Source organism: Homo sapiens, chromosome 12, assembly GCF_000001405.40.
Source record: "Homo sapiens chromosome 12, GRCh38.p14 Primary Assembly".
Taxonomy (NCBI): domain Eukaryota; kingdom Metazoa; phylum Chordata; class Mammalia; order Primates; family Hominidae; genus Homo; species Homo sapiens.
The window spans coordinates 54,947,488-55,018,501 of NC_000012.12; the positions used below are offsets into that span (position 1 = coordinate 54,947,488).

The following is a 71,014-nucleotide window of genomic DNA, read 5'->3' on the forward strand; positions in this document are numbered from 1 at the left end:
GGGGGGTGTTTGCACCCTAGGAAACTGGTGTTTGTCACTAAGGGTGAAGGATCAAGGCAGGCATCCCTGCGGTGATCAGGCATCTCTGAAACGTGGGTGAATAATCAAGCAGGTGTCCCTGCAGTGATTAAACACCAAGGGAAATCTGTCTTCCCAAGTCCCTGACCGGCACCGGAGTTTTGGGTTCATGGATAAAACACATCTCCTCTGTCTCTACCAGAAAAGGAAAGGAACTGAAATTAAGAGAAGGGAGAGAGTGAAGGATGGTGCCAAGATTGAAAGGAGAAAGAGGTTGAGGGATAGTGAGAGAGGTTGGAGAAGGCAGTAAAAGGAGGCCGCTTACCCAATTTAAAATTGGTGAGATGTTCCTTGGGCTGGTTCATCGGAGGACCAGAGGTCGTAGGTGGATCTTTCTCATGGAGTAAAGAGCAGGAGGACAGGGGATTGATCTCCCCAGGGAAGTCCCCCGATCGAAGTCACAGCACCAAATGTCACGGGCGTCCGTGTGAAGAGACAACCAAACAGGCTTTGTGTGAGCAATAAAGCTTTTTAATCACCTGGGTGCAGGCAGGCTGAGTCCAAAAAGAGAGTCAGCAAAGGGAGATAGGGGTGGGGCTGTTTTATAGGATTTAGGTAGGTAGTGGAAAATTACAGTCAAAGGGGATTATTCTCTGGCAGGCAGGGGTGGGGGTCACAAGGTGCTCAGTGGGGGAGCTTCTGAGCCAGAAGAAGGAATTTCACAAAGTAATGTCATCTGTTAAGGCAGCAACAGGCCATTTTCACTTCTTTTGTGATTCTCCACTTGCTTCAGGCCATCTGGATGTATACATGCAGGTCACAGGGGATATGATGGCTTAGCTTGGGCTCAGAGGCCTGACAGTTTGGATCTGTGTCCTCACCCAAATCTCATGTCAAACTGTAATCCCCATTGTTGGAGGTGGGGCCTGGTGGGTGGTGATTGGATTACTGGGTAGAGTTTTCATTAATCGTTTAGCACCATCTCCCCTTGGTACTGTATAATGAGTGAGTTCTTACAAGATCTGGTCATTTAAAAGTGTTAGCACCTCCCCTTTCCTTTGTTCCTCCTGCTCATACCATGTAAGATGCCTGCTCCCACTTTGCTTTCCACCATGAGTTAAAGCTCCCTGAGGCCTCCCCAGAAACTGATGTTGCCATGCTTCCTGTACAGCCTGCGGAACTGTGAGCCAATTAAACCTCTTTTCTGTATAAATTACCCAGTCTCAGGTATTTATTTATAGCAGTGTGAGAATGGACTAATACAGTTCTTTAAATGAAATATTGTCAGATATTTCTGTTCTCTTGTGACAAGATAGCCTTAACTTTCCCCTCAGCTTGACCAAATAGGTTTCTTCCTGACTTCAGGCCCTTGACCTCCCTTAAGAATATTTGCTTTAGAAAATTTGCTGTAGTTCTTTCTATTTCTTGAGATCTAAATCTTCTTCCAGCCTCTTCCCAGTTTTACAACTCAGGAATATCTTTCTCTAGGACCTGAGAACCACCTCTTTGAAATGTTAACATCAAGGAAGATAGTTCCCCTGTCTCCTGGTTTCTGTGGGTGGGAAGGGTAGGAAACTTGGAGTGGGGGGGCTTTTTCCAAATTGTGAAACTATCTTTTATCATGAAATAGGAGAAAGTTCATTTTGTTCTTTTGGTATGGGGAATTAGTAAACACAGATGGTTTAAAAATTTTTCCACCCTAGCCCTTTTGTCTCTGCCTCACTACGTATCAGACTCAGTTTGTGCCTTCTCCCCTAATGCTGGCAATAGCACCAGAACAAAATCAACTTCTGCTTATCATGTCTGGTGTAATTTTTTCCTTTAAACTTTTGGTTATGATTTCCCTCAAATTCCCTCAAGTCCCTCTCTTCCTGTTTTTTTTTTTTTTTTCTTTTGTCTCACAATTTATTAGGCAGCCAAATAATATACTTCTGGAAATGCGTGCATCTTACTTCTCCCATTCTATTAATATTAATATTTTCTCAGGGGAGAAATGTGTCCAAGATGCTCTGAAACCACATACTGCCTAAGAGAGCACTGCATGTGCTCAAGCCCTGTTTATTGACAAAACATTTAACTTCCAAAGCAAACTACAGCTGTTAGTTAACTTTAAAAACATGCCATGATTTAAAAAAAATATTTGTATTGTTTTCTGCCAACAGAAATAGCATTTTTTCCCCCCACAATGGCTAGGAGAAGAGACTCTGAATCCTACTTATCTCTTTTTCTATAAAGATGCAAAATTTTGGGTAGAGAAAGAAACTGGATTTAAGGAGGAGTCTCCAAGTTGATTTCTTCAAAGGAGGTCTCAAGAAGAAAAATAGGACTCCAGTGTTGTAGAAGATTTTCTGGAATTTAGTTAGGAATACAGGGATGAACAGAGGTGCAGAGGGAATCCTAGTGTGAGATGTACCATGCTTTTAGAGCCAGAAAGTGAGGTGTCCTTCCTCTCTTCACTTGGGCCTTTTGAAAGTATTAGAAAAAAACTTGTCCCCTAAACTTGATCCTGAAGTCTCCTAACTGCCCTTGGCAATGTCAAAGCTTGGGAGAAAATTAAGGCTTTGTTCAGTTTACTATCATCCACATTATATATTTTAATACACACATAGTAGAGAAACCAGTGTACAGAGAAATGAAGAGATGTGCCTAAGGTCTTTGTGCATGCAGCTTGTGGCAGCATTAGGATGTGGATTCCAAATCGCTCAGTCTGGTCTTCCTCCCCATGTACCATGCTGCCTTTCTCCTGCAGAGTTTGGGGGTTTGGAGGACCAAGGAGTAGGGGCTGGATGTTGAGGGCAGTGCAGTTTCCTGCAAGAGGTGGCTTTTAGTTTCTTCTTTGAAGCCAATTCTGTCAGACCACATGCTGTTGTGGTGGTGGAGAAAGCCTGCAATGGGAATAAAAAAGATACATATCATGCATTTTTTAAACAACTTTGGGTACTGAGGTTGGTAGGAACTTTCATACCTCAGCTGTGGAAATGTTTCTCAGTATTATAAGTGACATTTAAAGTTATTAGCAGCAGCAGCAAAGAGTCATGTGACTTGGGGTTTCTGCTCTTTTCATCATGAGGTGAGATTCCTGCAAGAGTTTACCTCTTACTGTTTAATACTTATAAAGGCATACATTTATACCTTTATTTTTTTGTATGGATTGCTGAACACTGTTGGAGAATATCACTAAACCACTATCAATTCATGTTCTGCACCTTGAAATGAGCCTAACATTATTCACCTATTCAACTAGCAATGCATTTTCTATTAATAAGTATTTCTCTTGTTTTTTCTACATAGTAGAATTCTCAAATTTTTACCATTCCTTTCCTGACTCACACTTTTTAGTAATGACCCCACAGGAAAAAGAGAGAAAGAAATAGGCAGAATTTTTCTTGACTTCCTCTCCAGATGACCAATATAACCATATTGACACTTAAAATTTTTTTCCATTTTTTTTTCCCTTTAATCTCAGAGAAATATCTGTCACACTACTTTATGGCTAGCTACACCCTCCAAAAGTGCCTTGAATCTCATCTCATCCCAGTTCTCAGTGACTTCACACCATTAACATCCCTGATATAGTTTGGCTCTGTGTCCCCACCCAAATATCATGTTGAATTGTGATCCTGAATGTTGGAGGTGGGGCCTCATGGGAGGTGATTGGATCACAGAAGCAGATTTCCCCCTTGCTGTTCTCATGACAGCGAGTGAATTCTCATGAGATCTGGTTGTTTAAAAGTGTGTAGCTCTTCCCCCTTCTCTCTCTCTCCTGCTGACCATGTGAATATGTGCTTGCTTCCCCTTCCCCTTCTGCCATGAATGAAAGTTCCTGAGGTCTCCCTAGCCATGCCTCCTGCACAGCCTGTGGAACCATGAGCCAATTAAACCTCTTTTCTTTACCCACTCTCAGCTAGGTCCTTACAGCAATGTGAGAAGAGACTCATACAATTCCTTCCCTCCTAAACCATAGCCTTTCCCATTCTATTGATTCTTTCCTTCCAGGGAAATATTTACTGTATGCTTAAACTTTCACCATCCTAGAAAAAAATTATTTACCTACTTTCTTTTCAACATTTCTTATTCACTTTTCATATTAATATTTTAAAGCCTTGTCACCCAAATAAAAATATTCTTATCAAGGTTAGTAATTGTTATCTAGTCACAAATACAATGGTATCTTTGCATTTTCCTTCCTATTGGATATTTTATGGTAAATGTTACTGAAGACTACACCCTCCTTCTTGAGAGAAACATCACTTGGTTTCTATTTGCAACCTTTTTCTAATCAATATTGCTCCTTTATATACGTTGTTCCTTGATAAAACTTTAAATATTAATATTTCTAAGTTGTTTTTTTTTTTTTACTTCAGATTCTGATTCTGCATACTTTCTTGGGTGAACTATCTTTCCTCATGCCGTCACCTATTATAAGTAAGCCTTGAACTCCAAAAAGCTCAATTCCTAGATTCCTTTATCCAAACTGCCTTATGGACTGTTGTTTGAGTTTGCCCTCCAAAATTCATGTTGGAATTTAATTGCCATCGTGATAGTATCAAGAGGTGAGGTCTTAGGGAAAAAATTAGGATTAGATAAACTCATCAGGGTGAGGCCCCATGATGGGAATCTTGGCTATATAAGAAGAGGAAGGGAGACCTGAGATGGCATGCTCTTGCTTTTTTACCATGTGATATCCTCTGCCATGTTATGATGCAGAAAGGAGGCCCTCACCGGATGTGGTCCCTCAACCTTGGACTTCCCAGCTCCCAGAACTGTAGTAAATAAATTTCTTTTATAAAGTAAAATACCTAGTTTGTAATGTTCTATTATAGCAACAGAAACCAATGAAGACATGAACCTCTTTATCACAGTATTTTAGAAGTACCTTACACTCACCATGTTCAGATATGAACTCATCAGCTTTTTCTAAATAGTCAAACAAGATGACTAGATACTCTTTCAGTACAGTGTTAATCTTGACTTTCTATTTACACTGCTATTTTATAGTTTTGCAAGAGCAGAGATTACCTTAGTGATTTATGTTGGGTAGAGATGCAAATAATTTCCATCCAGTGGAACCAGTAATCCCAGAGATAAAGTTTATGCTGTTATTGGATATTAACCAGTTTTGTATCTAATATGGCAATCTGTTAAATTCTCTCTCTGTATAAACTGACTTCTCAAATAGTCTTTGGACCAGGTCAAGCATATTGCTGGTGCCTTCAGTAATTAATGAATTGAGTAAAGTCTTTGAACATGTTTATCTACATTTGCATGAGAGTCATTATTTTACCTTTTTGAAAATTATACTTTAATATATTTGCCTTCCAAATTGTTATTCCTATTTTTACTTCATTCTTAATAAAATGATATTTACATCCATTTAGTTGCCCAAGAGGAAACCTGTATGCCCTATCTTTCTTTCTGTTCCTTATTCCATTTTTCTTCCCCAAACACAAGTCTAATCGGTCCTGGCTTAGATATTTTACCTCCTGAATATCTCAAAATCTCACTCGTCCTCCCCTCTATTCCCACTGCCTTCAGCTTGTTTCTGATCATCACATTTCTCCCTAGGTTTCTGCAGTAGATTCTTAAATTATTTTCCTTACTCTGCCGGCTTCCTACCCAGTCCATCTCCCATACTTCTACCAGAATAATCTTTCTAAAAGACAAATCTAATCACATCACTTCCTTTGTAAATTTTTCAGTGGATTCCTACCTTAGACTAAACCAAAACACTTAAAATAACATAGGAGACTCTGTTTTATAACTTCCTTTCTATTTATCTTTCTTATTTTCAGTTTTGATCTTTCTCCAGCACATCCCCTTTCTCCCACTAGGCATAAGGTGTAGTTTCCATAAGATATTGTGGTATTCCATTCATCTGTCTTTGAACTTACCTTTCTCTCTGCCTAGAATATCAATATTCTGCTTTTCCTTTTTCTACTCTCCTCAGCCACCTTCTCCCTGTTCAATGTTGGACACATCTGTCCAGACTTACCTTCTCTACATCTTTTTTTATTTACTTTTTTTTTTTTTGAGACGGAGTCTCGCTCTGTCGCCCACGCTAGAGTGCAGTGGCACGATCACAGCTCACTGCAAGCTCCGCCTCCCGGGTTCACGCCATTCTCCTGCCTCAAGCCTCCCGAGTAGCTGGGACTACAGGGACCCGCCACTACGCCTGGCTAATTTTTTTTGTATTTTTAGTAGAGACGGGGTTTCACCGTGTTAGCCAGGATGCTCTCAATCTCCTGACCTCGTGATCTGCCCGCCTCGGCCTCCCAAAGTGCTGGGATTACAGGCGTGAGCCACCGTGCCCGGCCTACCTTCTCTACATCTTTGCCAACACACATCGTTAAAAAAAGTAATGCCATCTTCTGAAAGGTTAATTTCTGGTCCCTATGGCATTTAATGAAAATTATTAATAATTACTGATTCTCTTGTCATGTTTTTCACTAAACTATGAGCTCAAAGCATCCTGTGAACATTTCTGCTTATTCTGTATAATGCTTCTCTTGCTGGTGACTTTATAAGAAGGCAAGTACATTTCAGTGGTGACAAAGGTAGTGAGAGTATTGGTACTTAGCATAAAGGGTCAAGGCACACAGTAAATGAAGCTCAGATCCAAGTACAGGTAGCGAGGCTTGCCCTGATCCACAGTAACAGCCTAAACTTCTGCTCAATCAGGGCCATATGCTCTGATGGAAACGGCCTTGGCTTGGATCTCAGGAGACCTGGGCCTTAGTTCTGGCTCTGACACTAACTAGTTGCATGATCTTGCTAAGTCCTTTTCTTGAGCCCATTCAAGTATAAAATGGATTTCAGGTAAATGAAATCACAAAATGCAAAACCACAGACAAAATAACACTTCTGTATCTTCTTTTCTCTTCCTCAGTCTTCCCTTTATCTATACTGTCTCATTCTTTCTTTGGCTGTGGAAGGCAGAAAGATAATCTTTATCTGCATTGCTTAATCCCCATTTTCTAAGTTGTAGTTCAAATGGATCACCAAGATTACTTCCAAGGCTGCCAAGGCACACAACATCAGGTGTCAACATTCACATAGAAAGCAATGTAAGAATTGCTTTTGAGGATGTGCAGAGAAGAGGAGGTCCTGGCTTCATCCACACCACTTTACACAGTCCTTCTGGTAGAAAGAGCCTCTAGTAATTATACTGTATAGCATTTTCAGAAATATTGTCTCATATAAGTCTTATATAGAGAGATGATGTCCACAGGATTATCCATGCCATCACATATTGCAAGGCTTCCTTTCTTTTAAAGGCTGAATAATATTTCACTGTATATATATGTCTCATTTTCTTTATCTATTCATCCACTGATGGACATTAAGTTTGTTTCCACATCTTAGTCATTGGGAATAGTGCTGCAGTGAAAATAGGAGTGCTAATATCTCTTCAAGATCCTGATTTCAATTCTTTTGGATAATTACCCAGAAATAGGATTGCTACATCATATGGTAGTTCCACTTTTTATTTTTTGAGGAAACTTAGTACTCTTTTCCATAGCCGTTGCACCATGTTACATTCTTACCAACAGTGTACAGAAGTTTCAGTTACTCTACATCCTTGCGAACACGTATCTTTCTTTTCACTAATAGCCATCCTAACAGGTTTAAGGTAATATTTCATTGTGATTTTGATTTGCATTTTCTTGATGATTAGTGATACTGAGAATCTTTTGATATACCTGTTGTGCACTTGTATGTCTTCTTTCAATAAATGATAATTCCAAAATATATGAGAAACTTCTTCAACTTAATAACAAAACAAACAAATAGATCATCCAATTAAAAAAATGGACAAAGGTTGACATCCATCCCTTTGAAATGTAATTATCAAGGAGGGTAGCACCTGTCTCTTCCAGTCTCAATGGGCAGGTGGGCATCTAACTTAAGCACTTTGTTTTAACTTGCAAAAACCACTTCCTGTCTTAAAAATATGAGGTTTATTTTTTTCTTTGCATAAAGCCAATTGACTGACACAGATGGCCACTCCAATTACCAGGTAAGTCTAGGGTGAACTGTGAGTGACAAATGATTCTGTTAAGTCTTCTTACTTGAGGACAAAGTATTGTTTATTTGACAACAGCCATGTAATGGGTTGTATCTGCCTGGCTATGTACAAGGGTAAGATTTCGTTCTGTGTTTGCAATCTGTTTAGTGGATGTTCTGTAATACATATCATAGTCTGCTTCAATGGTATTCAAAAATAAAACTTTCTTTCTTTTACACCTTTGTGGAGTGATTTCCTGGGGTGGGAGGAGATTTTGTTTTTAATTATATTTTCCCAACAGAGGCAAAACAACCTTGGTAAGAATTGTAAATGAGGTGGAAAAATATTCACAATTTCTTGATGTCCTCCCACTATCCCTCCCCCTTGTCTAATCTCTTCTTACACTTCACATCTGACTGTCCCTCTTCAGAATTTATTTTGATATAAAAATGTGTCCAGTATCATCATCTATAAAATGGGGAATAATGAAAGACCTTATGTCATAGGATGAAATGATTTAATATCCATAAGTGCTAAAGATACTGTCTGCTATGTAGTAATCCCTATATATATTGTTATTGGTAATATTATCACATAGGACAATCTTACATCAAAGAGAAGACTGTAGCTACCCAACTTACACAGGTTCCACCAAGTACAAACAGATAGTGCTTTGAGTTACCCACCATTTGGGGGTATCTCAAGCTAGTTTTCTTCTTTGTCTTGTGCTCTGAACGAGCATTCCCACCTAGTCCCTCCTGTCTCTTCTGCTGCCACCAGCAGGGGTGACCATAAAAATGAAAACTTCCACCTCTAGATATGGTCACTTCACAAAGAGAATAAATATTGACCTGTGCTACCTCAGATCTGGTAAAAGAAACAAAAAGAACGACAAAAAAATAAAAACTTTCTCCTTGGCTCTGCCGCTTATAAGTGTGATAAAGGTCAAGTGGTTTAAATGTCAACACAGGAAACCAATAGAAAGGGCTGTGAATTTGACATTTTTGAGCATGGTGGAAATTATGAGGAAAGATGTGGGTCATCCTTTCTCAGGAACTTGGAGGAAGATTAAAACCTCTTTCCCAGCAGAGACTAAATGAGAAGGTGGCAAGTGAAGAAAGCTGTTGGCTGCGGGTCAAGGTCCTCTTTTAATAGAAAAGGTGCCTGTTTGACTTCATTTCGTGTTGCCATGACAATACCACAGATAACGGCAATTTTTAAAGAAAAGAAATTTATTTCTTACAATTCTGGAGGCTGGCAAATCCAAGGTCAAAAGCCTGCATCTGGTGAGGGCCTCCTTGTAGCATCATCCCATGGCGGAAGATGGAGGGGGAAGACAGCGTGAGAGGGCAAGAAAGCAAGACACAGCCAAACTTGGTTTTATAACAAGCTCACTTGAGATAACGAATCCTCTCCCACAATAGTGACATTAATCCATTTACGAGGACAGAGCCCTCATGACCTAGTCACCTCTCAAAGGTTTGACCTCTCAGCACTGCATGGGGGGTTAAGGTTCCAATATACCAACTTTGCGAGACTCATTCAAACCACAGCAGTGCCCTTGTGCTAATTACAGAAAGGCACTCACCCTATGTGAATGAATTAGAAAAAAATGGAGCTCGCTCTTAGAAGATGAAAGCCCTAGAGTTTTTGGATGGCAAGCTCAGTAGGGCTGGATTCTAATTCCCATTTGCCTACTCAGCTGGGTGTCTCTGGGCAATGCATGGGCTGCACAACGCTACACGGTGGCTGGCTGAGTGCTGCTACCACTTCCTATCCACTACTAACAAGTAGTAGTTAATACCTGGAACTTAAAACGACATTATAATGGAAGATCACTAATCTCCAGGAAATAATTACAGACTCTGAAAAAGGCAGAAGTGGGACTATTTCCCAGCAGAACTGAAAAAAATTATCCCACTTAGCTCTGCCTTTGATTGTGGTGAGTGAACTTCCCCCTTCCATATTTATCACACAGGCTTTAATATTGGCAGTACTGAGCTGTTGCTATAGCTCTCTCCGCTTCTTGAGATTTCTTAAAGGGTAATAGAGGAGTGGATTGAGAGAAATAGGTTATAGCTTTGTGAAAAGATGGTTAAACAAATGCACAGGACATTGGAAAAATTTGGGAACTACTGTGACCCCTTCCTCAGCCAAAGACTGCGTCAGGAAAGAAGAGATCTCTTATTCTTCTAGGTAATCATAGAAAAAAATCACAAAATATTTTCCTAACTTACTTGAGAGAAAAAGTGCATTTAATTTATAAAGTTATGCTATTTCATTGATGATCATAAACCATTTTTTGTAAGACTCATAATTATTTTACATTCCACTTAAGGAGGCAAAAAAAGACAACTAAATTGGCTGACACTATGAATTTTAAGGCACAACCTAATTTCAGAGATGTTAAAATGTGGAAAAATGTGTGCCTTAGAATCAATAAAATACAGCATTTTAAACCATTGCCTCTCCTGCTGTAATGAAGCCCCATCACTGGCAGAAAATGGAATCTAGTTAGGTACTTGAAATGTATGACTCCTAGCAATACTTTCTCCCTAGCAATTCAATTCTGATATTTTAAAATACTGACCTTTAGACAAAGTTGGGACAGGTTTGTGAGAGGAACTTGTGTTCTGGGCATTGCATTGCATAGATTGCCCAGGAATGTATAACCATATAAATCCTGCACACAGCCTGCTTTGTGGAACATCTTGGCATTTTTTTTCTTGTGCAAGGCTGACATCTGCTGGACAAACAACACTTAAGCAAAGTGTTGCATTTTAGAGTAAATTCAATTCTTGGCAAGAACCTACTTGTGGAGTATATACTACACATTTTCTGAGGAGAAGTTGCATGTAATTCTTATCTTTGTTTTTTTATAGGTAAGGTGTTTTTTCCTTCTGGCTTCTTTTATGATTTTTCCCTTTACTTGTGATTTTCTGTAGTTTAAAAATTATAAGCTTAGGTGTAGATTTTTGCGTTTTTTTGTGCGTGTGTTTATTCTTTTCGGTGTTCTCTGAGCTCTCTGGATCTGTGGTTTGGTATCTGACATTCATTTGGGGGAATTCTCAATTATTATTGTTTCAGATATTTCTTTTATTTCTTTCTCTCTTTCTTCTCCTTCTGGAATTTCCATTATGCATATGTTACACCTTTTGTAACTGTCCCACATTTCATGGATATTCTCTTATATTTTTTTCAGTCTTCTCTTAGCTTTTCAGTTTTGGTGGTTTTTATAGCTATAGTCTCAAGCTCAGAGATTCTTTCCTCAGCCATGTCCAGTCCACCAATAAGCCCATCAAAGGCATTCCTCATTTCTGTGACACCATTTTTTATCTCTAGCATTTTTTTTACTCTAAGGATTTCCATCTCTCTGTTCATTTGTTCTTGCGCACAGACTACTTTATCCATTAGAGCCCTTATCATTTTAGTTGTTTTAAATTTCCAGTTTGATAATCCTAACATCCCTGTCATATCTGAGACTGGTTTTAACGTTTTCTCTGTTTCTTCAACCTGTTTTTGCCTTTTACTATGTCTTTTTTTTACAACTGGACGCGATGTACTGAGTAAAAGAAATTGATGTAAATAGGCTTTTAGTAATGTGGTGGTAAGGTTTAGGGAGAAGGGAAGCGTTCCATGGTCTTATGGTTAGGTCTCAGTCTTCCAGTGAGACTGTGCCTCTGGATTGTGACTCTCACCTGTGCTTCTCATCCTCTCTGTCCCCTTTAATGGGACGGGATGGCTAGAGTAGGCAGGAGTTGGGTGTTTCCCTTCCTTCAGGTCGGTTAGTCTCTGATAAAACCTCATCCGGTTAGGTTTTTGGTATCTAGTTTCTCCCGAGGGAAGACTTTGTTAAGAGGAATAGAATGCTCTGCTGCATTTCAAAATGGTTCCTTTCTCCCGCCCCCTGCGGGAAACACTAGGGGATTTTTCTCCAGTATTTCCTGTGAGAACATGGTTGAGCTCCTAGAAGTAAGACTCCCAGAAACAAGGGGCCTCCCAATGACTGGGTCTCCCTAGAGTTTTTATTTCTCAGACTGGTCCATGCTGAGCATCCAGTAATTCCTCGGTTATTGTCCGGGTTCTCTACCGTGGTTCTGATTCCTGGGGGAGTTTATGCTTTGGGGTTTTTGCTCTAACAAGTCATAAATCTTTGCATTTGCCTATTTCTCTAATTTGAGGAGAAGTGGTTTGCCCTGTGACCCACTTCTCTGATGGGTCTAGAACGGTTACTAATTTTTCAGTCTGTTCAGGTTTTTACTTGTTGTTTGGGTGGAGTGGCCGCTTCTAGCTCCTAACATGCCAGACCAGCAACTGAAACCATCTGAAACTTCTTGAAGTGCATATGACATATTGATGCCTTCTGCTATTTACCTCTTTTGTGACTAAATACATACATATGATTCATATACCCTGAGATGTAGGTAGTAGGTAAGAGAGAAACAAGAGTGATTAGATTCCTAAAACCACAGAGAATTAGAATTAAAACAGTTAGAATTGTAAATATCTTTGTGTGTCTGAGCAAGTACCACTGAAATTTTGGAGTATTAACTAAGAAAACAATTAGACTAGAAAATGTAGAAAATGGTACCAAGATATCCAAAATAAAGGAATCTCTAAGCAAGATTTATTTACTTAATTCAATAAAGATTTTAATTTATACTATCTGGGGAAAATACCATTATCCCTTATGCCATTTTCTTTGTGGTTGTAGCAGATAGGTGGTTAAAACTACAGAAAGATTAATTTTCATTAGTTTAAATAATAAATTACTGGCCAAACTATTTAAAGGTATAAGAGATATCTCTGAAAAAATTAATACTGAAAAACTCATATCTGGAGGAAAGAAATTTTAGCTGCAATAAATAACAATGTGAAATTCATTTCCTGCTTTGAGGAGGGGAGGGAGAGCTACCTTCATCAGACCACAGTTGCAGAAGGGAGCTCAGACCCTAAATGAGCATAGCTGTGAGGTACATTGAGGAGTCTGCTCTGAGTTCAATGATGTGGGCTGATTAGAACATAGCTGAAAGCAGGTGTTGGGATATTGATTTCCATGGCTGGTCCTCACCTGTTACAAAACTTCTACTACAATGAGTTTCAAACTTCAATATGCAATCAATTATCTAACCTAAAGATCTTGGTAAAACTGTGATTCATTAGGTCTGGGGTGGGGGCTGACAGTCCACATTTCTAACAAAATCCCAGGGGATGCTGATGCTCCTTGTATCTGTACACTACAGTTTGAATATTAAAGTTCTACACAATGTCTCCTGGAACAGCAGTTCTCAGACTGTGATTACCAGACCAGCAGCAATAGCATCACCTGAGAACTTCTTAGAAATGCAAATTCTTTGGTTCTATCCAGGCCAATTCAATCAGACACTCTGGGAGCTGGGATCTGGTCATTTGTATTTTAACAAGCCCTCCAGGTGATTGTGATGCCTGCCAAAGCCTGGGCATCATTGATCTAGAGAGGTATTTTCCAGCCATAATAGAATTACCTGGAAGCTTAAAATAATTAGTCATTGGTTTCCAATTAAATCAGAATTACAGAATGTGGGACCCTTTATTATGGGTTTAAAAAAAAAAAACCTTCCTCATTTGATTACAATGTGCAGCCAGGTTTGAGAACTGCCTGAGAGAGGCCCACTTACTTCACGAGTCTTTGCCAGCAAAAGTCTGGTGGTGGTGGGGGTGCCTGGGTCTGCTGGGCCAGCGACTCTGACTCTGCTCCTCCTCACTGTTGCTTTGCACCTGTAACCAAGATCCCACAGAACTCAGCCAGAGCCAAGGGGGAAAGGGGGTAAGGAAAGGTGCAGGTGGCAGGTAGCTGTAGGGGAAGGAGGCTGAGTGTACTTGAGAGACAGCCTCTTCTGTGGTGTCAGGGACACAGTAATGAGGAAGGCAGGAGCGGAGGTGTAGCTCTACATTCAAGGAGAGGTGACATACATGCAAATGATATTTCAAATAATCACGGCTTCTTTTTGTGGCAAGGATTTAAAAGCTTTTTAAAGAGATCCCAACACTTCATGGAAGTATCTTCCATAGACCCAGGCGAGAGGAGTTCTGAGTCTTAGAGGGTCAGAAGAGTTGGTGGACTTAGAGAACACGAAGAGTTGGTGGACTTAGAGAATGTGCCCACCTAGTCCTGCACTATTCCTTCTAGAACATTCTTTGGTTACCCAGAATCACAAAGTTTGCTGGTCAAATGGCCCCAAGCCGGTTGCAGGAATGTGCGCTGGTTTTGCCTGATGACTGTTCTCTCAAGGGCTGACCTCTCCAGTAGTGTATGCAGCCTAGGCCCAAATGATGACCAATGGCTCTTTGTGTAGGTGGGAGCTTGTGGCATTTGGATGTGCAGGCTCGGGTAACCAAACATGGACATGCAAGGTCCCTTATGGTATAGGACAGGTCTGGGCACTGGAAGATAAGGGAACAGGTCAGGAGCTGGGGAGTGGTTCTGCTCACACTGTCACATTTTAGCACAGAAGTCCTAACAGTCTGAGAATCCTAGATTGAAATCTGGACTTCTGGGTCTTTATGGTTAGATATTTGTCAAGGTAAGGGAGAATTTATTTTATTTAAGAGTGGTTAGCTTTGTGTAAAACTGCTCTCCATTTGTAATCTCATGAGGACCACAACAAATGGTGATGAGAGGTGTACTTAATGGGAACATTAAATGGCAATCAGATCAGGTATTACCAAAGGAGCTCTGAAAACTCGACTGCTCTTAGGAAACCAGGCCTCTGTCTCTTTCTCCCTGTATATTAACCCTGAATTGAAATCAGAAAGTGGTATATCTGGCTAGGACAGGAAGCCTGGATTATTTTTCCCCCAAGGGTTCTAACCCTTCATCTTCTGGGAAAGAATCTACAGCCTTTCTCTGCCAGTCTCTCCCTCACCTCCAACCCACTTACCTCCTCCAAGTCAAAAGTGTCCTGTGGCTGCTGGCTTAAAGACCGACGCAGTTCTGGTCTGTCTACACTCTGCTTCCATTTCTGCTGGGTGATGGACAGGTCCAAGGACTTAACCTTCCTGCCCATGAGATTCTTCTGGAAGAGGCTCTTTCTTGCTCTGCTCTTTCTTTTCCAGAAAGTCTCATCCTTGGCTGGATGGGTTTCCGTATTGGTGGCTGGTAGACTACACAGCTCTCTCCTTATCTGAGCTGGGTCTGTGCTCCACTGTGGATCTTCTATGGGCAGAGAATGTGTGCAACAGGGTACCTTGGGGTTCGAATCCAGAGTTTGGGATGGTGCTAGCACTGTGGACATCCTCTGCTGTGTTTCCTCTTCACAGCAGAAGACACATGGATAGGGAGAAGTGGGCAACTTCTTACCCTCAGCAGGGGGCACAGGATCTTCCTGTGAGAATTGCCCCAAATCAGAGTCTTGCTGGAGGAACTGCTTCTCTTCTTTCACTTTGTCCATCACTTCCAACACAACTTGGTCCAAACTGTTCCTTTTGGGGGTGTTGTGGGGTGGTGGTGGCCGGTCTCGGGGGCATGTGTACAGACACATCTTGGAGATGGCTTTCCGAAGGCGGTCTCTGGGTGACTGGGGTTCAGGCTCTCGGGACAGAATCCTGATGGATGGCACATCAGTTGGATGGTTGCAATTCCAGAACATGTGGGATGGTGTGAACTTTTGGACAGGTGTCTTAGACACATAGGAGTAGAGACAGAAGAAGGCATCAGCAGTGACAGCCAGTGTTTGCACCTGCTTAAACCTGCCTGGGTACAAGAGTTAAAGATGGTAAGTCTGGGGTTCATCAGCAAATCTTCTTAAATCTCTCCCTTCAGGAGGCTCCCCAAAGCTCAAAATTCAGGGAGAAGCTTCCAATTTTCCTACTAGTGTTTCTCCCTTTTAGATTTCTAACACTCTTTTTCTGGAATTTCGTAACTTCTTGACACCCCATCCCATGTAGATATTCCAACTGGGAAACAAAAAAGAGGGATAAGATTTATAGACATCATGCTGATATGATTGACTGAAAGGCAAGAAGGCCTAAAGGAAGCAGTAGTGGCCTGAAGTCTCTTAAAGGCTATTTCTTTAAGAGAAAGAATCAGACAGAGTTCTCCATCTTCACTGAAGACAACATAAGAGGAAATAGACACAATAGGCAAAGGGTTAAAGATAACCAAGAGAAAGCAGGATTTGAAGCCACTGAGCCCTGCTGTGAAAATCTAAAGGAAAAGGGAAGTAGAGCAGGTGCCTGGGAGGGACACTCACTGGCCAGCATGAGGCAGGGGTCTTCCATTTCAATCCTCCGCACCTGGGACTTCAGGAAGAGCTGGAAATCAATGCCCTTGGCCTGAGAGGGGGTGGTGAAAAATCGGGCGGGTATCCGAGAAGTGTCTTTGTGATCCTCTTGGCCAAAGCCCAGACTGAAGAGGACATCTTCTGCATCTTCTTGCACTTTGTCCAGAATTTCTGAGATGCTGAAATGAGGGAGTTTGGGTAAATAAGGGACAACTTTGAGACACATGGTAATTCAGAATATCAGAATATCTAATAAAAGTGTCAGAAGACTGAAATTCTTTTCTGTCCATTTCTCTACTTTTCACTGTGACTTTGAGAAAAGCTTTCACTTCTCTGAACCTAAATTATCTGTTGGAAACATGGAAACTACAATCCAACCCTAGTTATAAAAACTGAATAAAATTTTAGTACAGTACTTTGAACAACTTATTGCAGACGAATAAAAATTTAAGTAAATATAAAAGGATTTTGAAAAATAAGAGCAGCATAGATACAAATAAATTTCACAGTTGCATCATTAAGTGCTCAGTTCCCAAATTTGCCATCCGACTTGCCCCAGTGGTTGTTGCGTGGGACAACTAAGCAATGAATATGTAAGAAACATAGAACCCCTGAAGGTAAACATTTTTATTCTTGATCTTAGGGCAAAAAGTAATCAATAAGCACATCCAAAACCTGATTTTGAGAGGTATGCTCCTTTCTAGCACTATTTTCAGTACAGAAGTCCTGTGTCACAGAAGATCCCGTGCACGCACTCTCTCTTTATGGTATCAACCTGGATTTATGTCTAAATCGGAGTTCCACCAACTTGGGTGACACTAGAGCTTAGTAATTGTGTTTCAGACAGTGAGGCTAAGGGAAGCTGTTATTATTTGAGGCTTTGAATAATCACTATCACTCTCTTCAGAAAGTATGCTGGGCTTTTTGATCAAATAGGGACCATCTTGTTTAGCTAATAGCTGGACGGTCGGAATCCCTGGATCTACTCTTGTCCTTGCCAGCTTTTATCTCCATGGTCCTAAGTTTCCCTATCTGTGAATTGTGGGCGTAAAACTGGATCAGTGCTTCTCAACCATGGCTACATGTTAGGGTCACCTTTGCAGGCTTTAAAAATGCATATATTTGAATCCCATCTTCAGACATTCTGATTAAATTGAACTAGGGTATGAACTAGGACTAAGGCTCAGTGAGGATAAATTACTAAATTTGGTCATGTGACAAAATTTAAGTCTCAGAACCAGGTCTCAAATTCAAATTTTGACTTCAAATTTCAGATACTTTTCATTATATCATACTAGTTTTCCTGACTTTTCATCTTTTTCAAAGAGTTATTTGTGTGTATATTTTGTCCACCCTATGAAATCATTCAGCTCCTGGGATCAAGCTATTTGTCCGCTTCATCTTTTCTTTTTTTATTTTCATTTTTGTTTTAAGTTCTGGGGTACATGTGCAGGAAGTGCAGGTTTGTTACATAGGTAAACGTGTGCTAGGGTGGTTTGCTGCACCTATCAACCCATCACCTAGGTATTAAGCCCAGCATGCATTAGCTATTTTTCCCAATGGTCTCCCTCCTCTCACCCCATCCCCTGACAGGTCCCAGTGTGTGTTGTTCCCCTCCCTGTGTCCATGTGTTCTCATTGTTCAGCTCCCACTTAGACGTGAAAACATGTGGTGTTTGGTTTTCTGTTCCTGTGTTAGTTTGCTGAGGATAACGGCTTCCAGCTCTATCCATGTCCCTGCAAAGGACACGAACGCGTTCCTTTTAATGGCTGCCTAGTATTCGTGTATATGAACCACATTTTCTTTATCCAGTCTATCACTGATGGGCAGCTGGGTTGATTCCATGTCTTTGCTATTGTGAATAGTGCTGCTTCATCTTTTTCAAATTCCATACAGTCATTGCCTGGCCTGCCTGTCCGAATGAATTAATATTTTATTGCTTCATTCAGTCAACAAATTAGTCAATTAATCAATACATTGTTTACTGAGCACCTACTCTGAGTCTTGGAACTGTGATGGTACCAGTACTATACCTCCTGGGGTACAAGTTTCAGTGGGAGGAGACACCTGTATTTTACACATAGTATTCAGCTCTGAGAAGACTCCTCTGTGTCTTTCACAATTCTTGAAACAAATATGGTCACATTTTTCAAGTATGCAGTAAAAGTGCATAAAAGCTCCAGTAAGATATCCCAGAAAAAACAGGCAATGGCTCTTGGTTCCATTCTCCTATGCTTCTCATCTTCTCCACCCTTCCACCCTGCCAAACTTCAGTACCTACCTTGAACTAGTCTTGTTGGTCCCCCCAGTCATGCTGCTGGAAGCCAAACTACAGCCAAGATCAAGTAGCTGGCAAGGCCTGGCTGTCTCGAGGAAACTCCTGCAGAGATCAAAGCTGATGTCATACAAATCTTGTTTCCAGTCTGCACCCTGGCTTCGAGGAATCCCTGCTGGACTTATTCACCCCCTGAACAGTAGTCTATGCAGTGCTTGTTCGTTGGAAAGTCTCACTCTCTAATGTGAATCTTTAGCTCTTTATTTTAATCTCTTTGACCTACCCCAATTCACTGATTCTTAAAGGAGACATCATTCACCCTGGCTGAACCTAACACTTACCTGGAGAAGAGTTTGCCATTGGCGGCCAGTAGTGTGGCTGGACAAGAAACAGAGAAGCAAAGAGCAAATTAGAAGGGAAAATGAAAATCACCTGTGTTGCCCCTCTGAACCTAAAACTCAGTCCCCTCTGTTTCTTTTTGTGACTATGACAGGCTAGCTGGACCCCATAAATTCTGCACTTCTTGGGGCCTCAAGATTACCTAACACAGTTCTGGAATAGGGACAGATATGCCAGAGAGTAACTGGCCTTAACCCTATGAACTTCTGACCCATGACTGATGTTTAGGCAAGAGCCCCTCTGTCCTAAAAAGGATAGAGTCATTTGGCCTTCCTGGCTAGTGTTCCTGTCCCCCTACACAAGTCTTTACAGCTCCCAGGAGACACTGGTAGGTTGCTGTGCTTTCATTCTTTACTGATGTCCTTCTCCTCCTGCAGTATAGTCTCTATTTTACATCCAATGCACAGACTTGTTTGGAGTTTCTGTACAGAAAACAGTCTTAAAGCTATCTGGGCAGCAAACATTATAGTAATTTTATATGTTATCATCCCAGGGGCCAAAGGAAAGTTCCAGTGATGAACCAGTAAGAGTCATGGTAGGCTGATGAGGAGGTGTTTCTGGGCATGTGATGCCTTCTGCATTTTACATTAGATAATAATGAGACTGCCCTTTCCCTGTAGATAAGACCCCAGGGATGGGCTGTTTCTTTCTGAAGTTTTGCACTTCCATCCTATCCTGAATTCATACAATGTATATCCTGTTTTCTCATCCCAACCTCAGAGAACTGTGCCACTTACCCTCCGCTCCCAGGGTCAAGTCATCTTCAAAGCTGGTCCCATGGCTGCAGAAGCCTGTCCAATAATCAGGTGAGGGTCACAGAAAACCAGGATGGAACATATACACATGCACATGCACACCCCTGCATACACGAACATCTTCACATGCCCTTAGACTAGACTTGCACAACCAGATAATCATACTAGATACCCACGTTTGTCAAATTACCACAAACTGTACATATATCACCTCAGAAGTCATATTCATTTTTGATTCAGAAACAATCATACATGCATTCACCTATAACCTTTCCCCTATATCACATAGTTATGTACACAATCCCCTGCCAAACAGCAAACATATGGGGATGTGCACTCACACCCATATAAACACATATTTTATAAAGTTCTTTTCCTATAGCAGTGGTTGTTATCTGAGCAACCACTAGCAGAACATAGCCTATGACTGTTAGTGAGCCTGTGGGCTCTGAGCCAGCACTTTCTTCTGGATTTCCTGAAGTCTTGTGACCACGAATAGTGTTTTGCAGCCAGTTTAAGAACACTCAGGGACTCTTTTGCATGCCTATGCATGTATATGTGCATAAACACTCACATACACACACGCACAGGTATATCACTCTCCAGGTAGAAGAAAAATAGATGGACAGAACCTATACTCACCATTGTAGATAAACTGTCCTGCTTCCTCAGAAAATCCTTCTTCAGAGTATCTAAACCAAAAACAGTCTTATAGGTTGAAGTCACTTACTACATTTTCCAAGGAGCTTTTTCATGGAAAAACTCACACATATTCATATTCTTTTCCAGTGAGAGTCAGTAGTATTTAATTTGCTTTTATGTTGGAGAAAACAAAGACAGAGTGGTTACTTGTCTGAAAAATTCATAGAAGTAGTTGGGGAAACTGGGGCTGGAATGCACTATATTTTAGATTGTGCTTCTGTTGTCCTGGCCACAGGACTAAAGGACGAAAGTCAACTTAACAATGATTCTTCGGTCTTTAGGTGAAACAGGAAAGAAAGAATATTGAAGCAAAACGGGAGAATTACATTCATAGAAGCAGGCGTTTGCATGCCATAATTTCCAAATCACAAATATAAATTTCTAGGTTTTCTTAAAACTTTTAGATCACCTTAACTACCCACACTTCCTTCCTTCTCTCTGAACCATGTTATTGCTGAATATCATGTCACTCAGGAAACAGCAGAAATTGTATCCTGGTTAGAGATATTTTAAAATTTTCAGACATGGTCTTATCAAACATTTACCATCTCCACCAGAAGAACAAACCGAAATCAGCACAAATGGTGGTGAGAGACAGCTCAGTTTTACAAACAAGGAAGAAATTCTCTCTGTCCAAAACAGGTGTGTGAAGTAATCTGTGACAGGGCTTTGAAATGTGATCAGCACATCCAGATTCTAGTCCTGGCTCATTGTGGCTGTTTTGTTCTCAAATATTACGTAAGGGAATTTGGAACCCTAGATATTATCATCATCTGAGTCTACTTCAAACACTGATATGTTGTGAATTTTGTAGAGTTTGCTTTCCTAAAGCTTTTTACATGGAAGTTATTCATGGTGCTTTAAATGTAATCTCAAGTGGAGGTTGGAGGGGAAAAGGGTCAGTAACGTGAGTTAGCAGAGAAACTGAAGTGCATCCACTGGTGCTGGTCCTAAAGGAGCTTTTCTCTTTATCAGTCTCCAGCAATCCAGATTACTCTCAGGCCACTGGAGTATCACTTCATGGCGTGTGTAACAGTGGGAATAGGCTTACTAACCAAATATCTGTAGGTCAAGTTCTGCCTAAATTTTACAAAATAAGTCACTACATATTTATATATGTATATATATATATATATATATATATGTGTGTGTGTAGATAGATAGATATAGATATATCTTTTGCTTGTAACTCCTTTCAATAGCAAAAAAATCAACCATGTTTACCAAAATCTGAATTTTAATATGTCCTTATGAAAAATACTACATCAAAGGTTCATTATAAAATATGAAATAATAGGCAAGCTCATTAAGAATAGGTAACTCTAATAATGCACCTAGAACTATAAATATATTTTTCTCTTCCTAATATATAATTACATAAAGTATGTTGTGGTATAATACTACAAACATGTGTAACTGTAATATTTACTATTACTACTAAAAACAGCATGATAGCTAATATAGTCAAGTACTAGAATATTGCAATTTACTACTGTATTTAATGCTTGTGTTGTAGCTGCACAGTAGTGCCACTACTAAGGCCTACTATTACTAGAGGTACATTTAAATAGACTACAATTCCATTTCTAGGTTGTACCCAATGGACATGCCTGCATAGGTTCCCCCAAGTAAATACTAGTCATGATAACCAAAAAATGGAAGCCTCCAAATCCCTATTTATTATAAAATTAAACAATTATATAATAACTATACAACTTAATATTACACAATAATAAGAATGAGTTACTGCTGCATGCGAATACTTGGATAAGCATCATAAACATAATGCTAAGCAAAAGAAACACACATAAAACAGTACATGTTATATGACTCTATTTCTATAAAGTTCAAAATAATCCCAAACATATCTATGATGTTACAAGTCAGGGTATTTGTTACCCTTGGAAGCAGGATAGTGAACGAAACGGACGGAAAGGAGGCATTTGGAATGCTGGTGATGCTCTGCTTTAGGTTTCATGGGTGTATTCCCTTTGTGAAAATTCATTGAGCTATTTATGTATTTATTTATTTGCCTATTATTTATTTGTTGACAGGGTCTCACTCTGTCTCCCAGGTTGGAGCACAGTGAGAATAGCTCACTGTAGCCTTGAACTCCTAAGCCCAAGAGAGCCTCCTGCCTCAATCTCCTGAGTAGCTAGGACTAAAGGTGCTGCCATGCCTGGCTAATTTTAAAAAACTGTTGTTTTTTTTTCCTTGTAGAGATGGAGGACTGGTACATTGCCCAGGGTGGTCTTGAACTCTTGGGCTCAAGCAATCCTCCTGCCTTGGGCTCCCAAAGTGCTGGGGTTACAGGCATGAGCCATGTGCCTAGCCTCAGCTACATATTTAATACTCATTCATTTTTCAGTAAGTATATTATACTTCAATATAATTTATATTAAAAAGGAAAATGTTACTGATATGTATGCTGAACTTCAATACAATTTACATTTAAAATGTCACTGATAAAATTTCTGGTTTGTCCAAAGCAAAACTCACTTGTATTCATTGGATACAAGTTTTTATTGGGTGCTTATCCTACATTTCTCTTCTTTAGTTATAATCTGCCAAGTATTTCTATTCTCTTTATGAGGAATAGCCATTGGTGGGTCTTGGGGCATTCTGTGGAACCTACAACAGCAGTGTGGACATGGGCCTGGAGCTATTGATGCTTTCTCACCGAGCACAATGATTTGAGACTTTATGTCCATCACTCAAGTCCCAGGCCTTCCATGGGTTATCGGATAGGCCATAAAATCAATGACCAGGGACTAGATGTATAGTTGCTCCCCTTTTCCCACCCTTGCATTGAAAAATTCCTTAGCATCATTTTAAGTCTCAAATGAAAGAGCCAAGGTATTGCTCTTTCTGTATATGCAGTTCATAAACAAATAGTAGGGAGGAGGGGTTGGATTGTGGGAAGAAGTATATGGCTATTTTTAGCTTCTTCTAGATGTTTCCATAGCTACCTGCCTGCAGAGATTTAAGCTGAAGCCCACACAGATGATTTTTGGGCTCCCAACCCCACCTCTGGTGATTCATGAGCAACACAGTCATGTCCCAGAAAATCCCGAGAGCTTAGGAGGAGAAAGAAAAAAGGAGAGGCATAGTTTGCAAAGACATGCATGATCAGATCCTGTGGCAGAATAGTCGGCCGCTAGATTCAATTGCACTGAGAAACATTGACACTAAATTGCCTGAGATGTTGGTGAACTCTCCTGCAGAGCTTGTCAGAAAAGAAGATGCTCTTGCTACCAGAGGATGTTAGGCTTTGGAAAGAAAAATGGAAACTATATGGTCTTGGAATAAAATTTGAAAAGTGCCCCTCAGGGCACCTGGCAGAGTGGACAGATAATCAGTAAATGCGGGCTCCTTGTTTATCCTCTTTCCTCTGTGGCCTTGGAGCATGGAATACTGTGGTAATTTAGAATCTCATGTTTAGAATGCGTTTTCCCTCTATCTTCTTCATTAGCTATTACCAAAAGTCAAGTGTACTCTCACTATCAATCATTGTCATTATTGTCCTTTAGTTTTTCTAGCTTTTCCATGCAATTAAGAAGTATTACACACTTAAACAGAATTAGAAAACAGAGGAAATTGGAAAATGTTCTGACTCCAACAATTCCCCTTCCAAAGACAAATGCAAGTCTGTTGATTAACTCTTTATGGCCATTTTGAAGTTTAAATATTTGAAATCTTTTCAAAACACAGATACATAATGAAAATGTAACAGATACCCTTGCACCAGTCACTCTATTTTCACACATGTAAACATTTTGCCATATTTGCTTCGGAAAAAATAAAATATTAAGTAATATATAATGTAAAATAAAAAATTAAATATTAAAGATATAACTAAAGTCTTATTTTACTTCTAAAGTCAATTCTTTTCCTTCTTCCAGGTAATCACTATCCAAGAGTTAATATGTATCATTTCTGGGAATTTTTTTTCTGATAAATAAACAGATGTAGATAGATGGATAGATATAGACAGACATTTTGTGGAATTATAGGTAGGTATAAACTCCTCCTTTATAAAACTCACCAGTCACTCACTATTAAAAGCATAAAGCACATACACATATATCATCTCATTTAAACCTCACGAGAACCCTTAGACTGTATTATTTTAAGCGTCCCACTTTATAGCTCAGGCGTCTACAGTGAACAGAATTTAAGTTATTAGCTTATGGTTGGTTAAACACTTAGTAGCACAAGAATTAGGCTCAAGTCTTGGAGACTTTTCACTAACCAGACCACCTTTTTGTCATAAATTTTGGTTCAGGGTTTATCTTTGTAGAGCATGAGTGAAGAAAGATGATTTCTAGAGTTTATTATCTTGTATTTCTGTGAATTTATTATTTTCAATTAGAACGAAATATGTTCTAAGTCAATGAGCATATTTTAAACTACTTGGCACCCCTCTAGGTTATTCAGATAATCAGACAGTTAGCAAAAGCGTAATTAATAATTGCTGACATGAATTGATGACTCAAGAGTAGTTAATGAGATAAGGACATTAACTGAGCTGACTGTTTCCCCTGTACATATCTGGTAAGTATTTTAAATCCTAGGACAGTTCTCATCCTAGGCTTCTCACCCAAACCTGCAAACATGCTGATTACCACCATTCTTTTCTTCCTGTATTCTGTGGGTCCTCTAATTGACTTTGAAATCAATGAATTATGAATAAGATGAGGGCAATGAGAACAATAGGTTTTTTCAAACAACAAAACAAACACAAAATAAATCCTTCCTGGCATTGCCTTCTTGGGTACAGGTGAAATAAACAACCTTGGATTATTTGGTGTTATTTATTTCCTACCAAATAAGCAAGAATGGGTTTCTTTATGCCAATTAATAGATGAGTTTAGATTAAAGGCTATATAAAACTTGAGCCATTCCTGGAGGGAAAATAAGGAGCAGGCAGAAGTTGTCCATTCTGAGAATTCATTATTACACAGAAGACTAAATAGATCACAGAATTCTTCCTTTTGTGTCTGGGTATACTGAGCCTAAGAACGGTACAGGCTGATGGGCTGTGGGGTCTCATAATTTAAAGTATCTCTGAGGAAAGAGATAATGCACTGCCTTGAAGTGCCTGCTCCAATTCTCCCCTGCTTTGAATGACTGTCATAAACCCTAAGCTTCTCCTGTGCTCTGCAGTAGAAATAAATAACACAGATGAATTGCTCTTCAGCAAGAATGATCAGGTTTCCAATTCCTTTTGTTACACAATGTAAGACTCCAATCTAAAGGGGGAAGTCAGGGGAGTAGGGGTCTGGAACTCACCCCAACTATTCCCCATCCACTCTTAGCTTTAGCTCAAACCCAACCTCTATTCCTAGACCTCGTGCCTAATTTAGTCTTAGCCCCAAGTTGCACTTGATTCACAATTGTGATCACCAGTTCACCCTAAACCCGCAACACCCCTCCAACCACCATCTCAACCTTACTTCTAATCTTTAGGCCCAAATCAAATCCATCTTCCCGTCTCTGAGTTTCCAGGAGTTGTGTCTGTTAGCAAATTCAACCATCAGCCACATACCACCCCATTGCCTGTCCAGCACTTACCCGCAATCCTGCAGCCAGTCTTCAATTTTATTGATTGGATTCCCTAGAAAAGTCAGACACTAGATCACTGTGAGAACTGAACGAAATCAGACCTCCTCCCTGCAACTAATTCCATTCCACAAGTTTATTCTTACATAAGCTGCGTCATGAATCTTTTTTTCTACATAAAGCTTTTCTTTAAGATATGAGAGGAATACACCGTATATAAAAATAGTAGATATTTCTTCTCTCTCTCTGCTTCTTTTCTCCCTTCCTCCCAAGAACCTGGAAAGTGCCCAAGATGTCAGGCCCACTGCTGTCTTTTGAGAGTTCCTTTCCCACAAGGGTGGATCCTTCTCATTTAAAAAGAAAAAGAAAAAGAAAGACAATCTTGTTTTTGTGCTTTTTGCTTCCTACCAAATAAGCATTTATTTCCATCAGAATTTTTGTTTTACTCTTATGACTGTGGTCTCATCTGAACCTCAAAGAAGCTCTGAGAAGTGTAGGAAAGGTACTACTACTTCAATTGGACAAATAAGTCTTAGAGAGGTGAGTGACTTCCCAAAGGCCACACAGCTTGTTAGTGACAGCATTGTGGCCAGAGTCCAGGCATCCAGCTTGGGTGTGGTCTTGTTACACAGACAAAATAGAAACACCCCAAAGCATTCATAGAGAGCCCCCAGCCTCAGGTTCTTACAGAAGCTTCTCAGGATGATGCAAAAATGTGCCCTTCCCTTTTTCCTAATCTTATGCCTGTCTCTTTCTCACATAATTCATATTTCGTATTACTTTAGCTTTTCTCCTAAACATATTTAAACCAGTCAAAACAGTCCTCCCTGAGGGCCTGGCTAAACAAGGAACCTGTTCACACTCTGCAGACCTGGGCCTGCTGTCACCTTTTGCCGCCAGACAACATAGACGCCTGTCTGATGTTCGTCTCTTACCTTCTTGGAAAACGTCATCCAGGCTGGAAGGCTCAGGATCTGGGACATCCTGCAGGGCGGCGGCAGCCTCCTCTTCTAGGACCTGGGTCTGCCAGTTACGGCTCTGACGGAGCCAGGCCCGCCGTTTCTCCCAGGATGTGGGGCTCAGCACAGAGGCCTCCATGGCCCTGGCTCAGACTTCAGGGCCTCCCGTAACAGTAATGCCGTCCTAAGAGTTGAAAAACAGTGATACTCCCTCATCATATGCTCAGAAACCATCATGATGCTCAGGGTTGCCCCCTGAATTTTCCTGTGTCTGCCCAAAGGAGCTTGGTCTCTCTGACCATTCAAAAGCAGGGAGGACATGCCTAGCTCATTTTCTGTCTCTCCTGCAAAAAAGGAATGCTCTGAAAACTCTAAATACCGGGATAAGTCTTTCAAGCCAGAAAGTTTGAAAGCTTCAAACATCATGATTTAATGGACATTAAGAAAACTCTTCTGACTTAAAGAATCTCTATTTCTCAGGGTAATCGAAATGCTGTATTAGAAAACATTTTTTCTTTAATCCTTAAGAATGTTGTCTACCAGAATCTTCCATTATGACTAAAACATCTTTAAGTTTACAACTTATAAAATTCACTTCATTTTTTAATCCTCATCAAGACATATGAAAAAATTTAGGGTCTCAAAGGTAAAACAGATTTTCTAAGGTCCCACAACCAGGATGTCACTCCAACTATAGGAATTCTGGGTTTTGTTTGTTTAGTTTTTGTCTTGATTTTTTATGTTCCTGTTTTATATATTAGGAGTCCACATATGATTTCTCTCAGAAAAAAAAAAATACCCTGTGATTAAAAGCAGAGAGACACTGCCTTAAGCAATTAGCAGCCAGCACCTTCAGGATAATGACTTTCTAATTTGTCAACTTGTGCTTCTACCTAACTATGAATTTATTCCTCAGCTCATCAATGCAATTACTAATCCTGTCGATTCATATTTCATGTAACATTACCAAATATTGATGTATTTTTCCAAGAGACACAATGATGGCACTAGATACACATTCAAAGAGGAACAGAGGGGAAGAATCATTCAATTGTCCAAATAGAGCTTAAAAAAGCTTGAAGCTAATGTAATATTCATTGGCTCATACTCTGTCCTGCTGCCTCTCCCCAGCTGGCCACACTTGCATCCCACCACACTGAGCAAATAGGAGTGGGGCTGAAACTCTCCAGGTCTTATCCCCCTATTTCCTCGAGCTGCCATAAACAACATCATCTTAAGAGCTACACTTTTAACTATTGGAATAAAATAAAATAAAATAAAATAAAATAAAATAAGAAGACTACCAGTTTACAGAGACTTCTGTTCTTCCAACACTTAAAACCATTAGTGAGGCATCCAACAAAATAGGCATTAAAATAGCTTTTTTGAAAAGAACATCCTGAACATAAAATGCATTCCTAGGGCAGTAAAATTGTTTTTAGTGCCTCTGCTTGTTACAGGCAAAACATACCTAGGAAAAAATAATACATAATTACTGTTGTCTGATCTAACTTCCTTCACTTCAGGTCCAGTCCAAGACATATTTTTCTTCCAAGTGAGACGGTAGTTAGCACTATGAGACTTTGCTCTTTAACCCCGGGCACGTGGCTCTTTGTCTACTGCCTGTGCCTTTTAGAGAAAATTAAATCACTGAATGAAGTTAATGTCATAAAGAAGCCTCGAAGAGGAGTAGCAGAGATGACTTGCTATTCTTTGGTCAGAGCTGTCGTGAGGAGATAATGTCCATTAAATCGTGATGTTTGAAGCTTTCAAACTTACTGACTTGGAAGACTTACCCTGGTATTTAGAGCTTTCAGAGCATTTAATGCAACTGCCACTAGAATGACCTTAGGACAAGAATCTAAAAAGTCTTATCAGTTTGTTTACCTAGTCCTGTGATCCAAAATATTTAAGAGATTGGTTCCAAAACCCAGAGAAGAAAATCACAAAGGCCGACTTGTCTATTGTTTTTAATTCCCGAAGGAAATGGACCTCCCCTAGATCACTGGGAATCTTCAGCTCACAGAACATTTTTGGTCGTAGAACTCAAAAGGAAGGCAGGAAACCAGGAAGCCAGGAGGGCAGGAATGCAGAAGGGCAGGAGGGTAGGCAGAGAAGGAGGAAAAGAAGGAGGGAGGGAGGGAGGGAGGAATATCTGGATTTCATACTTTATTCTGCCACTTCAAATGGTATAACCTTGGAAAATTTCATCCTTTTATTGGATCTCAGTTTGTCAGTGAAAACATTATAGCCCTAACATTGATGCATCTAATACTACAAACTTCTGGATGTGCTATTTTATGTCAAGCCCCTATACTGCCTAGCACAATTCCAGAATCTCACTAACTGAAATGGAGGTGGGGGGTTTCAACGTCCTCTGTGATATGAATCTATTTTACATTCCTCCCACATCTTCAAAAATATATCGCAATAATATAGGCTAATTTCCTCTGCATCCCCTGAAAATACTTACCTCTTTTTTTAACCTCGGTTTTCTCAAATTCTTTCCCTCCTTCTCTTCATCTTCCTCAGTCTTTGCCACACTCACCCTGCAGTGTCCAGCTCTTAACCAGCGTCCTCCATGGAGCCATGCCTGGCTTCCACAGCCTACCTTAATCGCTTTCACTGGGCTCTTTCTCTGCTTGATTTTTTTCTTCTTAGGTCTTATCACTAACATACCTTACATTTTATTTATTTACCCAATTTATTGTTTACTCTTCTGATTAGAATACAAGCTCCACGAGGACAGAAATTTTGGGTCATTTACTGCTGTGTTTCTAATGCCTAAAACAGAATCTCACACATTGTAACCACTTAATGAATACTCATTGTCTAAACGAGTGAATGTTTAGAAGGTGCCCTTTCCTCATAGGAGCCCAGTGCCTTCCAGAGTCATCAGAGACACATGCAGGGAGATCGGCTGCAAAACAGTAACAATAAGCTGGTAACTATGTGCTTACTAAGCATGTAAAAATGTTGTGGGTTGAAAGTTGGAGAAAAGAGAGATGGTTATTCTAAGACTTGTTTTTATCCTAGAAGTTCCTACAATTGAGAACAAAGATTGCATTTTCTTGACTAATCCCTATTTACTCCCTGTCTCTATGTCCTATGTACAGAAGTTTTACTTAATGTTAATTCTTAAAGGAAAATGCCTATGAAGGCAGAATCCTTAATGCTTAAGAGTTCCAAAGAAAGGCTTACAAATAAATGGCAATTGCAGGTATGACAATAAAAAGACCAGACAGGTTAAGTGTTCACTGAGAATGACAGACATTTTCCTGGCAATTTGGGTGAGAATGTAATAATTTTTCTACTTGAAAAAGTAATAGTGATCTCAAGTCTTGAAGAAAAGACACAAGGTAGATCTAAGCTAATCTTCACAACTCTAGCACACAGGATAGAGGACTGGGAAATTGCATAAATAATTTTTTTCCCAATCTCAGCAACACTTGAATTGTAGAGCCCTGTCCATGGAGTGTTATATGGGAATACTATAAGTACAGCAATATCAAGAGGCAAGAAGAAATGGTAGTGTCTGGTTAGTGGTAATAGGAGGAAGCTGTACTGCTGGGAGACAAGAAACCGTTTTTTTTTTGTTTTTTTTTCTGTGGAAATCTGCAGGAAGCGGCAAATGATTATCAGACAAGCACATCAGCCATGAGAGTGTTAGACAGAATTAAAAAGCGAGTGCACACAGATGTCAAGATAGCAGCTTTGTAGGTCTTGGGGCCCCTTGTAATAGAGACAAAGATATGGAGATGTTTCCTCCAAATAAGTCATTCGAAAACGTACACTGATAATACAATGGAGTTTGGTGCAGTGAAAAGAAAACTGACTAGAAATCAGAAGACTTGGACATTTTTCTGACTTGTCCAATTAATTGACTTATGGCATGTCAGTTAGGCTTTTTTATTACGGTTTCAGTTTAATCCTCTAGGAAAGGGATTGGCTGGACTCAATGTTGTGTAAATTTACTTCCAGTACCAATGTTTATTAATTTATTTAGGTGAGTTTGAAATATGCATAGGAATAGTACCCATAAAAGAAAGTGCATTTATACAGTTTTTCCCATTAAAAAATGCGAAATGCTTCAGTGGTCTCTAGAGTTACTTCCCATATACCAAATTCCCTTTCAAATTAACACCAACATATGGAGCTCCTGCACATGCGACCTTCACATTGGATCCAGGAAAGTGGTGAGCCTGAACAGGAAGGCCATACAGGAACTTATACAGGGAGTCAGTCAGGTGCTACTCATTGACTCTCAACATTGCTTGAACTTTTCTGCTTTTTTGCTTTAGCTTATAGTTTCATCCCCCTTCCTCTCTAATCAAACGAATTCTTTCTACCCTTTAAGGGCCTACTTAAGTCATCTCCTTTCTCTGTCCTACCTGTAGCAACAAACACCCATGCCTGCGCCATATGCAACAAGACAGTAAGTGGCTACCTCTCTTGTCATCATTCACCACTACTTGTAACTTCTCCCCTAAACCCATCATAGAACATAGCACAGTACTTTGCAAAAGAAGGGACTCCATAAGTGCTGTACCTGCAGAGGAGCAAGAATCACCCTGGCACTGGGAAATTATCCCCAATTAGTATTCGTCATAGGACGGGTGCTCCTGACTGTCCTCATGGCCTTGGATCCTAATGTACATTTTTGCACAGTTAGTGAAGAGGAAAAAGGCTTGGAGCATAGTCTTTCCAGTCCTTTGTTGACATAACATAAGGTCACCCAAGTCTGACTTAATTTATGAAGCTTGAACTACCAAATTCTCCTATTTAAAAAAAATATTTTCCAGAGTCTTTCATTTCAAGTTTTTATTCACTTCTTCATCAAAATTTCCTTCTGGAGTTCATCTATCATCTCTCTTGATGCTGCTTATAGTATGTGATCATATTTAGTCTTCTCTATGAGGATAGAAATATAAAGCCTGTAGATATCTGTTCTCCAATTTTCCCATGAAACTAAGAAATTCCCACAGTGGTACTATTGCTTCTTGCCTGAATCCGCCCAAACCCTCATGTCCCCCCTCTGCTACCATTTCCAGCCTTTTGTTCTTTCCTCTTTTCTACATTTCTCTAGACGTTCATTCCATAAATCCTTCTCCACAATCTTTCAAGAGTTCTGGAATCTGGGTTCAGCCAAGTGGAGTAAGATATAATTCTTGTTCTGAGGATGCTATAGTTAAAAGCAGAAATTGTAGTAGATAGGATTGAGGTTAGACAGGAGAAATATCCTCCACTGGTTTAAGATGAGGGAGTTAAGAGCTGTGAAATGAGTATCTTCCAACAAAAATTATTATCAGAGGCAGTAACTGTAGCAGCGGCAGAAAACCTGTAGAGGTATGTCATAATTATGACTCGAAGAATATCGCCTATTTCTAGTCTCTGTTTTCCCAGGGAAGCAGGTGGGGATTCACTACACATTGACACGGGCAAGTCAAAGGTAGGTAGTCATAATAACTGAAATGTATAGAGTACTGCATATTTATCCATAAAACTTTCCTGTAAACTGCTTAACTTAATCCTGACAACCACTTTAGAGCTGATTATGGTTACCTGACCCTCACAGAGATACGTTATTTGTCCAAGGCCACATCCCTGTAGTGCTGAGATTTAAACTCAAGTTGGTCTGACTCCATGTTATATAGTTTTTCCACTGACATTAGAATAAGAAAATGGCCCAATGTCACCATCCAATGTAATTTGGGATTAAAAAAAAAGGAGAAGTTATTTTAGTAAATTCTCCATTTTGCATCTATGTAAGCTCTCCATCTTATAGTCTAGTAGAGAAGAAGCACCATAAACACAATGTAATTTATATTTGGTTCTGTGACAGTCTTAGTGCAGGAAGTGTTGCTTTGTTTGTGTTATTAGAATAATTTCCTTTCTGACTCCAGCTAGGTGATTATGAAGCAGTTTAGCCTTCCTCAGGCTTACAGAGTGGTTTTTTTGGCAAGGGCCCACCTAACTTCTAGTTGGGAGGAGAGAATCTGCCTGGAATTCCGCATTACTTTCAGGTTGTTGTGGCATTCAGAATATTTCATAACGGTTTGGGGCACCACAGAGCAATGAGAGCTGATACCATCACCGCCCTGTGGTGGGGCCCCGCCCGGTACATGGCTGATGTGGCCTTGAATTTCTGGGGCCTGTCTGGGGAGTCTTGAGGAAAGAGCTGGGATAGCTGGGCTGGTCATGGGCACTCAGAGGGCTTGGGAAAGTGGATAATTATCATTAGTAGACATATTTTAATATTTTAGCAACTATTAGCCTACCAGTTTGCACCTGACAAATATCAGCTCTGCTTACAGATACTTCACCATGGGGCAATTTTCAAGGGGCTCAGTAAGGATGACCAATGCTTCTTTTTCTTTAAAGTTCAGAGTGTTATTTAGAAATTAAAGAAAAGGAAAACTGTAGAAAGAGTTTGGGCCTTGGAATCAGAGTAAGCCTAATTTGGAATCATAGTTCTGTCTGCTTTCTGCATATTTGTCCTTGGTAACACTATCTTTTCTTCTATACCTAAGTTTCTTCTTTTTCTTTTTCTTTTGTCTTGCTGTGTTACTCAGGCTGGTCTTGAACACCTGGCCTCAAGCAATCCTCCCACCTTGGCCTCCCAAAGTGCTGGGATTATAGGTGTGAGCCACCACACCTAGTCTATACCTAATTTTCTTCATAAAATAGATACTGTGCCAAACTAGTTGGGTGATTGGCAGTTGTAATCAGGTAACACATATTAAGTCCCTGATGTATAAAGGTGGTGCTTAATAAGTGATAGATATGATTATGATTATGAATCTCCCCTCAGTCTAAGATGTTCACTAAAGTTGAAACATCTTGAGGAATAAGGAAGGAAAGAAGGAAGGAAGAAGGTGAGAATTGCAGGGTACAGTTGACAGTATAAAATCAAGATGGTGAAAAAGATTTTTTAAATCTGTGTTAAGCAGAGATAAAAAGTAAGCAATGAAAAGTCTTTCTTTCCTGGGGCCTGTCCTAGGGTGGGGGGAGGGGGGAGAGATAGCATTAGGAGATGTACCTAATGTAACTGACGAGTTAACGGGTGCAGCACACCAACATGGCACATGTATACATATGTAACAAACCTGCACATTGTGCACGTGTACCCTAGAACTTAAAGTATAATATATTAAAAAAAAAAAGTCTTTCTTTCTTACCTAATTCCCAAAGGGACCAGAGAGATTACCTAATCCTGTTCACTCATTTTGTAGTTGAGGAAACTGAAGAGAGAGAGAAAGGAGGGAGAAAGAGAGAGAGAGAGGGAGGGAGAAGCAGGCTTGCCTGGAGTCACAAAGAATATTAGTGGTTTTAAATGGGAACCAAACTCACAAGTTCTGAGTTCCAGATGCATGCTTTCTTCCTTTATATCATACAGCCTTCCTCCTGCCACACTTGGTTTCCAAGGCCCAGTCCCAGGTTTGCCTTTAGTGCTCTAGGGGACATGTATGAGACAGACCTCTCTTCTCTTCTGTCTGTTTTGTACCTATGCCCCAAGCAGTGCCTGTGAGTTGAGACTGAGAGTGAGAACCAGTGTGGGAGGAGAGAAGAAGGAAATGGGGTTTCCATGATGTGGCCCATAAGACCTTCTGCATCCACAGCCAAGATATACATCATTACCATCGCAGAGCTGCGGGAAATCCCAGAGTAGCTAACATTTCTCTGTTCATGAACTGGACAAACTCCACCTCAACCCAGGTGGATTGTCCCCCATTTGACATACCCCAATCTGCAACAAATTCTCACATTCCTTCATAGAACTGTCTTCTAGCTCCTAACCCTCTTCCATGTCACTCAGGTTGGAAGATCATCAGAACAAGAATTTCCCTGAGTATAATATTTGAGCATTCTGAGACTTCTATTGTCTAAGGAGCAGTTCAATCTGTTCGGGGAAAAGGAGAGATGTTACTTGGTAAATAACAGAAAGAAAAAATGCCCATTAGTCAATAGAACTCCTATTCCCCTCCCTTTTCATACTCTTTCTCCCACAAATAAGCGTAGCTGAATAAATACTGAAAGAAGACCATCTAAGACCTTTTTCCTCTCCTTCCCTTTCTTCCTTACTTCCACTTTTAGGATATGAATTTTAAGAAAGGCTTGTATAATTGCTACAGGAAATATTAAAGTTGTGGATTTGGAAAAAAAATTAATCGCTTGTTCTCAATGTAGGGAGACATCAAATATCTTCATTTGAATGGGCAATAAAGACATCAAGAATAAGAAACAGCAGTTTATCTGAGCTGATTTATAGATGGCTTCATCAAGAGAAAGTAGGGAGAATGAGCAGATTTCTCAACCATTGTGTTAGCTCTGTGAATTCGTATCTTTAATTCTTCAGTTTCATTTCCTTGGTAATAAGCTCTGTCCTGCATATATTCATTTTTCTTCTTTCCTGCTTTTCTTTTTCAATATCTACACACTCTCTTCTCCTCGTCCCTCTACTTATTTGACTGAACTCTTTTCTCAATCTGAAATCTGTGTTTAGGCCATTCTGCATCAGGCCTGGGTGTTGTAAGGCACACAGTACTGTGGGTACTGGAATATCCACTTTGGTCTTGTGCCTTAGGTGGAAAAGAGAACAGTTGTCAGTTTGCAGGTGGAAATAAACGTGTGATCTTTTCCCCTTACTGTAGCCCAGAAGGAATCTTGTAAGTCACAGCATTGGCTGAGACGAGACCTCCATACTAGAATCCAAATCAAACATTGAACTGAAAATGACGGTTGGGGCTTCATGTTCACTACATAATGCTGAATCGCAGGGTTCCATCTTAATTTTCAAAAAACCCAAGAGTTATGAGAACATGTTGGTAGCGTGGTTGTAAATGGTTTCTAAACACCCTGGGGTGCATGCGAATAACTCAGATGTTAAATTGCTTTCTATCCCTTCTGCTATATCTTCAGCTTGTTATTTCTGATAATAGTCCAAGTAGAGACAGACAATAAACCTGACTTCCCTTCTTCCTACTAACACTTCATGCTGCAAGACAATATTGTGAGATCTTTATCTCTAATCACTCAGCTGAACAACTATTGAGTCTGATACTTGGACACACAAGTTGAAGGTTCCTACCTCCAACCTCCCATCCTAGGTACTGCCCTGCACCATCTAGAAAGTCTCCTTACCTCTCTACTCAGGACCATTTGTGGTATACAGAGTCACTAGTACTTCCCTGGATATCTCCTGTAAATGCTCACAGTCTTGTCAAATCACTTCTGTGGAACTCTCCTTTCTTGTCCTTGCCCTGCCCTGGGGACCCACCCTTTTTCTTCCACCCACTGGTGAGCTTAGTGGCACAGAAGGGGCATGGGAAAACCCCAGGGTGGAGGATCTTTCCACTCCTCCATCTACCCCAAAACTCATGTAGGTGGTGATATGCTCTGCCTGCTACCACTGGGGCAAGGGGTGTTGGAGGAGCATGAAGCCCCCAATATTATGTAGGTCACTGAGAAGGCAACACATCCATCTATCTATCTTTGAGATGTGAACCCTGAAATCTGGTCCTGATGGTGGCTATCCATCTATCTTGAGCCTCCCGGTGAATTTGACCTTACCTCACTCAAGTGTGTACATCCTCCCTCGTAGCTGACCTCAATATATCTTGCTGCAGTTTATCTCAACAAGTTTCTTCTACAGCTTCTGAAGAAAGAGGTCATACCCACAGAAAGCAAAGTTGATTTCAGCCAGGTACTCTCAATGGTTGGAGCTATGGACACTAGAGTAGGGCCTGAAATGAAACCGGGAAACTTCTTCCTTGAGAACTTTTCGATGTTATAATCAGATGGAAATTGCAGCAACAATGAGTTCAGCAAGACACAGAGAAGAACTTTGCAGGTGAGAAAGGTGAAAAAAAATTCCTAAAATGTTATTCAAGTCATCAAAGAGACCCAAGTTTTGAGAATCTAGAAAGATTACCTCTCTGATAATAAAGAGAAAACAAACAAACGAAAGCAAAAGGGCACCCAGCATCGTTCTCCTAGGCATAATGATGGATGCTTTTAAGGTTGAAGTAAGAGTGGTGGGAGATTTTCTCTTGATTTTCCCTTGACTTGACAGCCTGATTTTTCTCTGACATGTTTCCTTCTTTCTCCTAGCATCACCCTAAATCAGTACAGCCTTGAAACTGAGATAAAGGCTGTGCTTACCTGTCTGCTGGTAGAAAGCTGAGTTTGAGGCAAAGCAGTTGTCGAAGCTGGGCCGAGGCCTTCACAGGTGTGGGCACAGAGGTGAAGCAAGTGAGAAAGTATCATGTTGTAGATTATGCCTTTCTCCCTGAACTCATTCAACTGCTGTTGCCTGCTCAAAAGGGGAAGCGGAAATGAGAACACACCACACACACACACATCCACACATGTAGATGCAGTCCCCGCCTCCTGGCCCAGCCACATCCTTTGCTCCGGCTCAGGAGACTGAGCGAAGGACAAACCATCCGTAGACACGGTGCTCACAACTAGGAAGACCTTCCTGCCCCAGAGCTGCCTCTGTCTTTCCAGAAAAACAGGAGATCTTTTCCTATTAAGGCAAAGGTACAGTCCATTTAAAGAGGTGTGTGCAGGAGTCTTCCTACCATATAACTAGAATTCCACTGCTGCAGATAAATCCTTCTGTCCTCAGGAGAGCTGTCTGAAAATGGGAAAGCTCTCTCTCATAAATGATCTGGCGTTTATCTCAGAGAAGAAGTTTCCAGTCGTATCACACACTTGAGAGGGCTCTGAGCCAGTCGCTCTGTGTTGATAACTTTCATACTCTGGTAAATTCCCCCGAAGCTTGTTTTTGAATACTGACTACTTTTTTTTTCTGTTAGTTTCTTAACTTTGTTTTATGTTCAAACCACTTCAAAGTTTTTGTTTTTGTAGTAAATGACTGCTTTCCCCAACGTTTTCAAAGCTGAACTTTTAAAATCGGTTACACCCTGAAGATGTCTTCAGTTTATTGGTTTTCAGTTTGGAAAAGGCTTGTTGAACTCTAAAAGGTTTCTCCCAGGCCTCAATCACTTTCACCCACCGGGAGCATCCAGCACTGCTAACTATCCCTCCTCGCTTCTCCAGTATCTCTGAACACTCTTCTCCGTAGGATGCTGCTGCATTTTGGATATCTTCTTTCTGTCTCTCTCCTGATTCTACTGTTTCCTTCTTTAAATCATTTATTTATGAATGTATATCACAATATTTATTCTACAAGGCACTCCTCTAATGTGTTAATTGTGACTGATTTTCACATGTTCATTACCTTCTTTCTGATTTTTTGGCTATAGGTATAGTTAGATTTTTTTTTTACCATGTTTCTAAATTCCATTTCCAATCATCAATGGGACAACTCCATTGAGTATCCATAGTATAGCTATAATATGGTAGAAATAATCCTAAATAAAATTCTTGCTTGGCAAATTAAGTTCTCAAAACATTATTTTCTTCAAGTATAATGTGAGGAAAATAACAATTCTCTCTGTTTCTCACTCAACCCTTCTCCCACGCTATTCCTTTTACGTAGGCATGAAAATATCTAACATATTTTCTCAGGACATAGTAGATGCTAAATATGTGCTTCTCTGAGAATTAGCTTCACAGTCAACAAGTAAAATGCTAAATCCAACACGCCCTAATTCTCTTTATTTACTATTCTTTTCCGTACAAATTAACTATAAAAGCTGAACTAATGGAAACTTAACAACTCTTTTAAATCCTAAGTTTCTAGAATTCAATGTTTTCCTTAACAGTTGTTTTCCAATATGTTTGGGAAATGGAGAATATAACTTCGGTAGGGAGTTTGGAAATATGTGAGAGAGATTTAATTTTCAAAGAAATGGGAAGCTGATACTGGTATTTAGTACCTGAGGGCCAATGATGATAAGTGCTTTTGAAGGGATGGGACTCTTCAGTATAAGGAATAATTGTCCTGGCCCAAATGTCAACATTTTGTTAACATTGATAGTTTGATGGTTAGGAGAGCAGGCTTTAGAGTGAAGCTCTGGCATCAAGTAGCTCTGTAGTCTTGGATACGTTAACATCTCTAGGTCTCAGTTTGTTAGCTGCTAAATGGGGATAACCTTACAGGAGTGGTTGTAGAGCTATAAGAATAAAGGAATACAGAGTATTCAGTCCAGCGCCTACCTTACAGCAAATGCTCAAGAAATTGCAGCTATTTTTAAGACTCTTGAAATATAATAGTTTCTTTTAACTTTTATTTTAAGTTCAGTGGTACATGTGCAAGTTTGTTACATAGGTAAACTCCTGTCATAGGGGTTTGTTGTACAGATTATTTCATCACCCAGGTATTAAGCCTAGTACCCAATAGGTATTTGTTTTGATCCTCTCCCTCCTTCCACCCTCTACCCTCCCATAGGCCCCAGTGTGTGTTGTTTCCCTCTATGTGTCCATGTGTTCTCATCATTTAGCTCCCACTTATAGGTGAGAACATGCGGTATTTGGTTTTCTGTTCCTGTGTTAGTTTGCTAAGGATAATGGCCTCCAGCTCCATCCATGTTGCTGCAAAGGACATGATCTCATTCTTTTTTATGGCTGCATAGTATTCCATGGTGTATATGTGCCACATTTTCTTTATCCAGTCTATCATCACTGGGCATTTGGGTTGATTCCATGTCTTTGCTATTGTGAATAGTGTTGCAGCAAACATACATGTGCTCGTGTCTTTATAACAGAATGATTTATATTCCTCCAGGTATATACTCGGTAATGGGATTGCTGAGTCTAAAGATATTTCTGTTTTTAGGTCTTTGAGCAATCGCCACATTGTCTTCCACAAGGGTTGAACTAATTTACACTCCCGCCAACAGTGTATAAACATTCCTTTTCCTCTGCCACCTCGCCAACATCTTTTATTTTTTGACTTTTTAATAATAGCCATTCTGAGTAGTGTGAGATGGTATCTCATTGTGGTTTTGATTTGCATGAAATATAATATTTTCAGTTTCTGCAGAATACTATGTCTATCTGTCAAAATTACCTCACTCATTAAAGATACCATTTCACAAGCAATTGCTAGAGATTTTTTTGTTAATAAAAAAGATGTATTAATTTTTGGTTTTTATTTATATTTATTCTTAATTTTTATGAGTACATATGTAGGTTTATATGTTTATAGTATTTGTGATTTATTTTTTGAAAGAAATATTTTTCTCTTCTACAAGCAGCTTCTGAAAGACAAAGATGAAGACTATATGATTCCTAGGAGGAGGAGGCGGCCCAGGGTATTCCTCTGTTTATCTTCTTTCTCAGTTGTATAGTCTTTCTCTTTCTTTCTTTGTTTCTTTCCTTCTTTCCCTTCCTTCCTTCCATTCCTTTTCCTTCCTTCCTTCCTTCCTTCCTTCTTTCCTTCCTTCCCTCCTTTCCTCCTTCCCCTTTCTCTTTTTTCCCTCTCACCTGCCCTTCCCACCCTTTGAAAACATTGTCTCTATATCTTTGGCACCATGAACTTCTCTGAGCATATATTCCAGGTGCTTCATGAAAACAAAATGACTTGTTCTTTTTATACGAGACGCAGTAGTTCAGGGTTTCTGAAGGTTTTTTTGTGAGCTTGTTCATTTTTTTTCCCTTGGTTAAAAATAAAAACCCTTATGCTAACTGAGATAATGAATTAGCTCTCTACTGCCTATGTGATTCAGCAGTTTGGTGCCTCATGATAGGGCCTATTTGTCATTCCATGGCTCCCTCTCTTGTGTTTTATAGAATTTAGTAAAAACCCTGAACTAGGGGTAAAAGAGCAATCTGAGTTTAAAACTATACTAGTTACTTAATTTCACTGGATATCGGTATCACCTTCTGACAGAGAAATATTTTCTAAGATCCTCTTGGCTTTAGATGTCAGTAACACCTGTACAGACTATTTTTCTCTACCCTTTTATAACTGCATGTAGTTTATTATGGAAAATGAAAATATTAAGTGATATTTGGTAAGAAATTATTATAAAGGTATTAGAAAAAGTATTTTGAAAGACTCTTTTCCATTGAAAAGCCAAGTAAATATTGCTTTTGAATAATATTATCCTCTAGACATGTAACCTGATAACACTGATAAATAAGAACAATTTCTGAACACTGATGAGCCCATCAAACAGATGGGCTGTAGTGAGTATAAGTTCTGGAGCTGCAGAACTACAGGCTGAGCTGGCAGGTTGCCCAGACCTGGGGCAGAGCCAGGACAGCTGTCCATAGAGGCTGTCCCAAGACAGAGAAGCTGCTGCTCAGAGCCACTGCTCTGGGCCGAGCAGCTGGGCCCCTCTGCCCAGGCCCAGATGCAAATCATCTGCCTCCATTTCAGCTCTCAACCTTCTTCTTTCTCAGATCCTGGGGTTTGCAAATGCCATTTTTGTTTTGTTTTGTTTGGCTGTTTTGTTTTTTTTGCTAAGAGTCTGTTCCTCCAAATTGCTGATGTGGGAATTTGAGTGACTTTGTCTCCTTCCTGTACCAAAGGCTCAAAAGTAGAAAGAGAGAGTGGATAGAATTGTAGGGGAGAGAGCAGTGATTTAACTCACCAAGGATTTTCTGAACTTTCTCCAGGCAGAAAAGTGTCCACCAAGGTCATCTTGTTCTTTTCTCTGCTTCTATGTTCTGGTTGTTAAGGATACAAACAAATGGGATTCTCTAACTTTTCTAACCTACCCATTCTACTAAATTACTCCACTCAATGCCAGAAAGTTCTTCCTTCTGTCTGGCTGTATCTTCCCTCTGTAAGAGTCCAGCAAAACAGAAGAGCAATCCATCTCAGGCCTCTGCAGAGGGTGTTCTTTCAGTGATCTGGATTGTAATTCTACCCAAAATGTATTTTATTGGATACCTTCTGAGTGTCAGAAATGAGATAGATCTGGGGAAGGGACTGAGGGGAGTATAGAAGGAGAGGAAGATATACAAGGGGGAGAAACAGTATCAAATACTGTCCCTTAGAGGGCTTATTTTCTAGTATGATCAAGTAATTTGGGGAAATACAGGGTTAACAAAAGACAAACATGTTCCTTTAAGGCAGTGGTCCCCAACCTTTTGGCATCAAGGACTGGTTTCATGGAAGACAATTTTTCCATGGGAGCAGGGTGAGGGGGAGGGTTTGGCGATGAAACTGTTCCACTTCAGATGATCATGCCTGCCACTCACCTTCCTGCTGTGAGGCCAGGTTCCTAACAGGCAACCAAACTGTGCTGGTCTGTGGTCCAGGGGTTGAGGCCCCCTGCTTTAAGGCATAACTTCTTGAGGCTTTTAATAGATTAACATGAATTGTGACTCTCCTAGAAGGAGAAAGTTTTGTATTTCCCAAATGTATTGGCCTATGGATTCCCCTGCCCTCCCCTCCCCTCCCCTCTCCTTCCCTACCCTTCCCTTATCTTTCCTTCCTTCCTTGGAACATCCCAAGGAAATTATTTTGGAAAAGTTTTCTTCCACTACAGCCACTTCTCTGGATTAAATCGTGACATTAACATCTTTGATTATATTCAGATGGCTATGAACACAGGATTGAATTCTCAGTGAGCCTATGTTTCATCTTTCTTTTGATCAAGCCCATTTAACTCAGAATCACAGGTCTTAATTGAGTTCTTCTGTGTGATTTGCATGGTGAGTGCTCAGTGTTTTGTAAGCCCATGGAGGAGGACAGAGCCTGGATGTGGGTGTAAGTGCAGTGGAGGAGGAGAGATCTGAGGGTTTCATAGGATGGGAGGCAGGAGACTTTCAGGGCTAGAGAGAGATCTATCAAGAAAAATCTCATGGACTTGACAAACAAGAAATGTGGAAGAGTTTTAAAACTTGATCTCTCTTCCCAAAAGAAAAGAGGGCTTCCAGCAGGGTTCCTCCCTACACCTGGGACCTGGTACAAAGTAAACACTTATAGCAACGGTATAATTATTGATGGGGAAAGAAAGAAGAGGAGGAGTGAAAAGCAGTCAAAATTTTTAGATGATAGAGGATTTAAGGTGGGTTGAGCTATTACCTTAGTATGTTCATCTGCTACAACAGAGAAAATCCCATAAAATGGGTGATTTACAAACAACAGTAATTTATTTCTGGCAGTTCTGGAGAGAAGTCCAAAATCAAGGTGCTGGCGGATTTGGTGTCTGGTGAGAGCCTACTTCCTAAGTCATAGATACCTGTCTTCTCACTGTGTCCTCATGTGATGGGAAGGGAGAGCTAGCTCTCTGGGGTCTCTCTTATAAGGCCCTAATCCTGATCGTGAGGGCTCTGCTCTCCTGACCTAATCATTTCACCAAAATGCCACCTCATGATACCATCACCTTGGGGGTTAAAGTTTCAACATATGAATTTGGGGGGCTGGCATGAACATTCAGACTATAGCAACCTTGGAGAAACCATGAAGGGAGCATCAGGGGTTAGTGACTTCATGGATTTGGGGAACATTTAAAACCAGGTTCTTCAGACCCAACATTCTAAAGCCTTGAAAAGGATAGGCATCAAAAGACACAATAGCAGGTAAAATTCGGGCGTTGTTGTAGATTTGGTATAAGGGAAGAATAGGTAGGGTGAATGAATATGGGGTTAGAGATTAGAGGTAGAACATGAAAACATGGGTTATTGTGAGAAAGGGGCAGGAGGTCACAGATTGGAGGAAGGGGCAGATTTTTTTTTAAGAGCCTAGGTTCTTCTCTCACCTCCACAAAGGGGAGGCGCTGAAGTCTGAGGCCACTCTACCAAAGTCAGACTGCACTCGCTGTCCACAGGAGACTGGAGACCCTGGTGCGCGGTGGACACAGGTCAAAGCAGAAGAGGGTGTGGGGCAGAACCCAGCAATGAACTGCAGAACGATAGACCAAGGTTTCTGGAAAGATGTTAAGTGTTTCCTCAGTGTAGTGTCAGTTAATCAGAGGAAATGGGACAACTGCGGCCTTCTGATCAGAGGGATATCTGCAGGTGGCGAGATGGTCCATGTGGCACCCCAGAGTATGTTCCGCGCGCGCAGGAGTGTCAGATCCAAGGAGAGTTCTCTCTGTTAGGTTTGAGAAAGAGTAGGAGGAAGAGGTGGAGGAGGAAAAGAGAGAAGAGACACTGAATCAGAGAGAAGCAGAGAGAGAATCTGAGGGAAATGATTTACATGCAAGAGAAAGTGAAACTGAAGTGTAACCACCCACCCAAACTGCAAAAGGCAACTTCTCTTGTCCACCCACTGGAGGAAACATCTCATCTTTCTCAGGCACCTGGCCTGGCAACACTCATCCTGCTCCCATAGCCTGTCCTGCCTCCCTTAGAAGGTAGGAACAACTGAGAAAGTGGGAGTGAAGGAGATTTAAATGACTTAAAGTGCTCCACAGCTACATATTATAATTTTCCCTATACTTACACTGAACCTGTCCCTTTTGACCTATGCGTTAAGGAGTGAGAAGTAAAAAATCCTGTCCTTTAGGCCTTACTCTGCTTCTTTTCTGGGTTTCAGAGTCCTTAAATGTAAAATGAGGAAGTAAAAATAAACTGTCTTTAGGGTTCTTCCCAGTGTAATGTTTTATATTTCTAATAATACTATCATTTAATGAGTGAATACTCTGCGAAAAATGACTAATATATCTTAACTTGAATCCTGAAAACAATCTCAAAAGTGGATATTGTGATCCATAGATGAATTAAGTAAGATTGTGTCTCTTTCTGACTTTTCCCACCCTGCAAACCTCTGTCTTCACAGATGAACCCCCAACCTGTTACACAGTCATACATCACTTAGTGACGGGGACATGCTCTGAGAAATGCGTCCTTGTGTGAACATCATAGAGTGCATTTACACAAACCCGGATGGTATAGCCTACTGCACGCCTTGGCTATATGATGCAATCTATTCCTCCTCGGCTTCAAATCTGGACAGCATGTTACTGTACTGAATGCTGTAGGCAATTGGAACACAGTGGGAAGTGTTTGTAGCTCTTAACACATCTTAACATAGAAACAGTACAATAAAAATATAGTATAAGAGATAAAAAATGGTACACCTGTATAGGACACTTACCATGAATGTGGCTTGTAGAACTCGAAGTTGCTCTGGGTGAGTGAGTGAGTGGGTGCAGGTGACCGTGAAGGCCTAGGACATTACTGTACATCACTGTAGACTCTATAAACACTGGACACTTAAGCTACACTAAACTTACTTAAAAATATTTTTCTCTCTTCATTAATAAATTAACCTTAACTTACTGTAATTTTTTTATTTTATACAATTTTAAATTTTTGACTTTTTTGTTAATAACACTTAGCTGAAAACACACATTGTACAGCTGTACAAAAATATTTTATTTATATCCTTATTTGATAAGCTTTTTTAATTTTTAAATTATTTTATTTTACTTTTTAAACTTTTTAAAAAAATTATGACACAAATACACACATTACTTTTGGCCCACACAGGGTCAAGATAATCAATATCACTGGCTTGCACCTCCACATCTTATCCCACTGGAAGGTCTTCAGGGGCATGGAGCTGTCATCTCCCTATGAGGACGATGCCTTCTGGAAGAGGTCCTGAAGGACCTGCCTAAGGCTGCTTTACAGTTCACTTTTTAAACAAGTAGAAGTAGTGCACTGTAAGACAACAATAAAAAGTATAGTGCAGTAAACACATAAACTACATAAACTATACATAACTATACATAAACTATACATAAAAGTATAGTGCAGTTTAGTATATGTATAGGTACAGAGCACTATACATAAAAGTATAATGCAGTAAATACATAAACTACATACAAAAACTGTTACTCCAGTAACAGTTGTTTATTATCATTATTAAATATGTACTATACGTAGATGTATGTACTCTACTTTTATATGACTGGCACGCAGTGTTTGTTTACACGAGCAATCAACACAAACATGCAAGTAAACGTGAGTAATGCATTGTGCTACCACATTACCATGGCTACGACGTCACTAGGTGATAGGAATTTTCCAGCTCCATTATAATCTTACGAGACTGTGGTATATGCGGTCCATCCTTGATCAGAATATTGTTATGCAGCTCAAGACTGTACTCCTAATGACCACCAGGTGGCAGCCTATACCCATTCTTTAATCTCACAGTTACATAGGTGGAAATCTCAGATTAGCCCACTGCCCAGGAGGTTGTCTAACCCAGACTGATGAATTAACCCAATTATGGAGTATCTGGACAACCCCTGTTTGTCTGATTTGTATCACAGGAGATTGAACGAATTTAGGAGCTGAATAAGCAATCGAAGATTTCTTCCTTTTATTTTTTTGGATTTCTTTTTCGTCTTTGGAGACAGGGTCTCCCCAGGGCCCAGGCTGGAGTGCAGTGGCACAGTGATGGCTCACTGCTGCTTCGACCTCCTGGGCTCCAAAGATCTTCCAACCTCAGCCTCTCGAGTAGCTGGGACTAGGCACCACCACCATGCCTGGCTAATTTTTTTGTAGAGACAGGATCTTACTTAGTTGCCCAGGCTGGTCTCAAACTCCTGGGCTCAAGCAATTCTCCCCCCTCAGCCTCCCAAAGTGCTGGGATTACAGGTATGAACTACCACCATGCCCGGCCAGATTGCTCATTTTAAATTAAACAGTTTTCAGGGTTGAATAGAATTTCAAAAGGTTAAGGAGTAAAAAGTAGTCTGTACTCACAGAGAGATTTGAGTGAGCATAAATACCAAGATGGAAAAGTATAGGGTATGTTTGGGAAAAATCAAGTAGCTCAGCATGGCTATACTGTGAGTTGTGTTATGAGAAAGAGTGAGTGGAACCTAAGATAATTAACCTAAATTAAGTTTAGATCTAAGAAATCTTGAATACCATATTTTGGGTTATGAAATTTGTTTTAACTTTAACAGTTTTCCTTTGAAATAGAGAACTTCTGTACACCTGTCACTCTGACTTAAAATTGTTAATATTTTGCTTTATTATAATGTATTTTTTCCCAACATTTTGAGAATCAGTTGTAGATATTATGCCCCTTTGCCTCTTAAAATTAAAGACAATAATTTTCATAACTATAGTATAATTATCAAAATTTTAAAAATAACATTGATACAATCATCTAGTTTACAGACTTTATTGTTTTCCAAATAATATGTAGGATCACACACTGCATATAGTTTTCATGTCTCTTTTGTCTCCTTAAATCTGAAATTCTTTCTCTACTTTTCTTTATCTTTCATGGAAATTGAATTTTTTTCCTTTCCAATTTTTGTTTTAGGTTCAGGGGTACATGTTACATGGGTAAATTGGGTGTTGCGGGGTTTGCTGTACACATTCTTTCATCACCCAGGTAATGAGCATAGTACCTAATGGGTAGTTTTCTGATCCTCACCCTCCTCCCACTCATTACCCTCAAGTAGACCCAAAGTTGCTTCCTGCTTTGTGTCCATGGTGTACTTGATGTTGATATTTTTAAAGAGTATAGTCCTTCTATTCTGTAGAGCATCTCTCAATTTGATTTGTCTGCAGTTCATGTGATTCAATCTGCGTTAGACAATTTTGTCAGGATTACTACATGTGATGATGTCTCCCCAGTGCATCACATCAGGAAGTATGTAGTATCAGTTTTCCTATTATTGGTAATATAATGTGGTATTCTTTTTTTCCACTGTAAATTTATAATTTTCCTTTTTAAATTAAAAAGTACTTTTAAATATTTTCAAACTATGTCAATATCCTATTCCTTATTAAGCTTTCAACTCTCACCTACTAGTTTTGGTATTTTATCTTCTTAAGAGTTGGGAGTCATCAAAAATATATTGAGCTGGATAGGATAAAATCAGAACCATGTTTAGAAATGTCACCCTAGAAACTGTGAGTGTGTGATTTTACTATCTTCAACTCTGACACATTGTAGACCTTCCTTTTTTTTTTTTTTTTTTTTTTGGTTTGTTTTATTTTTTGAGATGGAATCTCGCTCTGGCTCCTAGGCTAGAGTACAGTGGTGCGATCTCAGCTCACTGCAACCTGTGCTTCCTGGGTTCAAGCAAATCTCCTGCCTCAGCCTTCCGAGTAGCTGGGATTACAGGCGCCTGCCACCACACCCAACTAATTTTTGTATTTTTAGTAGAAACGGGGTCTCACCATGTTGGCCAGGCTGGTCTCGAACTCCTGACCTCAAGTGATCTGTCCGCCTCAGCCTCTCAAAGTGCTGGGATTACAGGTGTGAGCCACCGCACCCAGCCTAGGCCTTCCTTTTGTCTGGGACTCTGGTACCCAAGTTCTGACCTGCTCCAGGTAATCTTTTAACCTTGAGTCTAGCACATACGAATCTTGGTAGATTGGTGATGTCCTCCTATCAGGCCAGTGCAGCCCAGGCTCAGATCACACATTTTGGATGGATTTGTTCCTTTGGGCAGATTCCCTTGTGCAAGGAACAACCAGCACAATCATAAGTGCAGAGACCTAACAGCTCTGGATTAAATTTGGAAAACATTAGAATATGGGAGAAAAGAAACATACATTAAGCTCTTCCAACTCACCCATCTCTCTTCTGGTTGTTTCTCTGTACATCCTCTCGTGTAAATCTCACAGCAACCCTTCAAGGCAGGCACTAGCATTCCAATTATACAGATGAAGAAACTGAGGTTCAGGAGTCTCTGTAGAAGGCCACGATTTAAAGCTTGATGTCTCTGATTCTGAAACCTATATGCATTATATACGCTACTTTATAATCCATTGATTGCAGTGACAATACTAACATTGGCTTGTCACTGACATACCAGCTTTTTAAATACACATTTTCCTCACATTCTCATGACAAGTTGTGGGAAATGGAGAGCAGATGCCAATTGTCTCATTTGACAGATGAAAATCAATGCCCACACAGCTAGTGGGAAAATCAAGCCTTTTGACTTTTAGTCAAGAGATCTGTGTAATTTTATCATGTGCCCTTTTAGGGCACGTGTGGATTTAGAGGAGTGAGGGAGAAGAGATAAGGAGAGAAATCTGTAGGGGTGGAGGACATCAGCAGGAGGAAATCTGTACAATCAAGATGGTTTCCTGAACGTGAGCTGTGGGGCTGCCCAGTGATGCCCGCAGGCTTCAGGATGCAGGACACATCTGCACCCCTGGTTCCTCTTGCCAGAGCCCAGGAGATTGGCAGGAACCCTAGGGAAGACCCAGTTCTGGGTGCAGGGCAGATGCTGAGCAGCTGAGCAAGCAGAACTCTGCAGGCGGGCGTTGGGGGTTCTCCTCTAGCTAACTTGGGTTTCCAGAGGCCTGAGAGCACAGCTTCCATATCTTCCTCCTTTGGGAGGAGGAAAGCTGGCTTCTCTTGCCTCTGACTCCCAGTGGTTCTCAAGGCCCCAGTGGGAGGTATTTGCCTGGGAAAAACAGAGCTGAAAGAGCAACAGAACCTCAAAGTATGAAGGAAAAGGAGAAACTGGCTTCTCCTCTGCTTTTTCTTAGAAGACAAGAGGCAGTTAGGGTAGGGCCAGAATGATTTTGCGAGTCCTTGAAGGGGAGAGGAAAGGTTAAAAGCCACAGGGAAAATTAACTCTGAGGGTAAAGAAAAGGATCCCCAGTGTATCCCTACATGTCTACCTACTCTCTGCAATAACAGACAGACATCTGAGTGGGACTGGCTTATGTTTGTCATAAAGAAAGATTTCTATGGATCTCCAAGATTTTCTGACAACGGGAGGGATGCGATGATGCCTGGAGGGGCCGTGTGTTCCATAGGGAGGCAGTGACTAGAGAATGGCCTGTCTGGGTTTGACTCCCTGCTCTGTCATTAACCTGCTATTTGAATTTGGGCAAGTTACACATCCTTGAAGCCTTCGCCTTCTCATGTAACACGAGACGATCATAGTGGCGACCTCAAAGTGATGTGCAAGTGAAATGAGGGAGTATGTAAAGCTTAGTATATCATCTAGTACTTAAGAAAGGAGCAGAGACTTTAGCTGTTGTCACATTTGTCACTTACAGTGAAAGAGCATTGGGTTGAGGGTGAGGAAACCTGGTTTCTATTTGTTTCTTTCTGTATATCCAGCTCTTTCCTCGGCAAACAATATCTTCTTCTTTTCCCCCATATGTCCTCTGGTAAAGAGACAGTATTGCATAAGATCCAAATTCTATTTTAACTTCTGATAGTAACTCACATTTTGAGCAAATGCAAATTACTTTACCACTCTGAGCCTCAGTTTCCCCATATATAAATGGAGAGGATAATAGCTATTTGGAGTTGTGGATTATTAGCACAGTGTTTAGAGTCAGACAAGCCTGGATTTGAATCATACCTTCAAAACTTACTAGCTATGTGACTGTGGGCATTTTACTTAAAGTCTCTGAGCCTCAGTTTCCTCAATTGTTACATGAGGATTATAACACCTAACACTTTTGTTGAGCTTGGCAAGGACTACTTAAGACAGTAAGTGTAAGCTGCTTAACCTAGAGCCCAGCTGAAAGTAAGTACCCTGGCAGCAAATTTGTACCTGGTAGCTTTCCTGTATGAACGAATGAAATCACCTAAGAAGTATTCTTTTAATCACATCTCTTCTGCCTGAAACAAAAAGGAGATAATACATGTGCAAATTTCATGTCTTCATTCTGCTTCCCCCATTTAGATTGATCCTCTGAAAAAGTATCTAAGGATATTTGTCCCAAATTCAGCCATAACCTGCTCCAACATCCCCCATCTATTCCCTCCAGGGTAACTCACAAAGCCCATCCATCAACTCTCAAGCTCACCTTTGTCATGCAGAGTGGACCAGCCTGGAGCTACGAATCCCCCTCCCCCAACACCCAACATCCCAACACACACACACACACATATATATACTGCACACTAATTTCTCAAAAGCCAAATTAAAGTCACCGTCCATCCACTGCCAGAAGCCCCTTTCCTCTTCCTTACTCCCAAAGGAATCCTCGCCCTCCATAGACATCACCCTCCCCCCAGCTCCATCCTCTATCACAGACACACACTGGTCACCATCCCACTTCTCCTCCCCTTCTCTATTGCTCAGTAATTATATTCTCCGCCTCCCAGTGTCATGCTAATATAAGCTCCTGGCACAGCTGCCCAGATTAAATTAGAGCCCAAACCAGCAGGCTGACTAATTATATTTTCTGGGATGGAATTGTCTTCCCCCACCTTTGGGGTACAGGGCCAATAAAAAGTAAATGAGCACTGCCAATATTTGCAGAGGATATTTGACTCTTCTTGCCTGGGTGGTTTTGTCTTCCCCAACCAATCTGGGCCCTTGAATTAGATTACACCAGAATGGGAGAAGAGAGTTTTACTCAAATGACCCTTCTAAGTCCCATCCATTGTCCTGCAGGTCAGCTCAGCTGGGCCTGACCACCACCATCAGGCCAAGGAAGAGAACATAGCATGAAACTCTTTCTCGTGAATGAGACTCTTCTGCTACCTTTGTGAGTCCCTCCCTTGTTCCCAGCACCAAAATCTTTCCTTCAGATACTCACTGCAACCTGTCCTGAAATGATTGTTGCTGAATTCTTTTTACTTCTGTCTCATGTGAAAAAGAGTGTTGCTTCCCTTACAGAACACTGTTTCAAGGCTGATTCTTCAACTTTTACCTTTCCTTATTTATGGCTGGAACAACATAAAAGTTTCAATTGTGAAAAGAAATATTTTAGACAAGTTAAGTTTAACAGAGTTTAATAGATTTTTTAATTAAATTTCTTTTTCTTTTTGCAGAGACAGGGTCTTGCTATCTTGTCCAGGCTGGTCTCAAAATCCTGGGCTCAAGCAATGCTCCTCCTTTGACCTCTCAAAATGCTGGAATTACAGGTGTGTGGCATTGTGCTGGCCAACAGAGTTTAATTGAACAAGAAAAAAAAAGATTCATGAATTGGGCAGCCCCCAGAATCACAGCAGATTCAGAGAGGCTCCAGGGATGCCTGGCGGTCAGAGTGAGTTTATGGACCAAAAAAGGAAAGTGATTTACATAAAACGGAAGTGATGTACGGAAATAGCTAGGCTGGTTACAGCTTGGCATTTTGCCTTACTTAAACATGGTTTAAACAACAGCCTGTGAATGGCTGGAGTATGGCTACTGGGATTGGCTGAGACTCAGCTTTTGTTACAGAAGTATACTCCTCAGTTAGATTTCCACCCTGCCTACCTACTAAGTTCGGTTATGGTTCATCCATAAGGACTTAAGTATGAAAGTACGGAAGCTTTCCAAGCCCAGGTTTTAGTTTGATGTAAAACAATTTCCCTAGAGACAAGGTTTACTTAATTTCTTGATTCCACAAACATTTATTGCTCACTTGCCATATGCCACATACTGAGATGGGTATTGAAACATGTAAAGGCATAATTCTTGCCTTCAGAAAGATCAGGACCTCATGATGGGTCTAAATGTGTGTAGATGTGCAGAAATCAAGAAATCTGTGCAAGGCGCAGTGGCAACACAAGAGGCTTGCAATAAGAATCAGAAAAGGCATCAATGACGAGGTGATTCTTGGTGAGGTTTTGAAAAATTGTTCAGAAGGCCAATAAAATAAGGATAGGAATTCTGGGTAGAGAGAGAAAAGATATAGGGACAAGAAAGTCATAGCAATTTCATGACCTGCACGCATAAAGGATAAGACGAAAGGAGTAGCCAGAGATGGCCTTGAACAGCTGACGGATGTTTTACTTCTGGAGTTTTCTGGACCCCAAATTCATGTCCTCCTAACTGAGGGAGAGCAGATCTGCCTCTTAAAGGTCTGGGCAACCCCCGTTAGGGCCCTTTCTTTTGCCACCAACTTTCCTCTCAAATTTGCCTACAATGATCCCTCCCACAAATAATTGTTCCATTTTTGTGTGACTACTTCCTTTGGAAGTGCATTTAAGGAAGAATCTGATATTTCAAAGCATTGAAGGAAAAATTTCTGGTAGTAGAATTTCTAAAAACAAAAGAAAACCTCTGACTGGATCTCTGATGTTCTTCCATATACTCAGCAACCTTCTCTGCCTCTTTATTCATTCATTTGATCATTTAGTGCCAAGTTTTCAGCACCTTACCAAGCACTGCTCTAGAGATGATCCAGGGTAGAAGAAAAGGAGAGTCTTTCCCCTGCAGGAACTCAGTCTAGAGAAAGAGAGACAGATGCATAGATAATTAGAAGTTGCAATGAGAGCTCAGAGGAGGGGCATTGTGTTTGTTTCCAGTCACTGCCATTAACAAAGTACTGGAAATTGAGTGGTGTTTATTGTAGGGTAGCAGCCTGAAATCAAGGTATCAGCTGGCCACATTCCATGAAGCTTATAGGGGAATTCTCCCTTGTCTTCTCCTAGATTCTGGTGGTGTGCCGGCAATCTTTGGCATTCCTACTCCTGTAGATGCAATACTCCAAATCTCTGTCTTCACATGGAGTTCTTTGTGTGTGTTTTTGTCTTCACATAGTCACCTCCTTTTTTTTTTTTTTAAGATGGAGTCTCACTCTGTTGCCCAAGCTGGAGTGCAAAGGTGCCATCTCAGCTCACTGCAACCTCTGCCTCCCGGGTTCAAGCGATTCTCCTGCCTCAGCCTCCTGAGTAGCTGGGATTACAGGCCCGCGCTACCACACCCTGCTAATTTTTGTATTTTTAGTAGAGATGTGGTTTCACCATTTTGGTCAGGCTGGTTTCAAACTCCTGACCTTGTGATCTGCCTGTCTCGCCCTCCCAAAGTGCTGGGATTACAGGCATGAGCCACCACACCCGGCTCATAGTCGCCTTCTTATAAGGACAACAGTCATATTGGATTAGGGTCCACCCCGCTCAAGTATAACTTCACCATCATTTAACTAATTACACCTGCCATCGCCCAGTTTCCTAATAAGGTCACATTCTGAGGTTCTCATTAGGATTTCAAAGTATCTTTTTTGGGGGAAACACAATTCCACTTGTAATGGGCACCTAATTTTTCATAGGTGTATCAAGAATATTCTTAGAAGCAGGAATGATTGAAGTAAGTGTTTATTCCAGAGAGTCAAGTAAAAATGAACTAAAACAGTGATTTAGAGAGAAATGGTCCCATGGAGGAAATGACATGAGAAGAGACACGTGAGTGTATAGAAAAGGCACAAATAGACCAGGGCAGCGTGAAGAACTTCCTGTAGCTGTAGTATACAGTATTCAAAAACAAAGTGGTGAATGTTGGGATGTGAGAAAGGCATGCAGATCAGATAGTTACGGGCTTGGTAGCTGTTTTATCCTGGTATCAGTTGAGACCATTTCTTACTTATGGACTTGGGATTTACTGCCCTGACACCACTGAAAAGCAGGAGGCTGAGCAGTTAGTAAGTGTGATGTGGGAAAGGGGAAGTGGGAGACAGCTCTGTCCTCAGCAGCTGCAGTGGTCCCCCTGCTCCCCTCCTTCCCTTCCAGAGTAGGCACAGCCATCATCACTGGACTTTCCTGTGAAATGTAAATCCCATCAGAAAGAGACTCTGTTGTATTCATCCATATATTCTCAGCACAACAGCTGGCCCAGTGTACACACTGAATTTAGATTGGTCGAATGAATGAATAGATGGAAAAGTACATTTAGCTCAGCAAGACCCTGAGCAGGCCCTGCTGACCAAGTAATGCACCTAGGCGGATGCCATTTACGCATCCTGGTGCCTGCTTTACTTCTCTTTGCTTCTCTGTCTTTAAGATTCCATCAGGGAAGGTCTTTCAAGTGATAAAGAAAGACTCGCAGAAGTCTCTAGTAATCTGTGTTTACTACAAGGCTATGTGGGGAAGTGAAATAGTACGGGAGTATACAGCAACAGAAGCCTGATTATTCCGAGTCCCAGGGATGCCAGGATGGTGAGCACAGAGAGGGAGAATGAGATAACTAAGGCACCAACCTGGACTCAAACTCACTTTCTGTGTATACTTAATATTGTTACTTCCCAAGAGAGGATCTGCTAAGTTCCTCTCACCAACATCCAAAATGAAGCATTTCTACTGGCGAAAGTTTTGTCTTTGGCCTCTTCAGAGGGGTTTGGTCTCTACGTCAAAGCTACACAAGGTCTTCTCTGACCCTTAGCCCAGTCAGCTACACTGTTGGGCTTTAATTTTTACACAACACCTATATTATAATTTTAGAGAGAATGAACCACTGTTCTCAGAAAGGGACAGTAGACCAAACAACTTATTTTAAGACCTCTCTTCAGAATAAACCACTGACTGTATCAGCATGATATAGGTCTGGAATTCCGTAGCCCGTGAGAATTTTTACACTTCCTAAACACATGCCTTATATGGACATATTTCTGTCTTTCATGCTGTCTTTCAAGCATTTCCTCACTCAGTTATCTGTCTCCCCAACCACTCTGAGCAATGAGAAGATTATGAACCTTGCAGTCAGGCAGACAAGGGTTAGAGTCCTGCCATGGCATTTAATAAGTTTGCACATTGGGTGATTAATGTTCCTCTTAGCTCCTCAGTGTCCTTATCTGTTGTAAAAGATGCAATAGGCCGGGCGCAGTGGCTCATGCCTGTAATTCCAGCACTTTGGGAGGCTGAGGCAGGCGGATCATGAAGTCAGGAGATCGAGACCTTCCTGGCTAACACGGTGAAACCCCGTCTCTACTAAAAATACAAAAAATTAGCCGGGTGGGGTGGCACCTGTAATCCTAGCTAATCGGGAGGCTAAGGCAGGAGAATCTCTTGAACCCAGGAGGCGGAAGTTGCAGTGAGCTGAGATCGCGCTGCTGCACTCCAGCCTTGGCGACAGAGTGAGACTCCATCTTAAAAAAAAAATGCAATAATGTTTCTTCATAATTTATATTGAGTATTAAATTAGAAAATGGTGTGAAATTAGCTGAAGACATGCCAATTTTCTTTCTCATTTCCTTAAGGGCAAAGATAATTTGTCGGAGTTCTTTGTAAGCATTTTCCTAGGACCCGTATCAGAGCAGGCACACGGTTTGCTTATTGATGGACTAAATCAGTTTGAACATATGTCTGAAAGAACATAGCTTACAAGGCATAACAAACATTATAGCTACCGACAACAATGAGTCTGGGTCTGAAGTTCAAAATTGTAAGTGTTCCCGGCCGGGCGCGGTGGCTCATGCCTGTAATCCCAGCACTTCGGGAGGCCGAGACGGGTGGATCACGAGGTCAGGAGATCGAGACCATCCTGGCTAACACGGTGAAACCCCGTTTCTACTAAAAAATACAAAAAATACAAAAAATTAGCTGGGCTTGCTGGCGGGCGCCTGTAGTCCCAGCTACTCGGGAGGCTGAGGTGGGAGAATGGGGGGAACCCGGGAGGCGGAGCTTGCAGTGAGCCGAGATCGCACCACTGCACTCCAGCCTGGGCGACAGAGTGAGACTCCATCTCAAAAAAAAAAAAAAAAAAAAAAAAATCCTGTAACTGGCGCTGCTTTCAGAATACGGGAAAGGAACGTATAATTTGTTTCTTGCCTAATTTTGAAAATGCTGCAGAGCCTGAGCGGTTTACTAGACCTGCTCCCTCATTAGCAGTTCCTCGTGTCCCTTTGCTGCTTTTTATGGCCAATTTTTTCTGTACTTGTATCCACCCAACCAAAGGATGAGTTATTCAAGAGCAAGGTATGGAGAGGAGTAGAGAGGATTGGAGGGGAGGAAATCATCCAGGAGAAGGAAGAGAGCTGATGGGAGAAGAGAGGCGGATTCTAGACAAAGACAGAGAAGGCAGAGTTCTACATCTTTTTTCTCATTTTAAGCCATTCTCCTTTCTCTTTTTTGCAGACTGACTCTTCAAATAAATTATTTGACCTTCCGCTATGTCCTCTTGCCAGCATGTATATTCTATAACACATTTAATTCAATCGTTTCTACAGTGTCTTAAGCATTTTAAAGTCATAAGCTCCTTGAGGCATAGGACAAAGATATTTGTTTTGAGTAAAGAATTCTCAACAATAACTTCTCCCTGGAAAAGAGAAAAGGATTTCTTTCATAATAGGAGGGATCTAGGACAAGCTGAAACCAAGGTAGAACATCTGACTGTTAAGTGTCAGGAGATTTTTTCCTAAGAACAGCTGTGAAATTTAATTTTCAAGTTTGGATTTAAACATAAACAACATCGTTCAATTGGAAAGAAACTCATTAGTCCAATTCCTCCACTAGATCCCCAGTGCCTGGAGCAATGCCTGGGAATCATAAATACTTTGTAAACATTTCTGCAATGATGTCAGGTTGTCACATCAATAATGTGGGGATTGTCGAGATAACCAGAGTTCTGCTCAACATACGTAGTAAGTGTACTGTGTTTTGTGTTGCAGAGACTACACTGAGGAGTATGACAAGTTTTCAGCTTGAGAAGGGCTTGCATTCTGTAGGAGAAATGAACAAACAGCATTAATGTTGATGATGCAACATGGAACAAGTGCTATGACAGAGATTAAAAAACAAGTGCTTGTTCATTTACTGGAAAGACAGAAGACCGATTCAGCCTGGAAAGAAAAATCCCTGAGAAGATGGTATGGACTAAACAAATAAATGGGATTTTAACAAATAAAGAATAAAAATTATTTTATTTTATAAAGGGAGGCACAATAATCTAATCTGAATATGATTTGGATGTGAGTAAGGGTTGCAGGAGGTGAGTAAGGGTTGCAGGAGATGAGGGAGGGAGTATGTAGATATCTGGGGTAAAAGCATTTCTGGCTGAGAAGACAGCAAGTGCAAATGCCCTGAGACAGGATCAGGGCTTTTGAGGAATCACAAAAAAACCCAATGATCTTGGAATAGAATGTGCAAGCCAAAGTGGGTCCAAGACCAGATCAGAGTGATGGGAAGCGGAGGGGGGCAGAATATGTAGAGCCTGGGATGTCATTGTAAGAACCTGGGCTTTTACTCTGAGTAAAATATGAAGTCATTAGAACTTTTGGAACTAAAAAGGGGCAGAACTGTCTCTCTCACTGCTGTGTTGAGAATAGAATGAAAGGATCAAGGACATAAGTCGGAAGACCAGTCAGGAGACTATGGCGGTATTCCAGGTAAAACATGATGTGTCTCAGACAAGGGTGGTGGCAAAACTAGTGGGATTCTTAAATTTTGGATGTGGGATCAATAAAAATGTGTTGATGGATTGGAAGCATAAGAGAAAGGGCACCCAGGAATGACCTTAAGTTCTTGGCCTGAGCAACGGGGGAAAGGAGGTTGCCAATAATAACTGAGAACCTGAAGCTTGGAGGAGGAGTGATACAGGGGACGAGCAGGAGCTCAGCTATAGACACGCTAAATTTGAGATACGTTTTAGTCATTGTTTGGTGATATCAGGTTGGCAATTGGATGTACTGGTCTAGAGTCCAGGGTGGGGTCTGGGCTGAAAATGCATACTTGGACATCATCAATTTTTGACAAGATGGCTTTAGAGCATCATAATACACATTTAGTTGATTGTAGAAGGAATATAGAATTGTGATGCCAAAGTTTGTGGCTTGCTCCACCATGATGAATTGCTTTCTAAATGATTTTAATGTTCTCTGTGTTATAATGATGTGGAATGTTTATTGGAATTGCACATTTGACCGTTAACTTACTTAAAGTGGTAAAACATTTTTACTCTAAAAATAAAAAATTAAAACAATCACACATAGCCTACTGCCTAAGTGATAATCATTGCTAAAAGTCTGCTATATTTCTTTCCCATCTTTTTTCTTTGAGTGTTTCTAAATGTGAATTTTCTAAAAAGTCTAACAAAATAAGTTGTTGATAAGACAAAGCTGAGTTTTCTTTTTTTCATCAACTTTTATTTTAAGTTGCGGGGTACATGTGCAGGATGTGCAGGTTTCTTACATAGGTAAACTTGTGCCATAGTGATTTGCTGCACAGATCAACCCATCACCTAAGTATCAAGCCCAATAGGCATTACCTATCCTTCCTGATGCTCTTCCCCTACCCTGACAGGCCCTAGTGTATGTTGTTCCCTGCAGTGTGTCCACATGTTCTCATCTTTCAGCTCCCACTTATATGTGAGAACATGTGGTGTTTGGTTCTCTATTCCTGCATTGGTTTGCTGAGGATAATGTCTTCCAGCACCACCCTTGCCCTTGCAAAGGACATGATCTCATTCTTTTTTATGGCTGCATAGTATTCCATGGTGTACATGTACTACATTTTCTTTATCCAGTCTATCATTGCTGGGCATTTGGGTTAATTCCATGTCTTTGCTATTGTGAATAGTGCTGCAATGAGCATACCTATGCATGTATCTTTATAATAGAATGATTTACATTCCTTTGGGTATATACCCAGTAATGGGATTATTGTGTCAAATGGTATTTCTGCTTCTAGATCTTTGAGGAATCACCAGACTGTCTTCCACAATGGTTGAACTAATTTACATTCCCACCAACAGTGTAAAAGCATTCTTATTTCACTGCAACCTCACCAGTATCTGTTATTTCTTGACTTTTTAATAATTGCCATTATTGCTGACATGAGATGGTATCTCATTGTGGTTTTGATTTGCATTTCTCTAATGATCAGTGATGTTGAGCTTTTTTCACGTTTGTTGGCCACATGAATATACAAAGCTGAGTTTTTTGCTGGCAAGAGAGATCACTATCTTGTTAGAGTTTTAATATTATTTTTTATGAAGAGAAGGAGGAGTCAAGATATTTATAAGGTTTGCAGGCATAGTTTAAGAAGGAGCTTTCAATGTGAGGAATGAATAGAGCTGAGTAAGAATTACAATATAATACTTTAGAATAGGGAGAGGAAGCAAGATAAGAGTTATGAGGTGAGAATTTTGAAGGATCTTGGATGGTAAACAGTCATTTGATGTTCATTTAATCTTTTTTTGTGAATTCCGAAAAAAATTTATTTAATACATATTTTTGGTCAGGCATGCTGGCTCATGCCTGTAATCCTAACACTTCAGGAATCAGACGGATCACTTGAGCCCAGGAGTTCAAGACCATGCTGGGCAATATGGTGAAACCCTGTGATATGGGTTGGCTTTGTCCTCACCCAAATCTCATCTTGAACTGTAGCTCCCATAATTCCCACATGTTGTGGGAGAGTCCCCAGGAGGAAATAATTGAATCACAGGGGCAGTTCCCCCGTACTGTTTTTGTGGTAGTGAACAAGTCTCATGAGAGCTGATGGTTTTATAAGGGGATTCCCCTTTCACTTGGCTCTCATTCTCTCTTTCCTGCCGCCATGTAAGATGTGCCTTTGCCTTCCACCATGGTTGTGAGGCCTCTCCAGCCATGTGGAACTGTGAGTCCATTAAACCTCTTTTTCTTTATAAATTACCCAGTCTCAAGTATATCTTTATCAGCAGCATGAAAACGGACTAATATACCCTGACTCTACAAAGAAATACAAAAACTAGCTGGGTGGGATGGCAGGTGCCTGTAGTCCCAGCTACTTGAGAGGCTGAGGTGGGAAGATTGTCTGAGCCCAAGATGTTGAGCCTCCAGTCAACCCTGTCTTAAAAATAACAACAACAACACAAGACATTTTTCTTCTGGGCAAGAGCTTTCTGGAATTGTAAAGCCACGTTAATATAGACGATAAGCTGTATGGGTGTAGAAAGATTTCAATTCGTAGTATGCCTTGTAGGAAATTGTGATCATATTGTATATATAATTTTGTATATTATGTTATTTTAATTTATTTTATGCCATTTTCTATGTTGTGTGTATCTACTGCAAACTCTATAGGTAAAAGCTATGAAGTTTCATGTTTTGAACTTACCTAAATTGAATTAATGATTCTACTGAGCCCATTTCAGTTATTCCTTATTTTGACTTATACAGACAACAGATGAATTTACTTGCACACAAGAATAATTCTGAATATGGGATTGTTTCCTGTAGATAGAAACATGTGAGGTAAAATATGAGATAAAAGGATTATAGCCACATCTTAACTCCAAAGAGGCTATAAGTGGTTTGATTTTGTTTGTTTCCAGATAAACTCCACTCACATAAGTCAAGCCATCTTAGTGGGTAACTTCATTCAAGTCACTATGGGTATATTATTTTTTCTTTTATTTTCATCCACAAAATAATCCAGACTTTCTGCCCAATGAAGGAAAAATAAATACAAGGCAGACATTTAGAGGTCTTGGCAAATATGAGTTTGATATTCTCTATGACTCCAAATGATTAGAATCTTAAAAGCTGGTATTATTATGCAATGCTTTTCTCAGAAAACAAATATTTGCATTTTCAATCCCAGTCAAAAATGATATACCAAGGAAATCTGCTGACTTTCTCCAGCTCTCACAACTCTTCCACACCAAAATCAAAAATAAAACACCTAAGTTTTAAAAAAAATCTTCTTAAGTTAAACTTCTTCAACTTTACTTACACATGGTACCTACAGTAGGTTACTGTGAAGCTTTAGAGAAAAATTCATGTAAATATCCAGACCATATTTGGTGCTGAGTTAATGGGAATACAGTACAAAGCTGCATCTGTCTCAAAGCACAGATCAAATTTCACCTCCTACTGGAACCATTCTCTGAGCCATGAGACATCTTCTCTTAGAATCTTAGAGCATGTTTTATACTCATCATACTTTTTCCTCTATTAAAGTTATTCGTATGTGTGAATAGTCTCCATTGGACTATGAAACTCTGGAATTCCTGAATCATTTCTTATTTTATTCACATTTGCATCCCCAGCACCTCACAGGATTTGAACAAATAGATATGTGTTGAATGGGATATAATTTTGGATTATCAGGTGATTGGCATTTTCTGCATCACTGCTCCCAACCATCAGTGTGCCTGATCCTGACTTTATTGATAACCCGATGTACTGTTGCATCAGTAAGTCTTAATTATGTAGCCTCAGGCATCCCAGTATGAGAGCAACTTCACTAAACAGTACTGTTCTCACTGACTTCGGTGACTTCAAAGGCTTTCCTTGAGGGGATAGCAGGAATTAAGTTGAGTGAGCGTGGGGGAGAGCAGGGAAAATAGAGGCCTCCAGCTAGGGATGAAGTGGGCTGAAGTGGGGAAAGGGAAGTTTACCTAAATCTTCCACAGCTCTCTTAGAAACTGCCCACAGGGAAGAGAAAAGGGAGGGGGTGATGGCTGGGGGCCAGAGTGGGGATGGTGAAAGGCTGACAGATGGAGTGCTCCCTTTGAGGGCTCTCTAAGGACCAACCGTTGCACAGCCACACAATGTACAGAAGTAAATCAAATCGAGGAACATGTGCACTAAAGAAGAAGAAAGAAGGGAGGGGGAAGAGGGCACACAGTAGGGAGGGGGCTGCGAGGGAGGTGGAGATACCCAAAAGCCTGAAGAAGAGAGAGTGAAGGGAGTTAGTTAGGGAGAGGGGAAAGAAGCTCATAGATCCGGAGGCCTGCATTTTTCTGGAGCCGTCTGGGAGAAAAGGGGAAGATGTGGACAGGGAGGGCAGATCTATCATATCTTAAGGCCTCAGGGAACTTGATTGGGCATTTCATCCATTCTTAAGCGCAAGATAAAATCCTTAATGCCACAAATAAATAACTATACATGAGTGTGGACAGGCGAAGACTCCACCAGCACCCTTAATAATAGGGAGCAACATCTCCCCGCAAATTACCACAGGAGGTTCCTAGAGGATAGTGCAGTGGTTTAAGCCTGGCCACAGCTGGTACCCACAGGAAATATTCAGAGCCTCAATTTAGCTATTAAAGACATTAAATCTCTTTTAGCCTGGGGGAAAACAACTCTCACCCTTAAAGCTGGATTTGGGCTTCTAACTCCTGGATTCATCTGGGTGAAGGTAGGAGTGGGGGCTGAATATAAAGAGAATATTTTTTCACTGAGTCATTGGATAGGGTAAAGAGAGCTTGGTTTTGTTTTTGCCTTTTTACTTCCCCTCCTTCACCTTACTTTTCCAATTCTCATTTTAATCATCTTTCATTTGTTAAACCCTGAGCCCCCAATATCTCTATACTCCTCTAACCCCCTTCTTCATGATCCTTTTCAGCCTAGTGAGGATGAGACAGAGGTTTTTCCTTTAATGATGGAGTTAACTAGGATGAACCAGGGAGCGTTATGGTCCTAAAGTCAAGGAATGGGTAAGTTTGGTACTTCAATGCACGGTGTGAGTGGGGGACAATACAATATACATACGAGCTGTGGTATTTTAAAAGTAAATGAAGCTCTAAAAATAATTAATAGGCATTAGTTGATCTATAACAGGTGGTAACTATGACTGTGCTAAGCAAACCAGAACTCATTGTCACCCTGGATGTGACTAAATTGTCACGTAACCATATAGTTGTGTATTCTCTCTCTCTCTCTCTCTCTCTCTCTCTTCCTCTCTCTCTCTTTCTCTCTTTCTCTCTCTCTCTCTCTCGTGTGTGTGTGTGTGTGTGTGTGTTTGCGGAGAGGGCAGGGGTGGGTTGTGGAAACTATTCAACTTGCCATGGAGAATCTCCCTTTATGGTAACTCCCTGGGACCATTACTTCCCTTTATCTAACCAATGTTACTCCTTGGAGAAGACGGGATTTTGGAATGGGGCATTAACTTATTTAATTTTTATTAAAATCTATCCTTCCAGTGCTTAAGAATAAAGGGAATAGAAAAATAATAAAAATAAATAAAAGAGGCATAGAAATAAGCAGGCTTTCAAAGTACAGCATTTATTTCCCGGTTGTGTGATCTTGAACAAGTTACTTGTCCTTTCTGTTTTGTTCACTGATACATCCCCAGTGCCTATTGCGCATAGAAAGCACTCAAATCTTTATTGAATGGATGAATTAATGGACCTCATTCTCCTCATCTCTTAATAAAAGTGATAAAATAGCACCCATCCTAAAGAGTTGTTGCAGCAATTACATGAGGTAATTCAGGTAATTAGATGAGGTAATGCTCTCAACTCAATGCAAAAAACTCAGAAAATTCTGGTTATATGTATTTCTAAGGGAGATGATAATATATGCAGACTACTGATACAACAATCGTATGGTACAGACCCTTAGAAAATGTCAGTTTCTTCATCTATATTTATCCATTTTCCCACCCTAAAATTCTGGTATCTTAAAATACTTACTTTTGAACCCCAAAGGGCTAGTACAGCTTTGTGTGGCATGTGTTGCCTCTGTTTCCTGACTCCCTGCCATCCTAGTTCATACCAGCATTAATGAGTCTAGAAGTTAAAGTAGTTGTAGCTGAGAGAATAGGAGGGCAGGAACAAGGGCAAAGTGAGAATTTCAACTAGACCTTGTGGTAAAAGAATCATTTATAGTAGAAGCAAAATGTCAGAGTTGAAGAACTGGGCTATGTGAATGTTTCTTGTATTCTTTTGCTATTTTTGATTCTTAAAGTTAGTGGAACAATGAGAAAACTCCACCTGGAAGCTGAGTCTCAGGCTGGTGAACAGAATATGGCTTGCTTTTACAATCAGCTCCCATAAGGTTCTCCTTTCAACACTCTAATTGGCTCAAATCTTAAAGGGTTTAGTATTCTATTTTCATGAGACAGGTTATTCTTTACACTCTATATTCATGATTTAGAGTCTTCAGACATGAGATTAAGGAAAGGTAGGGCTCAGGGAAGAGCCCATGAGTGGGAGGATATGTTTCTTATTGTAAGAGCTTCTAGGGACCAAGATACTACCATCCCCTCATGTTGCATTGTGAGCTGTGGTAGTGAAAAATCTTTCCTAAAATTGAATCTCCAGCAAGCATATTGTGGGCAAAATATGGCTCTTCTGAACATATTCTGGACAATGGGGAATCAAATGGGGATGCCATTTCACCAGCTGCTTCAGGATGAGTCAACAGAAGAACTACTGATAATCATTTTACTTTCAGTGTCTCTCCTAGAGCAACCAGAGAATAGATTCTGGACTTATACTTAACTATCCATTACCTGCTTTAGGATGGCAATATAGTGTAGTGGAGGTAGACTGCTTATATCCAAATCCCAGTACCGTAGGATTTGGATACAAGTGCTATGATGTTGAGCAAACAATTTTCTCTGTATCCCATTAATTCATTTATAAAACAGAGATAATAATAATAATACCTACCTGATATGGTTTGGCTGTGTCCCCATCCAAATCTCATCTTGAATTCCCACATGTTGTGGCGGGGACCCGGTGGGAGGTAATTGAATCATGGTGGCAGGTCTTTCCCATGCTTTTCTTGTGACAGTGAATAAGTCTCAGGAGATCTCATGGTTTAAAAATGGCAGTTTCCCTGCAGAAGCCCTCTCTTTCTGTCTGCTGCCACCCATGTAAGACGTGACTTGCTCCTCTTTTCCTTCCATCATGATTGTGAGGTCTCCCCAGCCAAATGGAGCTGTGAGCCAATTAAACCTCTTTCTTTTATAAATTGCCCACTCTCAGGTATCTCTTTATCAGCAGTGTGAAAATGGACTAAATACAGTAAATTGGTACCAGTAGAGTGGGGTGCTGCTGAAAAGATGCCTGAAAATGTGGAAGCAACTTTGGAACTGGGTAACAGGCAGGGATTAGAACAGTTTAGAGGGCTCAGAAGAAGACAGGAAAATGTGGGGAAGCTTGAAACTCCCTAGAGACTTGTTGAATGGCTTTGACCCAAGTGCTGATAATGATATGGACAATGAAATCCAGGCTGAGGTGGTCTCAGATGGAGATGAAGAACTTTTTGGGAACTGGAGCAAAGGTGACTCTTGTTATGTTTTGGCAAAGAGACTGGCAGCATTTTTCCCCGGCGCTGGAGATTTGTAGAACTTTGAACTTGAGAGAGGTGACTTAGGGTATCTGGCAGAAGAAATTTCTAAGCAGCAAAGCATTGAAGAGGTGACTTGGGTGCTGTTAAAGGCATTTAGTTTTAAAAGGGAAATGCAGCATAAAAGTTTGGAAAATTTGCAGCCTGACAATGCAACAGAAAAGAAAATCTCATTTTCTGAGAAGAAATTCAAGCTGGCTGCATAAATTTGCATAAATAATGAAGAGCCAAATGTTAATCACCAAAACAATGGGGCAAATGTCTCTAGAGCATGTCAGAGACCTTTGCAGCAGCCCCTCCCATCACAGGCCCAGAGGTTTAGAAGGAAAAAGTGTTTTTTTTGAGCTGGGCCTAAGGTCCCCATGATGTTTGCAGCCTAGGGACTTGGTGCCCTGTGTCCCACCTGCTCCAGATGGGGCCGAAAGGGGCCAATGTAGAGTTCAGGCCATGGATTCAGAGGATGCAAGCCCCAAACCTTGGCAGCTTCCATGTGGTGTTAAGCCTGTGAATGTACAGCAGTCAAGAATTGGGGGTTGGGAACCTCTGCCTAGATTTCAGAGGATGTATGAAAATGCCTGGATGCCCAGGCAGAAGTGTGCTGCAGGGGTGGGGCCCTCATGGAGAACCCCTGCTAGGGCAGTGTGAAGGGGAAATGTGGGGCAGAGCATCCACATTGGGTCCCTACTGGGGCACTGCCTAGTGGAGCTGAGGAAAGAGTCACTGTCCTCCAAACTCCAGAATGGTAGATTCACTGACAGCTTGCACCATGTGACTGGGAGAGCTGCAGACACTTAATGCCAGGCTGGGAAAGCAGCCAGTAGGGGGGCTATAGCCTGCAAAGTCACAGAGCTGCCCACTTGCATCAGCGTGACCTCGACCTGAGACATGGAGTCAAAAGAGATCATTTTGGAGCTTTAGTATTTGACTGACCTGCTGGATTTTGCATGGGTCCTGCAGCCCCTTTGATTTGGCTAATTTCTCCCATTTGGAATGGTTGTATTTACCCAATGCCTGTACCCCCATTGTATCTAGGAAGTAACTAACTTACTTTTGATTTTGCAGGCTTTCAGATGGAAAGGACTTGCCTTGTCTTCAATGAGACTTTGGACTGTGGACTTTTGAGTTAATGCAAAAATGAGTTAAGTCTTTGGGGGACTGTTGGAAAGGCATGATTGGTTTTGAAATGTGAAGACATGAAATTTTGGAGGGGCCGGGGTAGAATGATATGATTTGGCTGTGTCCCCACCCAAATCTCGTCTTGAATTCCCACGTGTTGTGGGAAGGATCCAGTGGAAGGTAATTGAGTCATGGGGGCAGGTTTTCCCCATGCTGTTCTCATTGATATTGAGTCTCAGTAGATCCGATGGTTTTAAAAATGGGAGTTTCCCTGCCCAAGCCCTCTTCTCTTATCTGCTTCCATGTGAGACATGCCTTTCACCTTCCCTCATGATTGTGAGGTCTTCCCACACACGTGGAACTGTAAGTCCATTAAATCTCTTTCTTTTGTAAATTGCCCAGTCTCAGGTATGTATTTATCAGCAGTGTGAAAACAACTAATACACTACCTCATAAGGTGGTGCAATGATAAAATGATATATGAAAACACTTTTAATAGCATTTGACACATGGTAAGTGTTCTGTAAGGATTAGCTACAATTTTTACTGTTAATAATTAGTTTCTTCTCACTGGCTTCTACCTCCCTCAATTGATGAGTGCTTAGGAGAGATGGCATGACTAGAGCACAGGCCTAATGGAGCAGACCACCCAAAGCTACCATGCATGCAAGGAAACTGAACTTAATAGAGCTTTGACTTTAATCTGAGAATGCTCAGTGTAGTGCTCTGTTTGGTCCTTCCAGAACACTGAATGCACCTTGAGGATGGTATTTGGTTTTCATAATCTCTTTATCCTATTATTTTTGCAGTGGTATAAATTAAGTCTGCATTCTCAGGAAATTCTCACTGCCCTCCATCAGATATTTGTCAGAACTTAAGAGAGTCCTGATTGAAGCCTTTTAAATTCAACTTAAAGTTTGCTCCTAAGACTGGGCAAGTGTTCCTGGGGCTGAGTGTATAAGGGGAGAGTTGGTGGAAGCCAGTGTGGTAATCTTTTCATGAAAGAGTCATATCAGCTTATATATATATTCCAGTGATTGGTGATGTAGGGGGTGGCTATCAGATCCTTTCCTGAAAATAAATTTGGCTATGAGTGGGGAATAGGATTTTAAAGATAGCATATTTTAATTATGTTTTAAAATCAATTTCGCATTCACAAGTTACATATGAATAGATTATACTTGTGTAAAAAAAAAAACAATTTCCCTCAATAACTACCTGATCTCAATGTATTTCATGCCAGTTCTGAGATTTCCTGAGATAAAGACCCACTGTTCTCAGTTCGTGTGTGTGTATATGTGTATCTGTAAATTATATGTATTATTTGATGCATGTGTATACATTAAAAAAATAAGTATATCATATTGAACCTATAGTTCTATAATGGTTTTATATTTCCCCCTAAGCATGTTAGTATATGTGGTATATTTTTGTTAGTATAGATAAATGGCATATCTTACTTTGGCTAAACCACTGGTCACTTAATGTATTGATAATAAACTTTTTCATTATTAAAAACAATGCTGCAATTAATATCTCTGATACATAATAGCTCCCTGGGCACATTATGTTAGAAAGTCAGACACAGAGAAGAGGTTTTAGGTATATTTGTATATTTAGTTTACTGCCTCTTCCACTACACTGAAAGTTGGTTAGGAATGAGAAGTCTTACAGCGCTCTGTAGTCCCAGAATCTTGCACGGTGCCTGGGACTTTATATAGGCATAAAATGCATTTGTGGGGTAAATTAATAGTGTGGTCATTATTATAATAAAGGAATACTTGGATTGAGATAGGAGCACAAAAACAGGGCCTTTTTAAGGAGATCCTGATAATAGCTTTTCTTTGATTTCTAAGACATACAAATTTGATTTAAATGTTTAAGATAAAATACCAATAATAACTATCATTTATTGAGCACTTGCTAAGTGCCAGACTGTATACTAGGTACTTTGCATGTATTATTTCATACATATTTATCAGAGCAAGTTCATTGAATAAGCAGTATTACCTCCAGCTTACAGGTAGAAGAACTGAGGCCCAGTGAGATAAATAACTTGTCTGAAGTCACGTGGTTAATAAATGTCAATGTTATGATTCAAGGATTCCATTGAATCCTAGAGGACCTTGCTCTTAGGAATTAGATATGGCAAGTGCAGAAATGGACGCTGGAGGATGGTACAGAGCTTTTAAAGGTAGAGAAGTTTCCCCAGCAGATCTGAACAAATTCAGGCAGTTTTGTGTAGCTAAAAACTACATAATGAATGAGCCACTCTGTATACCCTGTGAATGCCCATATGTATAGCTCTTGAATGAATGTGGTGTGAGAAGGTTGAATCAAGTGTTCTTCTCAACAGGGACCAGTAATCTAGATGGAAAGAGGACACCCAAATTTATTACCTGGTTTCTAGACCCACTTTTGCCATTAACCTAATATATTGCTTTATTCAAACCTGGGGACTCTGTCTCCATACCTTTGAATGGGCCAGTATTATTCACCCTCAAAAAAGAATTGTGACACTTAACTATGTTATATCATTGAGTATCAGAGCTGGAAGGATTCTGAGAGATCATAACCCAAGCTGATCATTGCCTAATGAGGAATGTGAGGCCAGAGAGGTTAGATAACTCATCACAGCCACACAGAGGCAGACTAAGATTTAGAGCCCAGGATTCCTTAGTCCTAAGCTTTTCCCCGACCCCACTTCACTACGGAGTTTTTGAAAAGAATGAAGCACTTCACTTTGCTACTGTAAGGGAAGGTTATTGAATCTCCCTGATGCTATTCTCCAAACTATTCATAAACCCAACTGACACCTCTGTGTTTTTCTCTAGTCGTTATGCAGGAGAGGTTCATGTCACAAATCACTTTTTGTTTTAACCTGTTTCACAATTATTTTTGAACCTGTATTATTTCCCTACTGGAACGCTGAACTTCTCGAGGTCAAGGACTATGTTTTATTTACCTTCTCCCCCAGCCCTCACCCCATCCCAACCCCATCCCAGGCCCCAGTGCCTAAAACTTGGAGAGCAACTTTAGGTTCTGCTCAAGTCTAACCTGAAGATGGGCAGCCCGAATCATTTCTTCCTTGGAAGTCCACCTTCTTGCTCGCTACAGTTCCTGATATATGTCCCTGGACTCCATTTGTTGGTCGCATTTGATTTTAATTCAGCAGAAGCTAGTGATCTCCGATGGGAAGGTGAGAAGGAGAGACATCTGGGGACCATCAGCAACAGGATCCGTGGCTTGAGGCTTAGCACCCTGGGGCCTAATGTCAGACATTGGTTTCAGGTCTTCAGTGTCTGACTGAAGAAGGCAGTTTCTACCCCGCTTAGGGGCCCACAGGCAGGTCTCCTTTGGGGGTCAGGATTACTGGGAATACTAATTAATTCATTAGTGGGGTTGATGGATTATCAGGCTGTCTCCTGGCAAAGGGTCCTTGGGGGAGGGGGGGAACAGATTGCTGCTCATAAATCTGCCTGTTGCCTCCCCTCTCTCTGCTTCAATGGCTCCCGGGCGTTAGGCCTGTGGGCCAGCAACTGAGTACTGGTCTCCTTTTCCCCACTCAGCAGATGGTTCTTACAGGTTAGCTCAGAGCTTTATAAAAAGCAGCAGAGAAAGAAGGAAGGGCTGGGGATTGGCCCTCTGGCCCAGGAACCATGTGGGGGGAGGAGAATGCATGCAAATGCCTTGTATTCTCCTTTCCTAGGGCAGTCACCACCCCTTTTCCTTTGCTGACAGCACACACCCCTCCTGCCCCTTCCTGCCCTCTCAAAGTTGAACAGCCAACTGTACAACTGTCAATGAGTTGTGACGAGGGTGACCCTGATGAAATAGATTCAACCCATCCCTCTGCAAAAAGCAGCTCTTAAAGAAAATTTGGCATTCACAACTCCCTCCCCATTCTTCAGGGGTGTGCACGTTCATGTACGCTTGTGTATGTGTGTGTGTGCACTCACATACACACACACACACGAATGTATTTTGAAGGCTAATCCTATTGTGTCCAGTCCCTTACATCTGTCAGAGAAAGCAAGGAATCCTGCAGAATGTTTTATCCCCACCCTCATCTTTGTCTCAATATGTTCACCTTTCTGCTAATCTGCTATTACTCCCTGCCCCTGAAAATTTCACAGGCATCAGTGCCATCAACTTCTAAATATCCATGGACAGGGCTTTGAAGACACAAAGCAGGAGATCAATTCATTCAGTAAGCGCTCATTGAACAATGATTAAGCACCTCTATCCTAGACATAAATTACCTCATAGATAAATTTCCTGTGGCCGAGGAGTGAATTCTGATTTGTTTTTTAGAGATCTGCTATTCCCATCATGTGTTGTTTAATTATTCTGAAAATGAAGTTTATTTTCCTGAGCAGATATTTTTCTGGATAGGGATACAAATAAAGATAAGTAAGAGATTAAAGAGC

The 71,014-nt window shown here is 40.6% G+C and overlaps 1 protein-coding gene and 1 long non-coding RNA gene across 35 annotated transcripts, besides 7 other annotated features; one reads left to right on the forward strand and one right to left on the reverse strand.

Annotated features, from left to right (window-relative positions):
- Positions 1–527: 527 nt before the first annotated feature.
- Positions 528–37,701, reverse strand: TESPA1 (thymocyte expressed, positive selection associated 1). 34 transcript variants are annotated; one of them, XR_007063147.1, is made up of 14 exons: positions 37,098–37,275; positions 36,507–36,591; positions 34,287–34,458; positions 26,913–27,120; positions 25,990–26,032; positions 20,356–20,405; positions 19,696–19,749; positions 18,901–18,937; positions 18,566–18,664; positions 16,255–16,463; positions 14,944–15,755; positions 13,681–13,780; positions 9,267–9,320; positions 528–2,903 (listed from the first exon to the last, which is right to left on the reverse strand). XR_007063147.1 is itself a non-coding variant. In XM_017020263.2 (13 exons), exons 4-12 carry the CDS (start codon positions 27,073–27,075, stop codon positions 13,682–13,684), a joined length of 1,566 nt encoding a protein of 521 aa, XP_016875752.1. In that variant the 5' UTR covers positions 27,076–27,120; positions 34,287–35,515; positions 36,507–36,591; positions 37,098–37,275; the 3' UTR covers positions 528–2,903; position 13,681. The 34 variants fall into 34 exon arrangements, 20 of the variants coding, with proteins under 20 accessions (XP_016875752.1, XP_006719778.1, XP_011537337.1 ...); NR_147062.2 differs by lacking the exon at positions 34,287–34,458 and having other exon boundaries at positions 36,507–36,679; XR_007063146.1 differs by having other exon boundaries at positions 34,287–36,679.
- Positions 11,834–11,883: an enhancer, noted in NCBI's record as "active region_6446". NCBI's record gives its function as "activates an Ori minimal core promoter by ATAC-STARR-seq in GM12878 lymphoblastoid cells {active_cell/tissue: GM12878}" and the evidence as "EXISTENCE:reporter gene assay evidence [ECO:0000049][PMID:35858748]".
- Positions 26,518–27,029: an enhancer, noted in NCBI's record as "H3K4me1 hESC enhancer chr12:55367789-55368300 (GRCh37/hg19 assembly coordinates)". NCBI's record gives its function as "activates a minimal SCP1, AML or CMV promoter by ChIP-STARR-seq in naive H9 embryonic stem cells {active_cell/tissue: H9 hESC(naive)}" and the evidence as "EXISTENCE:reporter gene assay evidence [ECO:0000049][PMID:30033119]".
- Positions 27,030–27,539: an enhancer, noted in NCBI's record as "H3K4me1 hESC enhancer chr12:55368301-55368810 (GRCh37/hg19 assembly coordinates)". NCBI's record gives its function as "activates a minimal SCP1, AML or CMV promoter by ChIP-STARR-seq in naive H9 embryonic stem cells {active_cell/tissue: H9 hESC(naive)}" and the evidence as "EXISTENCE:reporter gene assay evidence [ECO:0000049][PMID:30033119]".
- Positions 37,364–58,393, forward strand: LOC107984515 (uncharacterized). The gene is made up of 2 exons (XR_001749161.2): positions 37,364–37,478; positions 57,075–58,393. It is a non-coding gene; the product is annotated as an uncharacterized LOC107984515 (long non-coding RNA).
- Positions 43,726–43,915: an enhancer, noted in NCBI's record as "active region_6447". NCBI's record gives its function as "activates an Ori minimal core promoter by ATAC-STARR-seq in GM12878 lymphoblastoid cells {active_cell/tissue: GM12878}" and the evidence as "EXISTENCE:reporter gene assay evidence [ECO:0000049][PMID:35858748]".
- Positions 44,576–44,625: an enhancer, noted in NCBI's record as "active region_6448". NCBI's record gives its function as "activates an Ori minimal core promoter by ATAC-STARR-seq in GM12878 lymphoblastoid cells {active_cell/tissue: GM12878}" and the evidence as "EXISTENCE:reporter gene assay evidence [ECO:0000049][PMID:35858748]".
- Positions 53,848–53,897: a silencer, noted in NCBI's record as "silent region_4533". NCBI's record gives its function as "represses an Ori minimal core promoter by ATAC-STARR-seq in GM12878 lymphoblastoid cells {active_cell/tissue: GM12878}" and the evidence as "EXISTENCE:reporter gene assay evidence [ECO:0000049][PMID:35858748]".
- Positions 53,998–54,187: an enhancer, noted in NCBI's record as "active region_6449". NCBI's record gives its function as "activates an Ori minimal core promoter by ATAC-STARR-seq in GM12878 lymphoblastoid cells {active_cell/tissue: GM12878}" and the evidence as "EXISTENCE:reporter gene assay evidence [ECO:0000049][PMID:35858748]".
- Positions 58,394–71,014: the final 12,621 nt, after the last annotated feature.

Coding starts and splice junctions, on each gene's coding strand:
- TESPA1 (XM_047429930.1), bottom strand. CDS start 27,075: ATGGAGGCCTCTGTGCTGAGCCCCACATCCTGGGAGAAACGGCGGGCC. Junction 19,750..20,355: donor AGGACAGTTTATCTACAATG/GTGAGTATAGGT, acceptor ATTATTGGACAG/GCTTCTGCAGCCATGGGACC. Junction 16,464..18,565: donor ACCAACAAGACTAGTTCAAG/GTAGGTACTGAA, acceptor CCCTCATTTCAG/CATCTCAGAAATTCTGGACA.